We start from the raw sequence: 72089 nt of genomic DNA, 5'->3' as shown, positions 1-72089 counted from the left end.
ACACCACATATGTGAGATTTGAGGTTATAGCACCTTCTGTTGGCTTGCAGTGACTAAATCTAACAGTTGTTGCTTAAAAACGTGTTTCAGACCGAATAGAGTGCATTTATGAACATAGGCCAATACTGCCCAACAATGAACCACATATGCACCAAACCACCTAAAAAGTGCTTGAAAGACCTGCTGAGGCCAAATGAATTACTTTTTTCATTTTGCCTGTAACTGCCCAACAATACATCTCAGCAGCACCAAACCACATTCTCCATGCAGGGGGTAAGAAACTACACCACATATGTGAGATTTGAGGTTATAGCACCTTCTGTTGGCTTGCAGTGACTAAATCTAACAGTTGTTGCTTAAAAACGCGTTTCAGACCGAATAGAGTGCATTTATGAACATAGGCCAATACTGCCCAACAATGAACCACATATGCACCAAACCACCTAAAAAGTGCTTGAAACACCTGCTGAGGCCAAATGAATTACTTTTTTCATTTTGCCTGTAACTGCCCAACAATACATCTTAGCAGCACCAAACCGCATTCCCCATGCAGGGGGTAAGAAACTACACCACATATGTGAGATTTGAGGTTATAGCACCTTCTGTTGGCTTGCAGTGACTAAATCTAACAGTTGTTGCTTAAAAACGCGTTTCAGACCGAATAGAGTGCATTTATGAACATAGGCCAATACTGCCCAACAATGAACCACATATGCACCAAACCACCTAAAAAGTGCTTGAAACACCTGCTGAGGCCAAATGAATTACTTTTTTCATTTTGCCTGTAACTGCCCAACAATACATCTCAGCAGCACCAAACCACATTCTCCATGCAGGGGGTAAGAAACTACACCACATATGTGAGATTTGAGGTTATAGCACCTTCTGTTGGCTTGCAGTGACTAAATCTAACAGTTGTTGCTTAAAAACGCGTTTCAGACCGAATAGAGTGTATTTATGAACATAGGCCAATACTGCCCAACAATGAACCACATATGCACCAAACCACCTAAAAAGTGCTTGAAAGACCTGCTGAGGCCAAATGAATTACTTTTTTCATTTTGCCTATAACTGCCCAACAATACATCTCAGCAGTACCAAACCACATTCCCCATGCAGGGGGTAAGAAACTACACCACATATGTGAGATTTGAGGTTATAGCACCTTCTGTTGGCTTGCAGTGACTAAATCTAACAGTTGTTGCTTAAAAACGCGTTTCAGACCGAATAGAGTGCATTTATGAACATAGGCCAATACTGCCCAACAATGAACCACATATGCACCAAACCACCTAAAAAGTGCTTGAAACACCTGCTGAGGCCAAATGAATTACTTTTTTCATTTTGCCTGTAACTGCCCAACAATACATCTTAGCAGCACCAAACCACATTCCCCATGCAGGGGGTAAGAAACTACACCACAAATGTGAGATTTGAGGTTATAGCACCTTCTGTTGGCTTGCAGTGACTAAATCTAACAGTTGTTGCTTAAAAACGCGTTTCAGACCGAATAGAGTGCATTTATGAACATAGGCCAATACTGCCCAACAATGAACCACATATGCACCAAACCACCTAAAAAGTGCTTGAAACACCTGCTGAGGCCAAATGAATTACTTTTTTCATTTTGCCTGTAACTGCCCAACAATACATCTCAGCAGTGCCAAACCACATTCCCCATGCAGGGGGTAAGAATCTACACCACATATGTGAGATTTGAGGTTATAGCACCTTCTGTTGGCTTGCAGTGACTAAATCTAACAGTTGTTGCTTAAAAACGTGTTTCAGACCGAATAGAGTGCATTTATGAACATAGGCCAATACTGCCCAACAATGAACCACATATGCACCAAACCACCTAAAAAGTGCTTGAAAGACCTGCTGAGGCCAAATGAATTACTTTTTTCATTTTGCCTGTAACTGCCCAACAATACATCTCAGCAGCACCAAACCACATTCCCCATGCAGGGGGTAAGAAACTACACCACATATGTGAGATTTGAGGTTATAGCACCTTCTGTTGGCTTGCAGTGACTAAATCTAACAGTTGTTGCTTAAAAACGTGTTTCAGACCGAATAGAGTGCATTTATGAACATAGGCCAATACTGCCCAACAATGAACCACATATGCACCAAACCACCTAAAAAGTGCTTGAAAGACCTGCTGATGCCAAATGAATTACTTTTTTCATTTTGCCTGTAACTGCCCAACAATACATCTCAGCAGCACCAAACCACATTCCCCATGCAGGGGGTAAGAAACTACACCACATATGTGAGATTTGAGGTTATAGCACCTTCTGTTGGCTTGCAGTGACTAAATCTAACAGTTGTTGCTTAAAAACGTGTTTCAGACCGAATAGAGTGCATTTATGAACATAGGCCAATACTGCCCAACAATGAACCACATATGCACCAAACCACCTAAAAAGTGCTTGAAAGACCTGCTGAGGCCAAATGAATTACTTTTTTCATTTTGCCTGTAACTGCCCAACAATACATCTCAGCAGCACCAAACCACATTCTCCATGCAGGGGGTAAGAAACTACACCACATATGTGAGATTTGAGGTTATAGCACCTTCTGTTGGCTTGCAGTGACTAAATCTAACAGTTGTTGCTTAAAAACGCGTTTCAGACCGAATAGAGTGTATTTATGAACATAGGCCAATACTGCCCAACAATGAACCACATATGCACCAAACCACCTAAAAAGTGCTTGAAAGACCTGCTGAGGCCAAATGAATTACTTTTTTCATTTTGACTATAACTGCCCAACAATACATCTCAGCAGTACCAAACCACATTCCCCATGCAGGGGGTAAGAAACTACACCACATATGTGAGATTTGAGGTTATAGCACCTTCTGTTGGCTTGCAGTGACTAAATCTAACAGTTGTTGCTTAAAAACGTGTTTCAGACCGAATAGAGTGCATTTATGAACATAGGCCAATACTGCCCAACAATGAACCACATATGCACCAAACCACCTAAAAAGTGCTTGAAAGACCTGCTGAGGCCAAATGAATTACTTTTTTCATTTTGCCTGTAACTGCCCAACAATACATCTCAGCAGCACCAAACCACATTCTCCATGCAGGGGGTAAGAAACTACACCACATATGTGAGATTTGAGGTTATAGCACCTTCTGTTGGCTTGCAGTGACTAAAGCTAACATTTGTTGCTTAAAAACGCGTTTCAGACCGAATAGAGTGCATTTATGAACATAGGCCAATACTGCCCAACAATGAACCACATATGCACCAAACCACCTAAAAAGTGCTTGAAACACCTGCTGAGGCCAAATGAATTACTTTTTTCATTTTGCCTGTAACTGCCCAACAATACATCTCAGCAGCACCAAACCACATTCCCCATGCAGGGGGTAAGAAACTACACCACATATGTGAGATTTGAGGTTATAGCACCTTCTGTTGGCTTGCAGTGACTAAATCTAACAGTTGTTGCTTAAAAACGCGTTTCAGACCGAATAGAGTGCATTTATGAACATAGGCCAATACTGCCCAACAATGAACCACATATGCACCAAACCACCTAAAAAGTGCTTGAAACACCTGCTGAGGCCAAATGAATTACTTTTTTCATTTTGCCTGTAACTGCCCAACAATAGATCTTAGCAGCACCAAACCGCATTCCCCATGCAGGGGGTAAGAAACTACACCACATATGTGAGATTTGAGGTTATAGCACCTTCTGTTGGCTTGCAGTGACTAAATCTAACAGTTGTTGCTTAAAAACGCGTTTCAGACCGAATAGAGTGCATTTATGAACATAGGCCAATACTGCCCAACAATGAACCACATATGCACCAAACCACCTAAAAAGTGCTTGAAACACCTGCTGAGGCCAAATGAATTACTTTTTTCATTTTGCCTGTAACTGCCCAACAATACATCTCAGCAGCACCAAACCACATTCTCCATGCAGGGGGTAAGAAACTACACCACATATGTGAGATTTGAGGTTATAGCACCTTCTGTTGGCTTGCAGTGACTAAATCTAACAGTTGTTGCTTAAAAACGCGTTTCAGACCGAATAGAGTGTATTTATGAACATAGGCCAATACTGCCCAACAATGAACCACATATGCACCAAACCACCTAAAAAGTGCTTGAAAGACCTGCTGAGGCCAAATGAATTACTTTTTTCATTTTGCCTGTAACTGCCCAACAATACATCTCAGCAGCACCAAACCACATTCTCCATGCAGGGGGTAAGAAACTACACCACATATGTGAGATTTGAGGTTATAGCACCTTCTGTTGGCTTGCAGTGACTAAAGCTAACAGTTGTTGCTTAAAAACGCGTTTCAGACCGAATAGAGTGCATTTATGAACATAGGCCAATACTGCCCAACAATGAACCACAAATGCACCAAACCACCTAAAAAGTGCTTGAAACACCTGCTGAGGCCAAATGAATTACTTTTTTCATTTTGCCTGTAACTGCCCAACAATACATCTTAGCAGCACCAAACCACATTCCCCATGCAGGGGGTAAGAAACTACACCACATATGTGAGATTTGAGGTTATAGCACCTTCTGTTGGCTTGCAGTGACTAAATCTAACAGTTGTTGCTTAAAAACGCGTTTCAGACCGAATAGAGTGCATTTATGAACATAGGCCAATACTGCCCAACAATGAACCACATATGCACCAAACCACCTAAAAAGTGCTTGAAAGACCTGCTGAGGCCAAATGAATTACTTTTTTCATTTTGCCTGTAACTGCCCAACAATACATCTCAGCAGCACCAAACCACATTCCCCATGCAGGGGGTAAGAAACTACACCACATATGTGAGATTTGAGGTTATAGCACCTTCTGTTGGCTTGCAGTGACTAAATCTAACAGTTGTTGCTTAAAAACGTGTTTCAGACCGAATAGAGTGCATTTATGAACATAGGCCAATACTGCCCAACAATGAACCACATATGCACCAAACCACCTAAAAAGTGCTTGAAAGACCTGCTGATGCCAAATGAATTACTTTTTTCATTTTGCCTGTAACTGCCCAACAATACATCTCAGCAGCACCAAACCACATTCCCCATGCAGGGGGTAAGAAACTACACCACATATGTGAGATTTGAGGTTATAGCACCTTCTGTTGGCTTGCAGTGACTAAATCTAACAGTTGTTGCTTAAAAACGTGTTTCAGACCGAATAGAGTGCATTTATGAACATAGGCCAATACTGCCCAACAATGAACCACATATGCACCAAACCACCTAAAAAGTGCTTGAAAGACCTGCTGAGGCCAAATGAATTACTTTTTTCATTTTGCCTGTAACTGCCCAAAAATACATCTCAGCAGCACCAAACCACATTCTCCATGCAGGGGGTAAGAAACTACACCACATATGTGAGATTTGAGGTTATAGCACCTTCTGTTGGCTTGCAGTGACTAAATCTAACAGTTGTTGCTTAAAAACGCGTTTCAGACCGAATAGAGTGTATTTATGAACATAGGCCAATACTGCCCAACAATGAACCACATATGCACCAAACCACCTAAAAAGTGCTTGAAAGACCTGCTGAGGCCAAATGAATTACTTTTTTCATTTTGACTATAACTGCCCAACAATACATCTCAGCAGTACCAAACCACATTCCCCATGCAGGGGGTAAGAAACTACACCACATATGTGAGATTTGAGGTTATAGCACCTTCTGTTGGCTTGCAGTGACTAAATCTAACAGTTGTTGCTTAAAAACGTGTTTCAGACCGAATAGAGTGCATTTATGAACATAGGCCAATACTGCCCAACAATGAACCACATATGCACCAAACCACCTAAAAAGTGCTTGAAAGACCTGCTGAGGCCAAATGAATTACTTTTTTCATTTTGCCTGTAACTGCCCAACAATACATCTCAGCAGCACCAAACCACATTCTCCATGCAGGGGGTAAGAAACTACACCACATATGTGAGATTTGAGGTTATAGCACCTTCTGTTGGCTTGCAGTGACTAAAGCTAACATTTGTTGCTTAAAAACGCGTTTCAGACCGAATAGAGTGCATTTATGAACATAGGCCAATACTGCCCAACAATGAACCACATATGCACCAAACCACCTAAAAAGTGCTTGAAACACCTGCTGAGGCCAAATGAATTACTTTTTTCATTTTGCCTGTAACTGCCCAACAATACATCTCAGCAGCACCAAACCACATTCCCCATGCAGGGGGTAAGAAACTACACCACATATGTGAGATTTGAGGTTATAGCACCTTCTGTTGGCTTGCAGTGACTAAATCTAACAGTTGTTGCTTAAAAACGCGTTTCAGACCGAATAGAGTGCATTTATGAACATAGGCCAATACTGCCCAACAATGAACCACATATGCACCAAACCACCTAAAAAGTGCTTGAAACACCTGCTGAGGCCAAATGAATTACTTTTTTCATTTTGCCTGTAACTGCCCAACAATAGATCTTAGCAGCACCAAACCGCATTCCCCATGCAGGGGGTAAGAAACTACACCACATATGTGAGATTTGAGGTTATAGCACCTTCTGTTGGCTTGCAGTGACTAAATCTAACAGTTGTTGCTTAAAAACGCGTTTCAGACCGAATAGAGTGCATTTATGAACATAGGCCAATACTGCCCAACAATGAACCACATATGCACCAAACCACCTAAAAAGTGCTTGAAACACCTGCTGAGGCCAAATGAATTACTTTTTTCATTTTGCCTGTAACTGCCCAACAATACATCTCAGCAGCACCAAACCACATTCTCCATGCAGGGGGTAAGAAACTACACCACATATGTGAGATTTGAGGTTATAGCACCTTCTGTTGGCTTGCAGTGACTAAATCTAACAGTTGTTGCTTAAAAACGCGTTTCAGACCGAATAGAGTGTATTTATGAACATAGGCCAATACTGCCCAACAATGAACCACATATGCACCAAACCACCTAAAAAGTGCTTGAAAGACCTGCTGAGGCCAAATGAATTACTTTTTTCATTTTGCCTGTAACTGCCCAACAATACATCTCAGCAGCACCAAACCACATTCTCCATGCAGGGGGTAAGAAACTACACCACATATGTGAGATTTGAGGTTATAGCACCTTCTGTTGGCTTGCAGTGACTAAAGCTAACAGTTGTTGCTTAAAAACACGTTTCAGACCGAATAGAGTGCATTTATGAACATAGGCCAATACTGCCCAACAATGAACCACAAATGCACCAAACCACCTAAAAAGTGCTTGAAACACCTGCTGAGGCCAAATGAATTACTTTTTTCATTTTGCCTGTAACTGCCCAACAATACATCTTAGCAGCACCAAACCACATTCCCCATGCAGGGGGTAAGAAACTACACCACATATGTGAGATTTGAGGTTATAGCACCTTCTGTTGGCTTGCAGTGACTAAATCTAACAGTTGTTGCTTAAAAACGCGTTTCAGACCGAATAGAGTGTATTTATGAACATAGGCCAATACTGCCCAACAATGAACCACATATGCACCAAACCACCTAAAAAGTGCTTGAAAGACCTGCTGAGGCCAAATGAATTACTTTTTTCATTTTGACTATAACTGCCCAACAATACATCTCAGCAGTACCAAACCACATTCCCCATGCAGGGGGTAAGAAACTACACCACATATGTGAGATTTGAGGTTATAGCACCTTCTGTTGGCTTGCAGTGACTAAATCTAACAGTTGTTGCTTAAAAACGTGTTTCAGACCGAATAGAGTGCATTTATGAACATAGGCCAATACTGCCCAACAATGAACCACATATGCACCAAACCACCTAAAAAGTGCTTGAAAGACCTGCTGAGGCCAAATGAATTACTTTTTTCATTTTGCCTGTAACTGCCCAACAATACATCTCAGCAGCACCAAACCACATTCTCCATGCAGGGGGTAAGAAACTACACCACATATGTGAGATTTGAGGTTATAGCACCTTCTGTTGGCTTGCAGTGACTAAAGCTAACATTTGTTGCTTAAAAACGCGTTTCAGACCGAATAGAGTGCATTTATGAACATAGGCCAATACTGCCCAACAATGAACCACATATGCACCAAACCACCTAAAAAGTGCTTGAAACACCTGCTGAGGCCAAATGAATTACTTTTTTCATTTTGCCTGTAACTGCCCAACAATACATCTCAGCAGCACCAAACCACATTCCCCATGCAGGGGGTAAGAAACTACACCACATATGTGAGATTTGAGGTTATAGCACCTTCTGTTGGCTTGCAGTGACTAAATCTAACAGTTGTTGCTTAAAAACGCGTTTCAGACCGAATAGAGTGCATTTATGAACATAGGCCAATACTGCCCAACAATGAACCACATATGCACCAAACCACCTAAAAAGTGCTTGAAACACCTGCTGAGGCCAAATGAATTACTTTTTTCATTTTGCCTGTAACTGCCCAACAATAGATCTTAGCAGCACCAAACCGCATTCCCCATGCAGGGGGTAAGAAACTACACCACATATGTGAGATTTGAGGTTATAGCACCTTCTGTTGGCTTGCAGTGACTAAATCTAACAGTTGTTGCTTAAAAACGCGTTTCAGACCGAATAGAGTGCATTTATGAACATAGGCCAATACTGCCCAACAATGAACCACATATGCACCAAACCACCTAAAAAGTGCTTGAAACACCTGCTGAGGCCAAATGAATTACTTTTTTCATTTTGCCTGTAACTGCCCAACAATACATCTCAGCAGCACCAAACCACATTCTCCATGCAGGGGGTAAGAAACTACACCACATATGTGAGATTTGAGGTTATAGCACCTTCTGTTGGCTTGCAGTGACTAAATCTAACAGTTGTTGCTTAAAAACGCGTTTCAGACCGAATAGAGTGTATTTATGAACATAGGCCAATACTGCCCAACAATGAACCACATATGCACCAAACCACCTAAAAAGTGCTTGAAAGACCTGCTGAGGCCAAATGAATTACTTTTTTCATTTTGCCTGTAACTGCCCAACAATACATCTCAGCAGCACCAAACCACATTCTCCATGCAGGGGGTAAGAAACTACACCACATATGTGAGATTTGAGGTTATAGCACCTTCTGTTGGCTTGCAGTGACTAAAGCTAACAGTTGTTGCTTAAAAACGCGTTTCAGACCGAATAGAGTGCATTTATGAACATAGGCCAATACTGCCCAACAATGAACCACAAATGCACCAAACCACCTAAAAAGTGCTTGAAACACCTGCTGAGGCCAAATGAATTACTTTTTTCATTTTGCCTGTAACTGCCCAACAATACATCTTAGCAGCACCAAACCACATTCCCCATGCAGGGGGTAAGAAACTACACCACATATGTGAGATTTGAGGTTATAGCACCTTCTGTTGGCTTGCAGTGACTAAATCTAACAGTTGTTGCTTAAAAACGCGTTTCAGACCGAATAGAGTGCATTTATGAACATAGGCCAATACTGCCCAACAATGAACCACATATGCACCAAACCACCTAAAAAGTGCTTGAAAGACCTGCTGAGGCCAAATGAATTACTTTTTTCATTTTGCCTGTAACTGCCCAACAATACATCTCAGCAGCACCAAACCACATTCCCCATGCAGGGGGTAAGAAACTACACCACATATGTGAGATTTGAGGTTATAGCACCTTCTGTTGGCTTGCAGTGACTAAATCTAACAGTTGTTGCTTAAAAACGTGTTTCAGACCGAATAGAGTGCATTTATGAACATAGGCCAATACTGCCCAACAATGAACCACATATGCACCAAACCACCTAAAAAGTGCTTGAAAGACCTGCTGATGCCAAATGAATTACTTTTTTCATTTTGCCTGTAACTGCCCAACAATACATCTCAGCAGCACCAAACCACATTCCCCATGCAGGGGGTAAGAAACTACACCACATATGTGAGATTTGAGGTTATAGCACCTTCTGTTGGCTTGCAGTGACTAAATCTAACAGTTGTTGCTTAAAAACGTGTTTCAGACCGAATAGAGTGCATTTATGAACATAGGCCAATACTGCCCAACAATGAACCACATATGCACCAAACCACCTAAAAAGTGCTTGAAAGACCTGCTGAGGCCAAATGAATTACTTTTTTCATTTTGCCTGTAACTGCCCAAAAATACATCTCAGCAGCACCAAACCACATTCTCCATGCAGGGGGTAAGAAACTACACCACATATGTGAGATTTGAGGTTATAGCACCTTCTGTTGGCTTGCAGTGACTAAATCTAACAGTTGTTGCTTAAAAACGCGTTTCAGACCGAATAGAGTGTATTTATGAACATAGGCCAATACTGCCCAACAATGAACCACATATGCACCAAACCACCTAAAAAGTGCTTGAAAGACCTGCTGAGGCCAAATGAATTACTTTTTTCATTTTGACTATAACTGCCCAACAATACATCTCAGCAGTACCAAACCACATTCCCCATGCAGGGGGTAAGAAACTACACCACATATGTGAGATTTGAGGTTATAGCACCTTCTGTTGGCTTGCAGTGACTAAATCTAACAGTTGTTGCTTAAAAACGTGTTTCAGACCGAATAGAGTGCATTTATGAACATAGGCCAATACTGCCCAACAATGAACCACATATGCACCAAACCACCTAAAAAGTGCTTGAAAGACCTGCTGAGGCCAAATGAATTACTTTTTTCATTTTGCCTGTAACTGCCCAACAATACATCTCAGCAGCACCAAACCACATTCTCCATGCAGGGGGTAAGAAACTACACCACATATGTGAGATTTGAGGTTATAGCACCTTCTGTTGGCTTGCAGTGACTAAAGCTAACATTTGTTGCTTAAAAACGCGTTTCAGACCGAATAGAGTGCATTTATGAACATAGGCCAATACTGCCCAACAATGAACCACATATGCACCAAACCACCTAAAAAGTGCTTGAAACACCTGCTGAGGCCAAATGAATTACTTTTTTCATTTTGCCTGTAACTGCCCAACAATACATCTCAGCAGCACCAAACCACATTCCCCATGCAGGGGGTAAGAAACTACACCACATATGTGAGATTTGAGGTTATAGCACCTTCTGTTGGCTTGCAGTGACTAAATCTAACAGTTGTTGCTTAAAAACGCGTTTCAGACCGAATAGAGTGCATTTATGAACATAGGCCAATACTGCCCAACAATGAACCACATATGCACCAAACCACCTAAAAAGTGCTTGAAACACCTGCTGAGGCCAAATGAATTACTTTTTTCATTTTGCCTGTAACTGCCCAACAATAGATCTTAGCAGCACCAAACCGCATTCCCCATGCAGGGGGTAAGAAACTACACCACATATGTGAGATTTGAGGTTATAGCACCTTCTGTTGGCTTGCAGTGACTAAATCTAACAGTTGTTGCTTAAAAACGCGTTTCAGACCGAATAGAGTGCATTTATGAACATAGGCCAATACTGCCCAACAATGAACCACATATGCACCAAACCACCTAAAAAGTGCTTGAAACACCTGCTGAGGCCAAATGAATTACTTTTTTCATTTTGCCTGTAACTGCCCAACAATACATCTCAGCAGCACCAAACCACATTCTCCATGCAGGGGGTAAGAAACTACACCACATATGTGAGATTTGAGGTTATAGCACCTTCTGTTGGCTTGCAGTGACTAAATCTAACAGTTGTTGCTTAAAAACGCGTTTCAGACCGAATAGAGTGTATTTATGAACATAGGCCAATACTGCCCAACAATGAACCACATATGCACCAAACCACCTAAAAAGTGCTTGAAAGACCTGCTGAGGCCAAATGAATTACTTTTTTCATTTTGCCTGTAACTGCCCAACAATACATCTCAGCAGCACCAAACCACATTCTCCATGCAGGGGGTAAGAAACTACACCACATATGTGAGATTTGAGGTTATAGCACCTTCTGTTGGCTTGCAGTGACTAAAGCTAACAGTTGTTGCTTAAAAACACGTTTCAGACCGAATAGAGTGCATTTATGAACATAGGCCAATACTGCCCAACAATGAACCACAAATGCACCAAACCACCTAAAAAGTGCTTGAAACACCTGCTGAGGCCAAATGAATTACTTTTTTCATTTTGCCTGTAACTGCCCAACAATACATCTTAGCAGCACCAAACCACATTCCCCATGCAGGGGGTAAGAAACTACACCACATATGTGAGATTTGAGGTTATAGCACCTTCTGTTGGCTTGCAGTGACTAAATCTAACAGTTGTTGCTTAAAAACGCGTTTCAGACCGAATAGAGTGCATTTATGAACATAGGCCAATACTGCCCAACAATGAACCACATATGCACCAAACCACCTAAAAAGTGCTTGAAACACCTGCTGAGGCCAAATGAATTACTTTTTTCATTTTGCCTGTAACTGCCCAACAATACATCTTAGCAGCACCAAACCACATTCCCCATGCAGGGGGTAAGAAACTACACCACATATGTGAGATTTGAGGTTATAGCACCTTCTGTTGGCTTGCAGTGACTAAAGCTAACAGTTGTTGCTTAAAAACGCGTTTCAGACCGAATAGAGTGCATTTATGAACATAGGCCAATACTGCCCAACAATGAACCACAAATGCACCAAACCACCTAAAAAGTGCTTGAAACACCTGCTGAGGCCAAATGAATTACTTTTTTCATTTTGCCTGTAACTGCCCAACAATACATCTTAGCAGCACCAAACCACATTCCCCATGCAGGGGGTAAGAAACTACACCACATATGTGAGATTTGAGGTTATAGCACCTTCTGTTGGCTTGCAGTGACTAAATCTAACAGTTGTTGCTTAAAAACGCGTTTCAGACCGAATAGAGTGCATTTATGAACATAGGCCAATACTGCCCAACAATGAACCACATATGCACCAAACCACCTAAAAAGTGCTTGAAACACCTGCTGAGGCCAAATGAATTACTTTTTTCATTTTGCCTGTAACTGCCCAACAATACATCTCAGCAGTACCAAACCACATTCCCCATGCAGGGGGTAAGAATCTACACCACATATGTGAGATTTGAGGTTATAGCACCTTCTGTTGGCTTGCAGTGACTAAATCTAACAGTTGTTGCTTAAAAACGTGTTTCAGACCGAATAGAGTGCATTTATGAACATAGGCCAATACTGCCCAACAATGAACCACATATGCACCAAACCACCTAAAAAGTGCTTGAAAGACCTGCTGAGGCCAAATGAATTACTTTTTTCATTTTGCCTGTAACTGCCTAACAATACATCTCAGCAGCACCAAACCACATTCCCCATGCAGGGGGTAAGAAACTACACCACATATGTGAGATTTGAGGTTATAGCACCTTCTGTTGGCTTGCAGTGACTAAATCTAACAGTTGTTGCTTAAAAACGTGTTTCAGACCGAATAGAGTGCATTTATGAACATAGGCCAATACTGCCCAACAATGAACCACATATGCACCAAACCACCTAAAAAGTGCTTGAAAGACCTGCTGAGGCCAAATGAATTACTTTTTTCATTTTGCCTGTAACTGCCCAACAATACATCTCAGCAGCACCAAACCACATTCTCCATGCAGGGGGTAAGAAACTACACCACATATGTGAGATTTGAGGTTATAGCACCTTCTGTTGGCTTGCAGTGACTAAAGCTAACAGTTGTTGCTTAAAAACGCGTTTCAGACCGAATAGAGTGCATTTATGAACATAGGCCAATACTGCCCAACAATGAACCACATATGCACCAAACCACCTAAAAAGTGCTTGAAACACCTGCTGAGGCCAAATGAATTACTTTTTTCATTTTGCCTGTAACTGCCCAACAATACATCTCAGCAGCACCAAACCACATTCCCCATGCAGGGGGTAAGAAACTACACCACATATGTGAGATTTGAGGTTATAGCACCTTCTGTTGGCTTGCAGTGACTAAATCTAACAGTTGTTGCTTAAAAACGCATTTCAGACCGAATAGAGTGCATTTATGAACATAGGCCAATACTGCCCAACAATGAACCACATATGCACCAAACCACCTAAAAAGTGCTTGAAACACCTGCTGAGGCCAAATGAATTACTTTTTTCATTTTGCCTGTAACTGCCCAACAATACATCTTAGCAGCACCAAACCGCATTCCCCATGCAGGGGGTAAGAAACTACACCACATATGTGAGATTTGAGGTTATAGCACCTTCTGTTGGCTTGCAGTGACTAAATCTAACAGTTGTTGCTTAAAAACGCGTTTCAGACCGAATAGAGTGCATTTATGAACATAGGCCAATACTGCCCAACAATGAACCACATATGCACCAAACCACCTAAAAAGTGCTTGAAACACCTGCTGAGGCCAAATGAATTACTTTTTTCATTTTGCCTGTAACTGCCCAACAATACATCTCAGCAGCACCAAACCACATTCTCCATGCAGGGGGTAAGAAACTACACCACATATGTGAGATTTGAGGTTATAGCACCTTCTGTTGGCTTGCAGTGACTAAATCTAACAGTTGTTGCTTAAAAACGCGTTTCAGACCGAATAGAGTGTATTTATGAACATAGGCCAATACTGCCCAACAATGAACCACATATGCACCAAACCACCTAAAAAGTGCTTGAAAGACCTGCTGAGGCCAAATGAATTACTTTTTTCATTTTGCCTATAACTGCCCAACAATACATCTCAGCAGTACCAAACCACATTCCCCATGCAGGGGGTAAGAAACTACACCACATATGTGAGATTTGAGGTTATAGCACCTTCTGTTGGCTTGCAGTGACTAAATCTAACAGTTGTTGCTTAAAAACGCGTTTCAGACCGAATAGAGTGCATTTATGAACATAGGCCAATACTGCCCAACAATGAACCACATATGCACCAAACCACCTAAAAAGTGCTTGAAACACCTGCTGAGGCCAAATGAATTACTTTTTTCATTTTGCCTGTAACTGCCCAACAATACATCTTAGCAGCACCAAACCACATTCCCCATGCAGGGGGTAAGAAACTACACCACAAATGTGAGATTTGAGGTTATAGCACCTTCTGTTGGCTTGCAGTGACTAAATCTAACAGTTGTTGCTTAAAAACGCGTTTCAGACCGAATAGAGTGCATTTATGAACATAGGCCAATACTGCCCAACAATGAACCACATATGCACCAAACCACCTAAAAAGTGCTTGAAACACCTGCTGAGGCCAAATGAATTACTTTTTTCATTTTGCCTGTAACTGCCCAACAATACATCTCAGCAGTGCCAAACCACATTCCCCATGCAGGGGGTAAGAATCTACACCACATATGTGAGATTTGAGGTTATAGCACCTTCTGTTGGCTTGCAGTGACTAAATCTAACAGTTGTTGCTTAAAAACGTGTTTCAGACCGAATAGAGTGCATTTATGAACATAGGCCAATACTGCCCAACAATGAACCACATATGCACCAAACCACCTAAAAAGTGCTTGAAAGACCTGCTGAGGCCAAATGAATTACTTTTTTCATTTTGCCTGTAACTGCCCAACAATACATCTCAGCAGCACCAAACCACATTCCCCATGCAGGGGGTAAGAAACTACACCACATATGTGAGATTTGAGGTTATAGCACCTTCTGTTGGCTTGCAGTGACTAAATCTAACAGTTGTTGCTTAAAAACGTGTTTCAGACCGAATAGAGTGCATTTATGAACATAGGCCAATACTGCCCAACAATGAACCACATATGCACCAAACCACCTAAAAAGTGCTTGAAAGACCTGCTGATGCCAAATGAATTACTTTTTTATTTTGCCTGTAACTGCCCAACAATACATCTCAGCAGCACCAAACCACATTCCCCATGCAGGGGGTAAGAAACTACACCACATATGTGAGATTTGAGGTTATAGCACCTTCTGTTGGCTTGCAGTGACTAAATCTAACAGTTGTTGCTTAAAAACGTGTTTCAGACCGAATAGAGTGCATTTATGAACATAGGCCAATACTGCCCAACAATGAACCACATATGCACCAAACCACCTAAAAAGTGCTTGAAAGACCTGCTGAGGCCAAATGAATTACTTTTTTCATTTTGCCTGTAACTGCCCAACAATACATCTCAGCAGCACCAAACCACATTCTCCATGCAGGGGGTAAGAAACTACACCACATATGTGAGATTTGAGGTTATAGCACCTTCTGTTGGCTTGCAGTGACTAAATCTAACAGTTGTTGCTTAAAAACGCGTTTCAGACCGAATAGAGTGTATTTATGAACATAGGCCAATACTGCCCAACAATGAACCACATATGCACCAAACCACCTAAAAAGTGCTTGAAAGACCTGCTGAGGCCAAATGAATTACTTTTTTCATTTTGACTATAACTGCCCAACAATACATCTCAGCAGTACCAAACCACATTCCCCATGCAGGGGGTAAGAAACTACACCACATATGTGAGATTTGAGGTTATAGCACCTTCTGTTGGCTTGCAGTGACTAAATCTAACAGTTGTTGCTTAAAAACGTGTTTCAGACCGAATAGAGTGCATTTATGAACATAGGCCAATACTGCCCAACAATGAACCACATATGCACCAAACCACCTAAAAAGTGCTTGAAAGACCTGCTGAGGCCAAATGAATTACTTTTTTCATTTTGCCTGTAACTGCCCAACAATACATCTCAGCAGCACCAAACCACATTCTCCATGCAGGGGGTAAGAAACTACACCACATATGTGAGATTTGAGGTTATAGCACCTTCTGTTGGCTTGCAGTGACTAAAGCTAACATTTGTTGCTTAAAAACGCGTTTCAGACCGAATAGAGTGCATTTATGAACATAGGCCAATACTGCCCAACAATGAACCACATATGCACCAAACCACCTAAAAAGTGCTTGAAACACCTGCTGAGGCCAAATGAATTACTTTTTTCATTTTGCCTGTAACTGCCCAACAATACATCTCAGCAGCACCAAACCACATTCCCCATGCAGGGGGTAAGAAACTACACCACATATGTGAGATTTGAGGTTATAGCACCTTCTGTTGGCTTGCAGTGACTAAATCTAACAGTTGTTGCTTAAAAACGCGTTTCAGACCGAATAGAGTGCATTTATGAACATAGGCCAATACTGCCCAACAATGAACCACATATGCACCAAACCACCTAAAAAGTGCTTGAAACACCTGCTGAGGCCAAATGAATTACTTTTTTCATTTTGCCTGTAACTGCCCAACAATAGATCTTAGCAGCACCAAACCGCATTCCCCATGCAGGGGGTAAGAAACTACACCACATATGTGAGATTTGAGGTTATAGCACCTTCTGTTGGCTTGCAGTGACTAAATCTAACAGTTGTTGCTTAAAAACGCGTTTCAGACCGAATAGAGTGCATTTATGAACATAGGCCAATACTGCCCAACAATGAACCACATATGCACCAAACCACCTAAAAAGTGCTTGAAACACCTGCTGAGGCCAAATGAATTACTTTTTTCATTTTGCCTGTAACTGCCCAACAATACATCTCAGCAGCACCAAACCACATTCTCCATGCAGGGGGTAAGAAACTACACCACATATGTGAGATTTGAGGTTATAGCACCTTCTGTTGGCTTGCAGTGACTAAATCTAACAGTTGTTGCTTAAAAACGCGTTTCAGACCGAATAGAGTGTATTTATGAACATAGGCCAATACTGCCCAACAATGAACCACATATGCACCAAACCACCTAAAAAGTGCTTGAAAGACCTGCTGAGGCCAAATGAATTACTTTTTTCATTTTGCCTGTAACTGCCCAACAATACATCTCAGCAGCACCAAACCACATTCTCCATGCAGGGGGTAAGAAACTACACCACATATGTGAGATTTGAGGTTATAGCACCTTCTGTTGGCTTGCAGTGACTAAAGCTAACAGTTGTTGCTTAAAAACGCGTTTCAGACCGAATAGAGTGCATTTATGAACATAGGCCAATACTGCCCAACAATGAACCACAAATGCACCAAACCACCTAAAAAGTGCTTGAAACACCTGCTGAGGCCAAATGAATTACTTTTTTCATTTTGCCTGTAACTGCCCAACAATACATCTTAGCAGCACCAAACCACATTCCCCATGCAGGGGGTAAGAAACTACACCACATATGTGAGATTTGAGGTTATAGCACCTTCTGTTGGCTTGCAGTGACTAAATCTAACAGTTGTTGCTTAAAAACGCGTTTCAGACCGAATAGAGTGCATTTATGAACATAGGCCAATACTGCCCAACAATGAACCACATATGCACCAAACCACCTAAAAAGTGCTTGAAACACCTGCTGAGGCCAAATGAATTACTTTTTTCATTTTGCCTGTAACTGCCCAACAATACATCTTAGCAGCACCAAACCACATTCCCCATGCAGGGGGTAAGAAACTACACCACATATGTGAGATTTGAGGTTATAGCACCTTCTGTTGGCTTGCAGTGACTAAAGCTAACAGTTGTTGCTTAAAAACGCGTTTCAGACCGAATAGAGTGCATTTATGAACATAGGCCAATACTGCCCAACAATGAACCACAAATGCACCAAACCACCTAAAAAGTGCTTGAAACACCTGCTGAGGCCAAATGAATTACTTTTTTCATTTTGCCTGTAACTGCCCAACAATACATCTTAGCAGCACCAAACCACATTCCCCATGCAGGGGGTAAGAAACTACACCACATATGTGAGATTTGAGGTTATAGCACCTTCTGTTGGCTTGCAGTGACTAAATCTAACAGTTGTTGCTTAAAAACGCGTTTCAGACCGAATAGAGTGCATTTATGAACATAGGCCAATACTGCCCAACAATGAACCACATATGCACCAAACCACCTAAAAAGTGCTTGAAACACCTGCTGAGGCCAAATGAATTACTTTTTTCATTTTGCCTGTAACTGCCCAACAATACATCTCAGCAGTACCAAACCACATTCCCCATGCAGGGGGTAAGAATCTACACCACATATGTGAGATTTGAGGTTATAGCACCTTCTGTTGGCTTGCAGTGACTAAATCTAACAGTTGTTGCTTAAAAACGTGTTTCAGACCGAATAGAGTGCATTTATGAACATAGGCCAATACTGCCCAACAATGAACCACATATGCACCAAACCACCTAAAAAGTGCTTGAAAGACCTGCTGAGGCCAAATGAATTACTTTTTTCATTTTGCCTGTAACTGCCTAACAATACATCTCAGCAGCACCAAACCACATTCCCCATGCAGGGGGTAAGAAACTACACCACATATGTGAGATTTGAGGTTATAGCACCTTCTGTTGGCTTGCAGTGACTAAATCTAACAGTTGTTGCTTAAAAACGTGTTTCAGACCGAATAGAGTGCATTTATGAACATAGGCCAATACTGCCCAACAATGAACCACATATGCACCAAACCACCTAAAAAGTGCTTGAAAGACCTGCTGAGGCCAAATGAATTACTTTTTTCATTTTGCCTGTAACTGCCCAACAATACATCTCAGCAGCACCAAACCACATTCTCCATGCAGGGGGTAAGAAACTACACCACATATGTGAGATTTGAGGTTATAGCACCTTCTGTTGGCTTGCAGTGACTAAAGCTAACAGTTGTTGCTTAAAAACGCGTTTCAGACCGAATAGAGTGCATTTATGAACATAGGCCAATACTGCCCAACAATGAACCACATATGCACCAAACCACCTAAAAAGTGCTTGAAACACCTGCTGAGGCCAAATGAATTACTTTTTTCATTTTGCCTGTAACTGCCCAACAATACATCTCAGCAGCACCAAACCACATTCCCCATGCAGGGGGTAAGAAACTACACCACATATGTGAGATTTGAGGTTATAGCACCTTCTGTTGGCTTGCAGTGACTAAATCTAACAGTTGTTGCTTAAAAACGCGTTTCAGACCGAATAGAGTGCATTTATGAACATAGGCCAATACTGCCCAACAATGAACCACATATGCACCAAACCACCTAAAAAGTGCTTGAAACACCTGCTGAGGCCAAATGAATTACTTTTTTCATTTTGCCTGTAACTGCCCAACAATACATCTTAGCAGCACCAAACCGCATTCCCCATGCAGGGGGTAAGAAACTACACCACATATGTGAGATTTGAGGTTATAGCACCTTCTGTTGGCTTGCAGTGACTAAATCTAACAGTTGTTGCTTAAAAACGCGTTTCAGACCGAATAGAGTGCATTTATGAACATAGGCCAATACTGCCCAACAATGAACCACATATGCACCAAACCACCTAAAAAGTGCTTGAAACACCTGCTGAGGCCAAATGAATTACTTTTTTCATTTTGCCTGTAACTGCCCAACAATACATCTCAGCAGTACCAAACCACATTCCCCATGCAGGGGGTAAGAATCTACACCACATATGTGAGATTTGAGGTTATAGCACCTTCTGTTGGCTTGCAGTGACTAAATCTAACAGTTGTTGCTTAAAAACGTGTTTCAGACCGAATAGAGTGCATTTATGAACATAGGCCAATACTGCCCAACAATGAACCACATATGCACCAAACCACCTAAAAAGTGCTTGAAAGACCTGCTGAGGCCAAATGAATTACTTTTTTCATTTTGCCTGTAACTGCCTAACAATACATCTCAGCAGCACCAAACCACATTCCCCATGCAGGGGGTAAGAAACTACACCACATATGTGAGATTTGAGGTTATAGCACCTTCTGTTGGCTTGCAGTGACTAAATCTAACAGTTGTTGCTTAAAAACGTGTTTCAGACCGAATAGAGTGCATTTATGAACATAGGCCAATACTGCCCAACAATGAACCACATATGCACCAAACCACCTAAAAAGTGCTTGAAACACCTGCTGAGGCCAAATGAATTACTTTTTTCATTTTGCCTGTAACTGCCCAACAATAGATCTTAGCAGCACCAAACCACATTCCCCATGCAGGGGGTAAGAAACTACACCACATATGTGAGATTTGAGGTTATAGCACCTTCTGTTGGCTTGCAGTGACTAAATCTAACAGTTGTTGCTTAAAAACGCGTTTCAGACCGAATAGAGTGCATTTATGAACATAGGCCAATACTGCCCAACAATGAACCACATATGCACCAAACCACCTAAAAAGTGCTTGAAACACCTGCTGAGGCCAAATGAATTACTTTTTTCATTTTGCCTGTAACTGCCCAACAATACATCTCAGCAGCACCAAACCACATTCTCCATGCAGGGGGTAAGAAACTACACCACATATGTGAGATTTGAGGTTATAGCACCTTCTGTTGGCTTGCAGTGACTAAATCTAACAGTTGTTGCTTAAAAACGCGTTTCAGACCGAATAGAGTGTATTTATGAACATAGGCCAATACTGCCCAACAATGAACCACATATGCACCAAACCACCTAAAAAGTGCTTGAAAGACCTGCTGAGGCCAAATGAATTACTTTTTTCATTTTGCCTGTAACTGCCCAACAATACATCTCAGCAGCACCAAACCACATTCTCCATGCAGGGGGTAAGAAACTACATATGTGAGATTTGAGGTTATAGCACCTTCTGTTGGCTTGCAGTGACTAAAGCTAACAGTTGTTGCTTAAAAACGCGTTTCAGACCGAATAGAGTGCATTTATGAACATAGGCCAATACTGCCCAACAATGAACCACAAATGCACCAAACCACCTAAAAAGTGCTTGAAACACCTGCTGAGGCCAAATGAATTACTTTTTTCATTTTGCCTGTAACTGCCCAACAATACATCTTAGCAGCACCAAACCACATTCCCCATGCAGGGGGTAAGAAACTACACCACATATGTGAGATTTGAGGTTATAGCACCTTCTGTTGGCTTGCAGTGACTAAATCTAACAGTTGTTGCTTAAAAACGCGTTTCAGACCGAATAGAGTGCATTTATGAACATAGGCCAATACTGCCCAACAATGAACCACATATGCACCAAACCACCTAAAAAGTGCTTGAAACACCTGCTGAGGCCAAATGAATTACTTTTTTCATTTTGCCTGTAACTGCCCAACAATACATCTTAGCAGCACCAAACCACATTCCCCATGCAGGGGGTAAGAAACTACACCACATATGTGAGATTTGAGGTTATAGCACCTTCTGTTGGCTTGCAGTGACTAAAGCTAACAGTTGTTGCTTAAAAACGCGTTTCAGACCGAATAGAGTGCATTTATGAACATAGGCCAATACTGCCCAACAATGAACCACAAATGCACCAAACCACCTAAAAAGTGCTTGAAACACCTGCTGAGGCCAAATGAATTACTTTTTTCATTTTGCCTGTAACTGCCCAACAATACATCTTAGCAGCACCAAACCACATTCCCCATGCAGGGGGTAAGAAACTACACCACATATGTGAGATTTGAGGTTATAGCACCTTCTGTTGGCTTGCAGTGACTAAATCTAACAGTTGTTGCTTAAAAACGCGTTTCAGACCGAATAGAGTGCATTTATGAACATAGGCCAATACTGCCCAACAATGAACCACATATGCACCAAACCACCTAAAAAGTGCTTGAAACACCTGCTGAGGCCAAATGAATTACTTTTTTCATTTTGCCTGTAACTGCCCAACAATACATCTCAGCAGTACCAAACCACATTCCCCATGCAGGGGGTAAGAATCTACACCACATATGTGAGATTTGAGGTTATAGCACCTTCTGTTGGCTTGCAGTGACTAAATCTAACAGTTGTTGCTTAAAAACGTGTTTCAGACCGAATAGAGTGCATTTATGAACATAGGCCAATACTGCCCAACAATGAACCACATATGCACCAAACCACCTAAAAAGTGCTTGAAAGACCTGCTGAGGCCAAATGAATTACTTTTTTCATTTTGCCTGTAACTGCCTAACAATACATCTCAGCAGCACCAAACCACATTCCCCATGCAGGGGGTAAGAAACTACACCACATATGTGAGATTTGAGGTTATAGCACCTTCTGTTGGCTTGCAGTGACTAAATCTAACAGTTGTTGCTTAAAAACGTGTTTCAGACCGAATAGAGTGCATTTATGAACATAGGCCAATACTGCCCAACAATGAACCACATATGCACCAAACCACCTAAAAAGTGCTTGAAAGACCTGCTGAGGCCAAATGAATTACTTTTTTCATTTTGCCTGTAACTGCCCAACAATACATCTCAGCAGCACCAAACCACATTCTCCATGCAGGGGGTAAGAAACTACACCACATATGTGAGATTTGAGGTTATAGCACCTTCTGTTGGCTTGCAGTGACTAAAGCTAACAGTTGTTGCTTAAAAACGCGTTTCAGACCGAATAGAGTGCATTTATGAACATAGGCCAATACTGCCCAACAATGAACCACATATGCACCAAACCACCTAAAAAGTGCTTGAAACACCTGCTGAGGCCAAATGAATTACTTTTTTCATTTTGCCTGTAACTGCCCAACAATACATCTCAGCAGCACCAAACCACATTCCCCATGCAGGGGGTAAGAAACTACACCACATATGTGAGATTTGAGGTTATAGCACCTTCTGTTGGCTTGCAGTGACTAAATCTAACAGTTGTTGCTTAAAAACGCGTTTCAGACCGAATAGAGTGCATTTATGAACATAGGCCAATACTGCCCAACAATGAACCACATATGCACCAAACCACCTAAAAAGTGCTTGAAACACCTGCTGAGGCCAAATGAATTACTTTTTTCATTTTGCCTGTAACTGCCCAACAATACATCTTAGCAGCACCAAACCGCATTCCCCATGCAGGGGGTAAGAAACTACACCACATATGTGAGATTTGAGGTTATAGCACCTTCTGTTGGCTTGCAGTGACTAAATCTAACAGTTGTTGCTTAAAAACGCGTTTCAGACCGAATAGAGTGCATTTATGAACATAGGCCAATACTGCCCAACAATGAACCACATATGCACCAAACCACCTAAAAAGTGCTTGAAACACCTGCTGAGGCCAAATGAATTACTTTTTTCATTTTGCCTGTAACTGCCCAACAATACATCTCAGCAGCACCAAACCACATTCTCCATGCAGGGGGTAAGAAACTACACCACATATGTGAGATTTGAGGTTATAGCACCTTCTGTTGGCTTGCAGTGACTAAATCTAACAGTTGTTGCTTAAAAACGCGTTTCAGACCGAATAGAGTGTATTTATGAACATAGGCCAATACTGCCCAACAATGAACCACATATGCACCAAACCACCTAAAAAGTGCTTGAAAGACCTGCTGAGGCCAAATGAATTACTTTTTTCATTTTGCCTATAACTGCCCAACAATACATCTCAGCAGTACCAAACCACATTCCCCATGCAGGGGGTAAGAAACTACACCACATATGTGAGATTTGAGGTTATAGCACCTTCTGTTGGCTTGCAGTGACTAAATCTAACAGTTGTTGCTTAAAAACGCGTTTCAGACCGAATAGAGTGCATTTATGAACATAGGCCAATACTGCCCAACAATGAACCACATATGCACCAAACCACCTAAAAAGTGCTTGAAACACCTGCTGAGGCCAAATGAATTACTTTTTTCATTTTGCCTGTAACTGCCCAACAATACATCTTAGCAGCACCAAACCACATTCCCCATGCAGGGGGTAAGAAACTACACCACAAATGTGAGATTTGAGGTTATAGCACCTTCTGTTGGCTTGCAGTGACTAAATCTAACAGTTGTTGCTTAAAAACGCGTTTCAGACCGAATAGAGTGCATTTATGAACATAGGCCAATACTGCCCAACAATGAACCACATATGCACCAAACCACCTAAAAAGTGCTTGAAACACCTGCTGAGGCCAAATGAATTACTTTTTTCATTTTGCCTGTAACTGCCCAACAATACATCTCAGCAGTGCCAAACCACATTCCCCATGCAGGGGGTAAGAATCTACACCACATATGTGAGATTTGAGGTTATAGCACCTTCTGTTGGCTTGCAGTGACTAAATCTAACAGTTGTTGCTTAAAAACGTGTTTCAGACCGAATAGAGTGCATTTATGAACATAGGCCAATACTGCCCAACAATGAACCACATATGCACCAAACCACCTAAAAAGTGCTTGAAAGACCTGCTGAGGCCAAATGAATTACTTTTTTCATTTTGCCTGTAACTGCCCAACAATACATCTCAGCAGCACCAAACCACATTCCCCATGCAGGGGGTAAGAAACTACACCACATATGTGAGATTTGAGGTTATAGCACCTTCTGTTGGCTTGCAGTGACTAAATCTAACAGTTGTTGCTTAAAAACGTGTTTCAGACCGAATAGAGTGCATTTATGAACATAGGCCAATACTGCCCAACAATGAACCACATATGCACCAAACCACCTAAAAAGTGCTTGAAAGACCTGCTGATGCCAAATGAATTACTTTTTTCATTTTGCCTCTAACTGCCCAACAATACATCTCAGCAGCACCAAACCACATTCCCCATGCAGGGGGTAAGAAACTACACCACATATGTGAGATTTGAGGTTATAGCACCTTCTGTTGGCTTGCAGTGACTAAATCTAACAGTTGTTGCTTAAAAACGTGTTTCAGACCGAATAGAGTGCATTTATGAACATAGGCCAATACTGCCCAACAATGAACCACATATGCACCAAACCACCTAAAAAGTGCTTGAAAGACCTGCTGAGGCCAAATGAATTACTTTTTTCATTTTGCCTGTAACTGCCCAACAATACATCTCAGCAGCACCAAACCACATTCTCCATGCAGGGGGTAAGAAACTACACCACATATGTGAGATTTGAGGTTATAGCACCTTCTGTTGGCTTGCAGTGACTAAATCTAACAGTTGTTGCTTAAAAACGCGTTTCAGACCGAATAGAGTGTATTTATGAACATAGGCCAATACTGCCCAACAATGAACCACATATGCACCAAACCACCTAAAAAGTGCTTGAAAGACCTGCTGAGGCCAAATGAATTACTTTTTTCATTTTGACTATAACTGCCCAACAATACATCTCAGCAGTACCAAACCACATTCCCCATGCAGGGGGTAAGAAACTACACCACATATGTGAGATTTGAGGTTATAGCACCTTCTGTTGGCTTGCAGTGACTAAATCTAACAGTTGTTGCTTAAAAACGTGTTTCAGACCGAATAGAGTGCATTTATGAACATAGGCCAATACTGCCCAACAATGAACCACATATGCACCAAACCACCTAAAAAGTGCTTGAAAGACCTGCTGAGGCCAAATGAATTACTTTTTTCATTTTGCCTGTAACTGCCCAACAATACATCTCAGCAGCACCAAACCACATTCTCCATGCAGGGGGTAAGAAACTACACCACATATGTGAGATTTGAGGTTATAGCACCTTCTGTTGGCTTGCAGTGACTAAAGCTAACATTTGTTGCTTAAAAACGCGTTTCAGACCGAATAGAGTGCATTTATGAACATAGGCCAATACTGCCCAACAATGAACCACATATGCACCAAACCACCTAAAAAGTGCTTGAAACACCTGCTGAGGCCAAATGAATTACTTTTTTCATTTTGCCTGTAACTGCCCAACAATACATCTCAGCAGCACCAAACCACATTCCCCATGCAGGGGGTAAGAAACTACACCACATATGTGAGATTTGAGGTTATAGCACCTTCTGTTGGCTTGCAGTGACTAAATCTAACAGTTGTTGCTTAAAAACGCGTTTCAGACCGAATAGAGTGCATTTATGAACATAGGCCAATACTGCCCAACAATGAACCACATATGCACCAAACCACCTAAAAAGTGCTTGAAACACCTGCTGAGGCCAAATGAATTACTTTTTTCATTTTGCCTGTAACTGCCCAACAATAGATCTTAGCAGCACCAAACCGCATTCCCCATGCAGGGGGTAAGAAACTACACCACATATGTGAGATTTGAGGTTATAGCACCTTCTGTTGGCTTGCAGTGACTAAATCTAACAGTTGTTGCTTAAAAACGCGTTTCAGACCGAATAGAGTGCATTTATGAACATAGGCCAATACTGCCCAACAATGAACCACATATGCACCAAACCACCTAAAAAGTGCTTGAAACACCTGCTGAGGCCAAATGAATTACTTTTTTCATTTTGCCTGTAACTGCCCAACAATACATCTCAGCAGCACCAAACCACATTCTCCATGCAGGGGGTAAGAAACTACACCACATATGTGAGATTTGAGGTTATAGCACCTTCTGTTGGCTTGCAGTGACTAAATCTAACAGTTGTTGCTTAAAAACGCGTTTCAGACCGAATAGAGTGTATTTATGAACATAGGCCAATACTGCCCAACAATGAACCACATATGCACCAAACCACCTAAAAAGTGCTTGAAAGACCTGCTGAGGCCAAATGAATTACTTTTTTCATTTTGCCTGTAACTGCCCAACAATACATCTCAGCAGCACCAAACCACATTCTCCATGCAGGGGGTAAGAAACTACACCACATATGTGAGATTTGAGGTTATAGCACCTTCTGTTGGCTTGCAGTGACTAAAGCTAACAGTTGTTGCTTAAAAACGCGTTTCAGACCGAATAGAGTGCATTTATGAACATAGGCCAATACTGCCCAACAATGAACCACAAATGCACCAAACCACCTAAAAAGTGCTTGAAACACCTGCTGAGGCCAAATGAATTACTTTTTTCATTTTGCCTGTAACTGCCCAACAATACATCTTAGCAGCACCAAACCACATTCCCCATGCAGGGGGTAAGAAACTACACCACATATGTGAGATTTGAGGTTATAGCACCTTCTGTTGGCTTGCAGTGACTAAATCTAACAGTTGTTGCTTAAAAACGCGTTTCAGACCGAATAGAGTGCATTTATGAACATAGGCCAATACTGCCCAACAATGAACCACATATGCACCAAACCACCTAAAAAGTGCTTGAAACACCTGCTGAGGCCAAATGAATTACTTTTTTCATTTTGCCTGTAACTGCCCAACAATACATCTTAGCAGCACCAAACCACATTCCCCATGCAGGGGGTAAGAAACTACACCACATATGTGAGATTTGAGGTTATAGCACCTTCTGTTGGCTTGCAGTGACTAAAGCTAACAGTTGTTGCTTAAAAACGCGTTTCAGACCGAATAGAGTGCATTTATGAACATAGGCCAATACTGCCCAACAATGAACCACAAATGCACCAAACCACCTAAAAAGTGCTTGAAACACCTGCTGAGGCCAAATGAATTACTTTTTTCATTTTGCCTGTAACTGCCCAACAATACATCTTAGCAGCACCAAACCACATTCCCCATGCAGGGGGTAAGAAACTACACCACATATGTGAGATTTGAGGTTATAGCACCTTCTGTTGGCTTGCAGTGACTAAATCTAACAGTTGTTGCTTAAAAACGCGTTTCAGACCGAATAGAGTGCATTTATGAACATAGGCCAATACTGCCCAACAATGAACCACATATGCACCAAACCACCTAAAAAGTGCTTGAAACACCTGCTGAGGCCAAATGAATTACTTTTTTCATTTTGCCTGTAACTGCCCAACAATACATCTCAGCAGTACCAAACCACATTCCCCATGCAGGGGGTAAGAATCTACACCACATATGTGAGATTTGAGGTTATAGCACCTTCTGTTGGCTTGCAGTGACTAAATCTAACAGTTGTTGCTTAAAAACGTGTTTCAGACCGAATAGAGTGCATTTATGAACATAGGCCAATACTGCCCAACAATGAACCACATATGCACCAAACCACCTAAAAAGTGCTTGAAAGACCTGCTGAGGCCAAATGAATTACTTTTTTCATTTTGCCTGTAACTGCCTAACAATACATCTCAGCAGCACCAAACCACATTCCCCATGCAGGGGGTAAGAAACTACACCACATATGTGAGATTTGAGGTTATAGCACCTTCTGTTGGCTTGCAGTGACTAAATCTAACAGTTGTTGCTTAAAAACGTGTTTCAGACCGAATAGAGTGCATTTATGAACATAGGCCAATACTGCCCAACAATGAACCACATATGCACCAAACCACCTAAAAAGTGCTTGAAAGACCTGCTGAGGCCAAATGAATTACTTTTTTCATTTTGCCTGTAACTGCCCAACAATACATCTCAGCAGCACCAAACCACATTCTCCATGCAGGGGGTAAGAAACTACACCACATATGTGAGATTTGAGGTTATAGCACCTTCTGTTGGCTTGCAGTGACTAAAGCTAACAGTTGTTGCTTAAAAACGCGTTTCAGACCGAATAGAGTGCATTTATGAACATAGGCCAATACTGCCCAACAATGAACCACATATGCACCAAACCACCTAAAAAGTGCTTGAAACACCTGCTGAGGCCAAATGAATTACTTTTTTCATTTTGCCTGTAACTGCCCAACAATACATCTCAGCAGCACCAAACCACATTCCCCATGCAGGGGGTAAGAAACTACACCACATATGTGAGATTTGAGGTTATAGCACCTTCTGTTGGCTTGCAGTGACTAAATCTAACAGTTGTTGCTTAAAAACGCGTTTCAGACCGAATAGAGTGCATTTATGAACATAGGCCAATACTGCCCAACAATGAACCACATATGCACCAAACCACCTAAAAAGTGCTTGAAACACCTGCTGAGGCCAAATGAATTACTTTTTTCATTTTGCCTGTAACTGCCCAACAATACATCTTAGCAGCACCAAACCGCATTCCCCATGCAGGGGGTAAGAAACTACACCACATATGTGAGATTTGAGGTTATAGCACCTTCTGTTGGCTTGCAGTGACTAAATCTAACAGTTGTTGCTTAAAAACGCGTTTCAGACCGAATAGAGTGCATTTATGAACATAGGCCAATACTGCCCAACAATGAACCACATATGCACCAAACCACCTAAAAAGTGCTTGAAACACCTGCTGAGGCCAAATGAATTACTTTTTTCATTTTGCCTGTAACTGCCCAACAATACATCTCAGCAGCACCAAACCACATTCTCCATGCAGGGGGTAAGAAACTACACCACATATGTGAGATTTGAGGTTATAGCACCTTCTGTTGGCTTGCAGTGACTAAATCTAACAGTTGTTGCTTAAAAACGCGTTTCAGACCGAATAGAGTGCATTTATGAACATAGGCCAATACTGCCCAACAATGAACCACATATGCACCAAACCACCTAAAAAGTGCTTGAAACACCTGCTGAGGCCAAATGAATTACTTTTTTCATTTTGCCTGTAACTGCCCAACAATACATCTCAGCAGTACCAAACCACATTCCCCATGCAGGGGGTAAGAATCTACACCACATATGTGAGATTTGAGGTTATAGCACCTTCTGTTGGCTTGCAGTGACTAAATCTAACAGTTGTTGCTTAAAAACGTGTTTCAGACCGAATAGAGTGCATTTATGAACATAGGCCAATACTGCCCAACAATGAACCACATATGCACCAAACCACCTAAAAAGTGCTTGAAAGACCTGCTGAGGCCAAATGAATTACTTTTTTCATTTTGCCTGTAACTGCCTAACAATACATCTCAGCAGCACCAAACCACATTCCCCATGCAGGGGGTAAGAAACTACACCACATATGTGAGATTTGAGGTTATAGCACCTTCTGTTGGCTTGCAGTGACTAAATCTAACAGTTGTTGCTTAAAAACGTGTTTCAGACCGAATAGAGTGCATTTATGAACATAGGCCAATACTGCCCAACAATGAACCACATATGCACCAAACCACCTAAAAAGTGCTTGAAAGACCTGCTGATGCCAAATGAATTACTTTTTTCATTTTGCCTGTAACTGCCCAACAATACATCTCAGCAGCACCAAACCACATTCCCCATGCAGGGGGTAAGAAACTACACCACATATGTGAGATTTGAGGTTATAGCACCTTCTGTTGGCTTGCAGTGACTAAATCTAACAGTTGTTGCTTAAAAACGTGTTTCAGACCGAATAGAGTGCATTTATGAACATAGGCCAATACTGCCCAACAATGAACCACATATGCACCAAACCACCTAAAAAGTGCTTGAAAGACCTGCTGAGGCCAAATGAATTACTTTTTTCATTTTGCCTGTAACTGCCCAACAATACATCTCAGCAGCACCAAACCACATTCTCCATGCAGGGGGTAAGAAACTACACCACATATGTGAGATTTGAGGTTATAGCACCTTCTGTTGGCTTGCAGTGACTAAATCTAACAGTTGTTGCTTAAAAACGCGTTTCAGACCGAATAGAGTGTATTTATGAACATAGGCCAATACTGCCCAACAATGAACCACATATGCACCAAACCACCTAAAAAGTGCTTGAAAGACCTGCTGAGGCCAAATGAATTACTTTTTTCATTTTGCCTATAACTGCCCAACAATACATCTCAGCAGTACCAAACCACATTCCCCATGCAGGGGGTAAGAAACTACACCACATATGTGAGATTTGAGGTTATAGCACCTTCTGTTGGCTTGCAGTGACTAAATCTAACAGTTGTTGCTTAAAAACGTGTTTCAGACCGAATAGAGTGCATTTATGAACATAGGCCAATACTGCCCAACAATGAACCACATATGCACCAAACCACCTAAAAAGTGCTTGAAAGACCTGCTGAGGCCAAATGAATTACTTTTTTCATTTTGCCTGTAACTGCCCAACAATACATCTCAGCAGCACCAAACCACATTCTCCATGCAGGGGGTAAGAAACTACACCACATATGTGAGATTTGAGGTTATAGCACCTTCTGTTGGCTTGCAGTGACTAAAGCTAACAGTTGTTGCTTAAAAACGCGTTTCAGACCGAATAGAGTGCATTTATGAACATAGGCCAATACTGCCCAACAATGAACCACATATGCACCAAACCACCTAAAAAGTGCTTGAAACACCTGCTGAGGCCAAATGAATTACTTTTTTCATTTTGCCTGTAACTGCCCAACAATACATCTCAGCAGCACCAAACCACATTCCCCATGCAGGGGGTAAGAAACTACACCACATATGTGAGATTTGAGGTTATAGCACCTTCTGTTGGCTTGCAGTGACTAAATCTAACAGTTGTTGCTTAAAAACGCGTTTCAGACCGAATAGAGTGCATTTATGAACATAGGCCAATACTGCCCAACAATGAACCACATATGCACCAAACCACCTAAAAAGTGCTTGAAACACCTGCTGAGGCCAAATGAATTACTTTTTTCATTTTGCCTGTAACTGCCCAACAATACATCTTAGCAGCACCAAACCGCATTCCCCATGCAGGGGGTAAGAAACTACACCACATATGTGAGATTTGAGGTTATAGCACCTTCTGTTGGCTTGCAGTGACTAAATCTAACAGTTGTTGCTTAAAAACGCGTTTCAGACCGAATAGAGTGCATTTATGAACATAGGCCAATACTGCCCAACAATGAACCACATATGCACCAAACCACCTAAAAAGTGCTTGAAACACCTGCTGAGGCCAAATGAATTACTTTTTTCATTTTGCCTGTAACTGCCCAACAATACATCTCAGCAGCACCAAACCACATTCTCCATGCAGGGGGTAAGAAACTACACCACATATGTGAGATTTGAGGTTATAGCACCTTCTGTTGGCTTGCAGTGACTAAATCTAACAGTTGTTGCTTAAAAACGCGTTTCAGACCGAATAGAGTGTATTTATGAACATAGGCCAATACTGCCCAACAATGAACCACATATGCACCAAACCACCTAAAAAGTGCTTGAAAGACCTGCTGAGGCCAAATGAATTACTTTTTTCATTTTGCCTATAACTGCCCAACAATACATCTCAGCAGTACCAAACCACATTCCCCATGCAGGGGGTAAGAAACTACACCACATATGTGAGATTTGAGGTTATAGCACCTTCTGTTGGCTTGCAGTGACTAAATCTAACAGTTGTTGCTTAAAAACGTGTTTCAGACCGAATAGAGTGCATTTATGAACATAGGCCAATACTGCCCAACAATGAACCACATATGCACCAAACCACCTAAAAAGTGCTTGAAAGACCTGCTGAGGCCAAATGAATTACTTTTTTCATTTTGCCTGTAACTGCCCAACAATACATCTCAGCAGCACCAAACCACATTCTCCATGCAGGGGGTAAGAAACTACACCACATATGTGAGATTTGAGGTTATAGCACCTTCTGTTGGCTTGCAGTGACTAAAGCTAACAGTTGTTGCTTAAAAACGCGTTTCAGACCGAATAGAGTGCATTTATGAACATAGGCCAATACTGCCCAACAATGAACCACAAATGCACCAAACCACCTAAAAAGTGCTTGAAACACCTGCTGAGGCCAAATGAATTACTTTTTTCATTTTGCCTGTAACTGCCCAACAATACATCTTAGCAGCACCAAACCACATTCCCCATGCAGGGGGTAAGAAACTACACCACATATGTGAGATTTGAGGTTATAGCACCTTCTGTTGGCTTGCAGTGACTAAATCTAACAGTTGTTGCTTAAAAACGCGTTTCAGACCGAATAGAGTGCATTTATGAACATAGGCCAATACTGCCCAACAATGAACCACATATGCACCAAACCACCTAAAAAGTGCTTGAAAGACCTGCTGAGGCCAAATGAATTACTTTTTTCATTTTGCCTGTAACTGCCCAACAATACATCTCAGCAGCACCAAACCACATTCCCCATGCAGGGGGTAAGAAACTACACCACATATGTGAGATTTGAGGTTATAGCACCTTCTGTTGGCTTGCAGTGACTAAATCTAACAGTTGTTGCTTAAAAACGTGTTTCAGACCGAATAGAGTGCATTTATGAACATAGGCCAATACTGCCCAACAATGAACCACATATGCACCAAACCACCTAAAAAGTGCTTGAAAGACCTGCTGATGCCAAATGAATTACTTTTTTCATTTTGCCTGTAACTGCCCAACAATACATCTCAGCAGCACCAAACCACATTCCCCATGCAGGGGGTAAGAAACTACACCACATATGTGAGATTTGAGGTTATAGCACCTTCTGTTGGCTTGCAGTGACTAAATCTAACAGTTGTTGCTTAAAAACGTGTTTCAGACCGAATAGAGTGCATTTATGAACATAGGCCAATACTGCCCAACAATGAACCACATATGCACCAAACCACCTAAAAAGTGCTTGAAAGACCTGCTGAGGCCAAATGAATTACTTTTTTCATTTTGCCTGTAACTGCCCAACAATACATCTCAGCAGCACCAAACCACATTCTCCATGCAGGGGGTAAGAAACTACACCACATATGTGAGATTTGAGGTTATAGCACCTTCTGTTGGCTTGCAGTGACTAAATCTAACAGTTGTTGCTTAAAAACGCGTTTCAGACCGAATAGAGTGTATTTATGAACATAGGCCAATACTGCCCAACAATGAACCACATATGCACCAAACCACCTAAAAAGTGCTTGAAAGACCTGCTGAGGCCAAATGAATTACTTTTTTCATTTTGACTATAACTGCCCAACAATACATCTCAGCAGTACCAAACCACATTCCCCATGCAGGGGGTAAGAAACTACACCACATATGTGAGATTTGAGGTTATAGCACCTTCTGTTGGCTTGCAGTGACTAAATCTAACAGTTGTTGCTTAAAAACGTGTTTCAGACCGAATAGAGTGCATTTATGAACATAGGCCAATACTGCCCAACAATGAACCACATATGCACCAAACCACCTAAAAAGTGCTTGAAAGACCTGCTGAGGCCAAATGAATTACTTTTTTCATTTTGCCTGTAACTGCCCAACAATACATCTCAGCAGCACCAAACCACATTCTCCATGCAGGGGGTAAGAAACTACACCACATATGTGAGATTTGAGGTTATAGCACCTTCTGTTGGCTTGCAGTGACTAAAGCTAACAGTTGTTGCTTAAAAACGCGTTTCAGACCGAATAGAGTGCATTTATGAACATAGGCCAATACTGCCCAACAATGAACCACATATGCACCAAACCACCTAAAAAGTGCTTGAAACACCTGCTGAGGCCAAATGAATTACTTTTTTCATTTTGCCTGTAACTGCCCAACAATACATCTCAGCAGCACCAAACCACATTCCCCATGCAGGGGGTAAGAAACTACACCACATATGTGAGATTTGAGGTTATAGCACCTTCTGTTGGCTTGCAGTGACTAAATCTAACAGTTGTTGCTTAAAAACGCGTTTCAGACCGAATAGAGTGCATTTATGAACATAGGCCAATACTGCCCAACAATGAACCACATATGCACCAAACCACCTAAAAAGTGCTTGAAACACCTGCTGAGGCCAAATGAATTACTTTTTTCATTTTGCCTGTAACTGCCCAACAATAGATCTTAGCAGCACCAAACCGCATTCCCCATGCAGGGGGTAAGAAACTACACCACATATGTGAGATTTGAGGTTATAGCACCTTCTGTTGGCTTGCAGTGACTAAATCTAACAGTTGTTGCTTAAAAACGCGTTTCAGACCGAATAGAGTGCATTTATGAACATAGGCCAATACTGCCCAACAATGAACCACATATGCACCAAACCACCTAAAAAGTGCTTGAAACACCTGCTGAGGCCAAATGAATTACTTTTTTCATTTTGCCTGTAACTGCCCAACAATACATCTCAGCAGCACCAAACCACATTCTCCATGCAGGGGGTAAGAAACTACACCACATATGTGAGATTTGAGGTTATAGCACCTTCTGTTGGCTTGCAGTGACTAAATCTAACAGTTGTTGCTTAAAAACGCGTTTCAGACCGAATAGAGTGTATTTATGAACATAGGCCAATACTGCCCAACAATGAACCACATATGCACCAAACCACCTAAAAAGTGCTTGAAAGACCTGCTGAGGCCAAATGAATTACTTTTTTCATTTTGCCTGTAACTGCCCAACAATACATCTCAGCAGCACCAAACCACATTCTCCATGCAGGGGGTAAGAAACTACACCACATATGTGAGATTTGAGGTTATAGCACCTTCTGTTGGCTTGCAGTGACTAAAGCTAACAGTTGTTGCTTAAAAACGCGTTTCAGACCGAATAGAGTGCATTTATGAACATAGGCCAATACTGCCCAACAATGAACCACAAATGCACCAAACCACCTAAAAAGTGCTTGAAACACCTGCTGAGGCCAAATGAATTACTTTTTTCATTTTGCCTGTAACTGCCCAACAATACATCTTAGCAGCACCAAACCACATTCCCCATGCAGGGGGTAAGAAACTACACCACATATGTGAGATTTGAGGTTATAGCACCTTCTGTTGGCTTGCAGTGACTAAATCTAACAGTTGTTGCTTAAAAACGCGTTTCAGACCGAATAGAGTGCATTTATGAACATAGGCCAATACTGCCCAACAATGAACCACATATGCACCAAACCACCTAAAAAGTGCTTGAAACACCTGCTGAGGCCAAATGAATTACTTTTTTCATTTTGCCTGTAACTGCCCAACAATACATCTTAGCAGCACCAAACCACATTCCCCATGCAGGGGGTAAGAAACTACACCACATATGTGAGATTTGAGGTTATAGCACCTTCTGTTGGCTTGCAGTGACTAAAGCTAACAGTTGTTGCTTAAAAACGCGTTTCAGACCGAATAGAGTGCATTTATGAACATAGGCCAATACTGCCCAACAATGAACCACAAATGCACCAAACCACCTAAAAAGTGCTTGAAACACCTGCTGAGGCCAAATGAATTACTTTTTTCATTTTGCCTGTAACTGCCCAACAATACATCTTAGCAGCACCAAACCACATTCCCCATGCAGGGGGTAAGAAACTACACCACATATGTGAGATTTGAGGTTATAGCACCTTCTGTTGGCTTGCAGTGACTAAATCTAACAGTTGTTGCTTAAAAACGCGTTTCAGACCGAATAGAGTGCATTTATGAACATAGGCCAATACTGCCCAACAATGAACCACATATGCACCAAACCACCTAAAAAGTGCTTGAAACACCTGCTGAGGCCAAATGAATTACTTTTTTCATTTTGCCTGTAACTGCCCAACAATACATCTCAGCAGTACCAAACCACATTCCCCATGCAGGGGGTAAGAATCTACACCACATATGTGAGATTTGAGGTTATAGCACCTTCTGTTGGCTTGCAGTGACTAAATCTAACAGTTGTTGCTTAAAAACGTGTTTCAGACCGAATAGAGTGCATTTATGAACATAGGCCAATACTGCCCAACAATGAACCACATATGCACCAAACCACCTAAAAAGTGCTTGAAAGACCTGCTGAGGCCAAATGAATTACTTTTTTCATTTTGCCTGTAACTGCCTAACAATACATCTCAGCAGCACCAAACCACATTCCCCATGCAGGGGGTAAGAAACTACACCACATATGTGAGATTTGAGGTTATAGCACCTTCTGTTGGCTTGCAGTGACTAAATCTAACAGTTGTTGCTTAAAAACGTGTTTCAGACCGAATAGAGTGCATTTATGAACATAGGCCAATACTGCCCAACAATGAACCACATATGCACCAAACCACCTAAAAAGTGCTTGAAAGACCTGCTGATGCCAAATGAATTACTTTTTTCATTTTGCCTGTAACTGCCCAACAATACATCTCAGCAGCACCAAACCACATTCCCCATGCAGGGGGTAAGAAACTACACCACATATGTGAGATTTGAGGTTATAGCACCTTCTGTTGGCTTGCAGTGACTAAATCTAACAGTTGTTGCTTAAAAACGTGTTTCAGACCGAATAGAGTGCATTTATGAACATAGGCCAATACTGCCCAACAATGAACCACATATGCACCAAACCACCTAAAAAGTGCTTGAAAGACCTGCTGAGGCCAAATGAATTACTTTTTTCATTTTGCCTGTAACTGCCCAACAATACATCTCAGCAGCACCAAACCACATTCCCCATGCAGGGGGTAAGAAACTACACCACATATGTGAGATTTGAGGTTATAGCACCTTCTGTTGGCTTGCAGTGACTAAATCTAACAGTTGTTGCTTAAAAACGTGTTTCAGACCGAATAGAGTGCATTTATGAACATAGGCCAATACTGCCCAACAATGAACCACATATGCACCAAACCACCTAAAAAGTGCTTGAAAGACCTGCTGATGCCAAATGAATTACTTTTTTCATTTTGCCTGTAACTGCCCAACAATACATCTCAGCAGCACCAAACCACATTCCCCATGCAGGGGGTAAGAAACTACACCACATATGTGAGATTTGAGGTTATAGCACCTTCTGTTGGCTTGCAGTGACTAAATCTAACAGTTGTTGCTTAAAAACGTGTTTCAGACCGAATAGAGTGCATTTATGAACATAGGCCAATACTGCCCAACAATGAACCACATATGCACCAAACCACCTAAAAAGTGCTTGAAAGACCTGCTGAGGCCAAATGAATTACTTTTTTCATTTTGCCTGTAACTGCCCAACAATACATCTCAGCAGCACCAAACCACATTCTCCATGCAGGGGGTAAGAAACTACACCACATATGTGAGATTTGAGGTTATAGCACCTTCTGTTGGCTTGCAGTGACTAAATCTAACAGTTGTTGCTTAAAAACGCGTTTCAGACCGAATAGAGTGTATTTATGAACATAGGCCAATACTGCCCAACAATGAACCACATATGCACCAAACCACCTAAAAAGTGCTTGAAAGACCTGCTGAGGCCAAATGAATTACTTTTTTCATTTTGACTATAACTGCCCAACAATACATCTCAGCAGTACCAAACCACATTCCCCATGCAGGGGGTAAGAAACTACACCACATATGTGAGATTTGAGGTTATAGCACCTTCTGTTGGCTTGCAGTGACTAAATCTAACAGTTGTTGCTTAAAAACGTGTTTCAGACCGAATAGAGTGCATTTATGAACATAGGCCAATACTGCCCAACAATGAACCACATATGCACCAAACCACCTAAAAAGTGCTTGAAAGACCTGCTGAGGCCAAATGAATTACTTTTTTCATTTTGCCTGTAACTGCCCAACAATACATCTCAGCAGCACCAAACCACATTCTCCATGCAGGGGGTAAGAAACTACACCACATATGTGAGATTTGAGGTTATAGCACCTTCTGTTGGCTTGCAGTGACTAAAGCTAACATTTGTTGCTTAAAAACGCGTTTCAGACCGAATAGAGTGCATTTATGAACATAGGCCAATACTGCCCAACAATGAACCACATATGCACCAAACCACCTAAAAAGTGCTTGAAACACCTGCTGAGGCCAAATGAATTACTTTTTTCATTTTGCCTGTAACTGCCCAACAATACATCTCAGCAGCACCAAACCACATTCCCCATGCAGGGGGTAAGAAACTACACCACATATGTGAGATTTGAGGTTATAGCACCTTCTGTTGGCTTGCAGTGACTAAATCTAACAGTTGTTGCTTAAAAACGCGTTTCAGACCGAATAGAGTGCATTTATGAACATAGGCCAATACTGCCCAACAATGAACCACATATGCACCAAACCACCTAAAAAGTGCTTGAAACACCTGCTGAGGCCAAATGAATTACTTTTTTCATTTTGCCTGTAACTGCCCAACAATAGATCTTAGCAGCACCAAACCGCATTCCCCATGCAGGGGGTAAGAAACTACACCACATATGTGAGATTTGAGGTTATAGCACCTTCTGTTGGCTTGCAGTGACTAAATCTAACAGTTGTTGCTTAAAAACGCGTTTCAGACCGAATAGAGTGCATTTATGAACATAGGCCAATACTGCCCAACAATGAACCACATATGCACCAAACCACCTAAAAAGTGCTTGAAACACCTGCTGAGGCCAAATGAATTACTTTTTTCATTTTGCCTGTAACTGCCCAACAATACATCTCAGCAGCACCAAACCACATTCTCCATGCAGGGGGTAAGAAACTACACCACATATGTGAGATTTGAGGTTATAGCACCTTCTGTTGGCTTGCAGTGACTAAATCTAACAGTTGTTGCTTAAAAACGCGTTTCAGACCGAATAGAGTGTATTTATGAACATAGGCCAATACTGCCCAACAATGAACCACATATGCACCAAACCACCTAAAAAGTGCTTGAAAGACCTGCTGAGGCCAAATGAATTACTTTTTTCATTTTGCCTGTAACTGCCCAACAATACATCTCAGCAGCACCAAACCACATTCTCCATGCAGGGGGTAAGAAACTACACCACATATGTGAGATTTGAGGTTATAGCACCTTCTGTTGGCTTGCAGTGACTAAAGCTAACAGTTGTTGCTTAAAAACGCGTTTCAGACCGAATAGAGTGCATTTATGAACATAGGCCAATACTGCCCAACAATGAACCACAAATGCACCAAACCACCTAAAAAGTGCTTGAAACACCTGCTGAGGCCAAATGAATTACTTTTTTCATTTTGCCTGTAACTGCCCAACAATACATCTTAGCAGCACCAAACCACATTCCCCATGCAGGGGGTAAGAAACTACACCACATATGTGAGATTTGAGGTTATAGCACCTTCTGTTGGCTTGCAGTGACTAAATCTAACAGTTGTTGCTTAAAAACGCGTTTCAGACCGAATAGAGTGCATTTATGAACATAGGCCAATACTGCCCAACAATGAACCACATATGCACCAAACCACCTAAAAAGTGCTTGAAACACCTGCTGAGGCCAAATGAATTACTTTTTTCATTTTGCCTGTAACTGCCCAACAATACATCTTAGCAGCACCAAACCACATTCCCCATGCAGGGGGTAAGAAACTACACCACATATGTGAGATTTGAGGTTATAGCACCTTCTGTTGGCTTGCAGTGACTAAAGCTAACAGTTGTTGCTTAAAAACGCGTTTCAGACCGAATAGAGTGCATTTATGAACATAGGCCAATACTGCCCAACAATGAACCACAAATGCACCAAACCACCTAAAAAGTGCTTGAAACACCTGCTGAGGCCAAATGAATTACTTTTTTCATTTTGCCTGTAACTGCCCAACAATACATCTTAGCAGCACCAAACCACATTCCCCATGCAGGGGGTAAGAAACTACACCACATATGTGAGATTTGAGGTTATAGCACCTTCTGTTGGCTTGCAGTGACTAAATCTAACAGTTGTTGCTTAAAAACGCGTTTCAGACCGAATAGAGTGCATTTATGAACATAGGCCAATACTGCCCAACAATGAACCACATATGCACCAAACCACCTAAAAAGTGCTTGAAAGACCTGCTGAGGCCAAATGAATTACTTTTTTCATTTTGCCTGTAACTGCCTAACAATACATCTCAGCAGCACCAAACCACATTCCCCATGCAGGGGGTAAGAAACTACACCACATATGTGAGATTTGAGGTTATAGCACCTTCTGTTGGCTTGCAGTGACTAAATCTAACAGTTGTTGCTTAAAAACGTGTTTCAGACCGAATAGAGTGCATTTATGAACATAGGCCAATACTGCCCAACAATGAACCACATATGCACCAAACCACCTAAAAAGTGCTTGAAAGACCTGCTGAGGCCAAATGAATTACTTTTTTCATTTTGCCTGTAACTGCCCAACAATACATCTCAGCAGCACCAAACCACATTCTCCATGCAGGGGGTAAGAAACTACACCACATATGTGAGATTTGAGGTTATAGCACCTTCTGTTGGCTTGCAGTGACTAAAGCTAACAGTTGTTGCTTAAAAACGCGTTTCAGACCGAATAGAGTGCATTTATGAACATAGGCCAATACTGCCCAACAATGAACCACATATGCACCAAACCACCTAAAAAGTGCTTGAAACACCTGCTGAGGCCAAATGAATTACTTTTTTCATTTTGCCTGTAACTGCCCAACAATACATCTCAGCAGCACCAAACCACATTCCCCATGCAGGGGGTAAGAAACTACACCACATATGTGAGATTTGAGGTTATAGCACCTTCTGTTGGCTTGCAGTGACTAAATCTAACAGTTGTTGCTTAAAAACGTGTTTCAGACCGAATAGAGTGCATTTATGAACATAGGCCAATACTGCCCAACAATGAACCACATATGCACCAAACCACCTAAAAAGTGCTTGAAACACCTGCTGAGGCCAAATGAATTACTTTTTTCATTTTGCCTGTAACTGCCCAACAATACATCTTAGCAGCACCAAACCGCATTCCCCATGCAGGGGGTAAGAAACTACACCACATATGTGAGATTTGAGGTTATAGCACCTTCTGTTGGCTTGCAGTGACTAAATCTAACAGTTGTTGCTTAAAAACGCGTTTCAGACCGAATAGAGTGCATTTATGAACATAGGCCAATACTGCCCAACAATGAACCACATATGCACCAAACCACCTAAAAAGTGCTTGAAACACCTGCTGAGGCCAAATGAATTACTTTTTTCATTTTGCCTGTAACTGCCCAACAATACATCTCAGCAGCACCAAACCACATTCTCCATGCAGGGGGTAAGAAACTACACCACATATGTGAGATTTGAGGTTATAGCACCTTCTGTTGGCTTGCAGTGACTAAATCTAACAGTTGTTGCTTAAAAACGCGTTTCAGACCGAATAGAGTGTATTTATGAACATAGGCCAATACTGCCCAACAATGAACCACATATGCACCAAACCACCTAAAAAGTGCTTGAAAGACCTGCTGAGGCCAAATGAATTACTTTTTTCATTTTGCCTATAACTGCCCAACAATACATCTCAGCAGTACCAAACCACATTCCCCATGCAGGGGGTAAGAAACTACACCACATATGTGAGATTTGAGGTTATAGCACCTTCTGTTGGCTTGCAGTGACTAAATCTAACAGTTGTTGCTTAAAAACGTGTTTCAGACCGAATAGAGTGCATTTATGAACATAGGCCAATACTGCCCAACAATGAACCACAAATGCACCAAACCACCTAAAAAGTGCTTGAAACACCTGCTGAGGCCAAATGAATTACTTTTTTCATTTTGCCTGTAACTGCCCAACAATACATCTTAGCAGCACCAAACCACATTCCCCATGCAGGGGGTAAGAAACTACACCACATATGTGAGATTTGAGGTTATAGCACCTTCTGTTGGCTTGCAGTGACTAAATCTAACAGTTGTTGCTTAAAAACGCGTTTCAGACCGAATAGAGTGCATTTATGAACATAGGCCAATACTGCCCAACAATGAACCACATATGCACCAAACCACCTAAAAAGTGCTTGAAACACCTGCTGAGGCCAAATGAATTACTTTTTTCATTTTGCCTGTAACTGCCCAACAATACATCTCAGCAGTACCAAACCACATTCCCCATGCAGGGGGTAAGAATCTACACCACATATGTGAGATTTGAGGTTATAGCACCTTCTGTTGGCTTGCAGTGACTAAATCTAACAGTTGTTGCTTAAAAACGTGTTTCAGACCGAATAGAGTGCATTTATGAACATAGGCCAATACTGCCCAACAATGAACCACATATGCACCAAACCACCTAAAAAGTGCTTGAAAGACCTGCTGAGGCCAAATGAATTACTTTTTTCATTTTGCCTGTAACTGCCTAACAATACATCTCAGCAGCACCAAACCACATTCCCCATGCAGGGGGTAAGAAACTACACCACATATGTGAGATTTGAGGTTATAGCACCTTCTGTTGGCTTGCAGTGACTAAATCTAACAGTTGTTGCTTAAAAACGTGTTTCAGACCGAATAGAGTGCATTTATGAACATAGGCCAATACTGCCCAACAATGAACCACATATGCACCAAACCACCTAAAAAGTGCTTGAAAGACCTGCTGATGCCAAATGAATTACTTTTTTCATTTTGCCTGTAACTGCCCAACAATACATCTCAGCAGCACCAAACCACATTCCCCATGCAGGGGGTAAGAAACTACACCACATATGTGAGATTTGAGGTTATAGCACCTTCTGTTGGCTTGCAGTGACTAAATCTAACAGTTGTTGCTTAAAAACGTGTTTCAGACCGAATAGAGTGCATTTATGAACATAGGCCAATACTGCCCAACAATGAACCACATATGCACCAAACCACCTAAAAAGTGCTTGAAAGACCTGCTGAGGCCAAATGAATTACTTTTTTCATTTTGCCTGTAACTGCCCAACAATACATCTCAGCAGCACCAAACCACATTCTCCATGCAGGGGGTAAGAAACTACACCACATATGTGAGATTTGAGGTTATAGCACCTTCTGTTGGCTTGCAGTGACTAAATCTAACAGTTGTTGCTTAAAAACGCGTTTCAGACCGAATAGAGTGTATTTATGAACATAGGCCAATACTGCCCAACAATGAACCACATATGCACCAAACCACCTAAAAAGTGCTTGAAAGACCTGCTGAGGCCAAATGAATTACTTTTTTCATTTTGACTATAACTGCCCAACAATACATCTCAGCAGTACCAAACCACATTCCCCATGCAGGGGGTAAGAAACTACACCACATATGTGAGATTTGAGGTTATAGCACCTTCTGTTGGCTTGCAGTGACTAAATCTAACAGTTGTTGCTTAAAAACGTGTTTCAGACCGAATAGAGTGCATTTATGAACATAGGCCAATACTGCCCAACAATGAACCACATATGCACCAAACCACCTAAAAAGTGCTTGAAAGACCTGCTGAGGCCAAATGAATTACTTTTTTCATTTTGCCTGTAACTGCCCAACAATACATCTCAGCAGCACCAAACCACATTCTCCATGCAGGGGGTAAGAAACTACACCACATATGTGAGATTTGAGGTTATAGCACCTTCTGTTGGCTTGCAGTGACTAAAGCTAACATTTGTTGCTTAAAAACGCGTTTCAGACCGAATAGAGTGCATTTATGAACATAGGCCAATACTGCCCAACAATGAACCACATATGCACCAAACCACCTAAAAAGTGCTTGAAACACCTGCTGAGGCCAAATGAATTACTTTTTTCATTTTGCCTGTAACTGCCCAACAATACATCTCAGCAGCACCAAACCACATTCCCCATGCAGGGGGTAAGAAACTACACCACATATGTGAGATTTGAGGTTATAGCACCTTCTGTTGGCTTGCAGTGACTAAATCTAACAGTTGTTGCTTAAAAACGCGTTTCAGACCGAATAGAGTGCATTTATGAACATAGGCCAATACTGCCCAACAATGAACCACATATGCACCAAACCACCTAAAAAGTGCTTGAAACACCTGCTGAGGCCAAATGAATTACTTTTTTCATTTTGCCTGTAACTGCCCAACAATAGATCTTAGCAGCACCAAACCGCATTCCCCATGCAGGGGGTAAGAAACTACACCACATATGTGAGATTTGAGGTTATAGCACCTTCTGTTGGCTTGCAGTGACTAAATCTAACAGTTGTTGCTTAAAAACGCGTTTCAGACCGAATAGAGTGCATTTATGAACATAGGCCAATACTGCCCAACAATGAACCACATATGCACCAAACCACCTAAAAAGTGCTTGAAACACCTGCTGAGGCCAAATGAATTACTTTTTTCATTTTGCCTGTAACTGCCCAACAATACATCTCAGCAGCACCAAACCACATTCTCCATGCAGGGGGTAAGAAACTACACCACATATGTGAGATTTGAGGTTATAGCACCTTCTGTTGGCTTGCAGTGACTAAAGCTAACAGTTGTTGCTTAAAAACGCGTTTCAGACCGAATAGAGTGCATTTATGAACATAGGCCAATACTGCCCAACAATGAACCACAAATGCACCAAACCACCTAAAAAGTGCTTGAAACACCTGCTGAGGCCAAATGAATTACTTTTTTCATTTTGCCTGTAACTGCCCAACAATACATCTTAGCAGCACCAAACCACATTCCCCATGCAGGGGGTAAGAAACTACACCACATATGTGAGATTTGAGGTTATAGCACCTTCTGTTGGCTTGCAGTGACTAAATCTAACAGTTGTTGCTTAAAAACGCGTTTCAGACCGAATAGAGTGCATTTATGAACATAGGCCAATACTGCCCAACAATGAACCACATATGCACCAAACCACCTAAAAAGTGCTTGAAACACCTGCTGAGGCCAAATGAATTACTTTTTTCATTTTGCCTGTAACTGCCCAACAATACATCTTAGCAGCACCAAACCACATTCCCCATGCAGGGGGTAAGAAACTACACCACATATGTGAGATTTGAGGTTATAGCACCTTCTGTTGGCTTGCAGTGACTAAAGCTAACAGTTGTTGCTTAAAAACGCGTTTCAGACCGAATAGAGTGCATTTATGAACATAGGCCAATACTGCCCAACAATGAACCACAAATGCACCAAACCACCTAAAAAGTGCTTGAAACACCTGCTGAGGCCAAATGAATTACTTTTTTCATTTTGCCTGTAACTGCCCAACAATACATCTTAGCAGCACCAAACCACATTCCCCATGCAGGGGGTAAGAAACTACACCACATATGTGAGATTTGAGGTTATAGCACCTTCTGTTGGCTTGCAGTGACTAAATCTAACAGTTGTTGCTTAAAAACGCGTTTCAGACCGAATAGAGTGCATTTATGAACATAGGCCAATACTGCCCAACAATGAACCACATATGCACCAAACCACCTAAAAAGTGCTTGAAACACCTGCTGAGGCCAAATGAATTACTTTTTTCATTTTGCCTGTAACTGCCCAACAATACATCTCAGCAGTACCAAACCACATTCCCCATGCAGGGGGTAAGAATCTACACCACATATGTGAGATTTGAGGTTATAGCACCATCTGTTGGCTTGCAGTGACTAAATCTAACAGTTGTTGCTTAAAAACGTGTTTCAGACCGAATAGAGTGCATTTATGAACATAGGCCAATACTGCCCAACAATGAACCACATATGCACCAAACCACCTAAAAAGTGCTTGAAAGACCTGCTGAGGCCAAATGAATTACTTTTTTCATTTTGCCTGTAACTGCCTAACAATACATCTCAGCAGCACCAAACCACATTCCCCATGCAGGGGGTAAGAAACTACACCACATATGTGAGATTTGAGGTTATAGCACCTTCTGTTGGCTTGCAGTGACTAAATCTAACAGTTGTTGCTTAAAAACGTGTTTCAGACCGAATAGAGTGCATTTATGAACATAGGCCAATACTGCCCAACAATGAACCACATATGCACCAAACCACCTAAAAAGTGCTTGAAAGACCTGCTGAGGCCAAATGAATTACTTTTTTCATTTTGCCTGTAACTGCCCAACAATACATCTCAGCAGCACCAAACCACATTCTCCATGCAGGGGGTAAGAAACTACACCACATATGTGAGATTTGAGGTTATAGCACCTTCTGTTGGCTTGCAGTGACTAAAGCTAACAGTTGTTGCTTAAAAACGCGTTTCAGACCGAATAGAGTGCATTTATGAACATAGGCCAATACTGCCCAACAATGAACCACATATGCACCAAACCACCTAAAAAGTGCTTGAAACACCTGCTGAGGCCAAATGAATTACTTTTTTCATTTTGCCTGTAACTGCCCAACAATACATCTCAGCAGCACCAAACCACATTCCCCATGCAGGGGGTAAGAAACTACACCACATATGTGAGATTTGAGGTTATAGCACCTTCTGTTGGCTTGCAGTGACTAAATCTAACAGTTGTTGCTTAAAAACGCGTTTCAGACCGAATAGAGTGCATTTATGAACATAGGCCAATACTGCCCAACAATGAACCACATATGCACCAAACCACCTAAAAAGTGCTTGAAACACCTGCTGAGGCCAAATGAATTACTTTTTTCATTTTGCCTGTAACTGCCCAACAATACATCTTAGCAGCACCAAACCGCATTCCCCATGCAGGGGGTAAGAAACTACACCACATATGTGAGATTTGAGGTTATAGCACCTTCTGTTGGCTTGCAGTGACTAAATCTAACAGTTGTTGCTTAAAAACGCGTTTCAGACCGAATAGAGTGCATTTATGAACATAGGCCAATACTGCCCAACAATGAACCACATATGCACCAAACCACCTAAAAAGTGCTTGAAACACCTGCTGAGGCCAAATGAATTACTTTTTTCATTTTGCCTGTAACTGCCCAACAATACATCTCAGCAGCACCAAACCACATTCTCCATGCAGGGGGTAAGAAACTACACCACATATGTGAGATTTGAGGTTATAGCACCTTCTGTTGGCTTGCAGTGACTAAATCTAACAGTTGTTGCTTAAAAACGCGTTTCAGACCGAATAGAGTGTATTTATGAACATAGGCCAATACTGCCCAACAATGAACCACATATGCACCAAACCACCTAAAAAGTGCTTGAAAGACCTGCTGAGGCCAAATGAATTACTTTTTTCATTTTGCCTATAACTGCCCAACAATACATCTCAGCAGTACCAAACCACATTCCCCATGCAGGGGGTAAGAAACTACACCACATATGTGAGATTTGAGGTTATAGCACCTTCTGTTGGCTTGCAGTGACTAAATCTAACAGTTGTTGCTTAAAAACGTGTTTCAGACCGAATAGAGTGCATTTATGAACATAGGCCAATACTGCCCAACAATGAACCACATATGCACCAAACCACCTAAAAAGTGCTTGAAAGACCTGCTGAGGCCAAATGAATTACTTTTTTCATTTTGCCTGTAACTGCCCAACAATACATCTCAGCAGCACCAAACCACATTCTCCATGCAGGGGGTAAGAAACTACACCACATATGTGAGATTTGAGGTTATAGCACCTTCTGTTGGCTTGCAGTGACTAAAGCTAACAGTTGTTGCTTAAAAACGCGTTTCAGACCGAATAGAGTGCATTTATGAACATAGGCCAATACTGCCCAACAATGAACCACAAATGCACCAAACCACCTAAAAAGTGCTTGAAACACCTGCTGAGGCCAAATGAATTACTTTTTTCATTTTGCCTGTAACTGCCCAACAATACATCTTAGCAGCACCAAACCACATTCCCCATGCAGGGGGTAAGAAACTACACCACATATGTGAGATTTGAGGTTATAGCACCTTCTGTTGGCTTGCAGTGACTAAATCTAACAGTTGTTGCTTAAAAACGCGTTTCAGACCGAATAGAGTGCATTTATGAACATAGGCCAATACTGCCCAACAATGAACCACATATGCACCAAACCACCTAAAAAGTGCTTGAAACACCTGCTGAGGCCAAATGAATTACTTTTTTCATTTTGCCTGTAACTGCCCAACAATACATCTTAGCAGCACCAAACCACATTCTCCATGCAGGGGGTAAGAAACTACACCACATATGTGAGATTTGAGGTTATAGCACCTTCTGTTGGCTTGCAGTGACTAAATCTAACAGTTGTTGCTTAAAAACGCGTTTCAGACCGAATAGAGTGCATTTATGAACATAGGCCAATACTGCCCAACAATGAACCACATATGCACCAAACCACCTAAAAAGTGCTTGAAACACCTGCTGAGGCCAAATGAATTACTTTTTTCATTTTGCCTGTAACTGCCCAACAATACATCTTAGCAGCACCAAACCACATTCCCCATGCAGGGGGTAAGAAACTACACCACATATGTGAGATTTGAGGTTATAGCACCTTCTGTTGGCTTGCAGTGACTAAATCTAACAGTTGTTGCTTAAAAACGCGTTTCAGACCGAATAGAGTGCATTTATGAACATAGGCCAATACTGCCCAACAATGAACCACATATGCACCAAACCACCTAAAAAGTGCTTGAAACACCTGCTGAGGCCAAATGAATTACTTTTTTCATTTTGCCTGTAACTGCCCAACAATACATCTCAGCAGTACCAAACCACATTCCCCATGCAGGGGGTAAGAATCTACACCACATATGTGAGATTTGAGGTTATAGCACCTTCTGTTGGCTTGCAGTGACTAAATCTAACAGTTGTTGCTTAAAAAAGTGTTTCAGACCGAATAGAGTGCATTTATGAACATAGGCCAATACTGCCCAACAATGAACCACATATGCACCAAACCACCTAAAAAGTGCTTGAAAGACCTGCTGAGGCCAAATGAATTACTTTTTTCATTTTGCCTGTAACTGCCCAACAATACATCTCAGCAGCACCAAACCACATTCCCCATGCAGGGGGTAAGAAACTACACCACATATGTGAGATTTGAGGTTATAGCACCTTCTGTTGGCTTGCAGTGACTAAATCTAACAGTTGTTGCTTAAAAACGTGTTTCAGACCGAATAGAGTGCATTTATGAACATAGGCCAATACTGCCCAACAATGAACCACATATGCACCAAACCACCTAAAAAGTGCTTGAAAGACCTGCTGATGCCAAATGAATTACTTTTTTTCATTTTGCCTGTAACTGCCCAACAATACATCTCAGCAGCACCAAACCACATTCCCCATGCAGGGGGTAAGAAACTACACCACATATGTGAGATTTGAGGTTATAGCACCTTCTGTTGGCTTGCAGTGACTAAATCTAACAGTTGTTGCTTAAAAACGTGTTTCAGACCGAATAGAGTGCATTTATGAACATAGGCCAATACTGCCCAACAATGAACCACATATGCACCAAACCACCTAAAAAGTGCTTGAAAGACCTGCTGAGGCCAAATGAATTACTTTTTTCATTTTGCCTGTAACTGCCCAACAATACATCTCAGCAGCACCAAACCACATTCTCCATGCAGGGGGTAAGAAACTACACCACATATGTGAGATTTGAGGTTATAGCACCTTCTGTTGGCTTGCAGTGACTAAATCTAACAGTTGTTGCTTAAAAACGCGTTTCAGACCGAATAGAGTGTATTTATGAACATAGGCCAATACTGCCCAACAATGAACCACATATGCACCAAACCACCTAAAAAGTGCTTGAAAGACCTGCTGAGGCCAAATGAATTACTTTTTTCATTTTGCCTATAACTGCCCAACAATACATCTCAGCAGTACCAAACCGCATTCCCCATGCAGGGGGTAAGAAACTACACCACATATGTGAGATTTGAGGTTATAGCACCTTCTGTTGGCTTGCAGTGACTAAATCTAACAGTTGTTGCTTAAAAACGTGTTTCAGACCGAATAGAGTGCATTTATGAACATAGGCCAATACTGCCCAACAATGAACCACATATGCACCAAACCACCTAAAAAGTGCTTGAAAGACCTGCTGAGGCCAAATGAATTACTTTTTTCATTTTGCCTGTAACTGCCCAACAATACATCTCAGCAGCACCAAACCACATTCTCCATGCAGGGGGTAAGAAACTACACCACATATGTGAGATTTGAGGTTATAGCACCTTCTGTTGGCTTGCAGTGACTAAAGCTAACAGTTGTTGCTTAAAAACGCGTTTCAGACCGAATAGAGTGCATTTATGAACATAGGCCAATACTGCCCAACAATGAACCACATATGCACCAAACCACCTAAAAAGTGCTTGAAACACCTGCTGAGGCCAAATGAATTACTTTTTTCATTTTGCCTGTAACTGCCCAACAATACATCTCAGCAGCACCAAACCACATTCCCCATGCAGGGGGTAAGAAACTACACCACATATGTGAGATTTGAGGTTATAGCACCTTCTGTTGGCTTGCAGTGACTAAATCTAACAGTTGTTGCTTAAAAACGCGTTTCAGACCGAATAGAGTGCATTTATGAACATAGGCCAATACTGCCCAACAATGAACCACATATGCACCAAACCACCTAAAAAGTGCTTGAAACACCTGCTGAGGCCAAATGAATTACTTTTTTCATTTTGCCTGTAACTGCCCAACAATAGATCTTAGCAGCACCAAACCGCATTCCCCATGCAGGGGGTAAGAAACTACACCACATATGTGAGATTTGAGGTTATAGCACCTTCTGTTGGCTTGCAGTGACTAAATCTAACAGTTGTTGCTTAAAAACGCGTTTCAGACCGAATAGAGTGCATTTATGAACATAGGCCAATACTGCCCAACAATGAACCACATATGCACCAAACCACCTAAAAAGTGCTTGAAACACCTGCTGAGGCCAAATGAATTACTTTTTTCATTTTGCCTGTAACTGCCCAACAATACATCTCAGCAGCACCAAACCACATTCTCCATGCAGGGGGTAAGAAACTACACCACATATGTGAGATTTGAGGTTATAGCACCTTCTGTTGGCTTGCAGTGACTAAATCTAACAGTTGTTGCTTAAAAACGCGTTTCAGACCGAATAGAGTGTATTTATGAACATAGGTCAATACTGCCCAACAATGAACCACATATGCACCAAACCACCTAAAAAGTGCTTGAAAGACCTGCTGAGGCCAAATGAATTACTTTTTTCATTTTGCCTGTAACTGCCCAACAATACATCTCAGCAGCACCAAACCACATTCTCCATGCAGGGGGTAAGAAACTACACCACATATGTGAGATTTGAGGTTATAGCACCTTCTGTTGGCTTGCAGTGACTAAAGCTAACAGTTGTTGCTTAAAAACGCGTTTCAGACCGAATAGAGTGCATTTATGAACATAGGCCAATACTGCCCAACAATGAACCACAAATGCACCAAACCACCTAAAAAGTGCTTGAAACACCTGCTGAGGCCAAATGAATTACTTTTTTCATTTTGCCTGTAACTGCCCAACAATACATCTTAGCAGCACCAAACCACATTCCCCATGCAGGGGGTAAGAAACTACACCACATATGTGAGATTTGAGGTTATAGCACCTTCTGTTGGCTTGCAGTGACTAAATCTAACAGTTGTTGCTTAAAAACGCGTTTCAGACCGAATAGAGTGCATTTATGAACATAGGCCAATACTGCCCAACAATGAACCACATATGCACCAAACCACCTAAAAAGTGCTTGAAACACCTGCTGAGGCCAAATGAATTACTTTTTTCATTTTGCCTGTAACTGCCCAACAATACATCTTAGCAGCACCAAACCACATTCCCCATGCAGGGGGTAAGAAACTACACCACATATGTGAGATTTGAGGTTATAGCACCTTCTGTTGGCTTGCAGTGACTAAAGCTAACAGTTGTTGCTTAAAAACGCGTTTCAGACCGAATAGAGTGCATTTATGAACATAGGCCAATACTGCCCAACAATGAACCACAAATGCACCAAACCACCTAAAAAGTGCTTGAAACACCTGCTGAGGCCAAATGAATTACTTTTTTCATTTTGCCTGTAACTGCCCAACAATACATCTTAGCAGCACCAAACCACATTCCCCATGCAGGGGGTAAGAAACTACACCACATATGTGAGATTTGAGGTTATAGCACCTTCTGTTGGCTTGCAGTGACTAAATCTAACAGTTGTTGCTTAAAAACGCGTTTCAGACCGAATAGAGTGCATTTATGAACATAGGCCAATACTGCCCAACAATGAACCACATATGCACCAAACCACCTAAAAAGTGCTTGAAACACCTGCTGAGGCCAAATGAATTACTTTTTTCATTTTGCCTGTAACTGCCCAACAATACATCTCAGCAGTACCAAACCACATTCCCCATGCAGGGGGTAAGAATCTACACCACATATGTGAGATTTGAGGTTATAGCACCTTCTGTTGGCTTGCAGTGACTAAATCTAACAGTTGTTGCTTAAAAACGTGTTTCAGACCGAATAGAGTGCATTTATGAACATAGGCCAATACTGCCCAACAATGAACCACATATGCACCAAACCACCTAAAAAGTGCTTGAAAGACCTGCTGAGGCCAAATGAATTACTTTTTTCATTTTGCCTGTAACTGCCTAACAATACATCTCAGCAGCACCAAACCACATTCCCCATGCAGGGGGTAAGAAACTACACCACATATGTGAGATTTGAGGTTATAGCACCTTCTGTTGGCTTGCAGTGACTAAATCTAACAGTTGTTGCTTAAAAACGTGTTTCAGACCGAATAGAGTGCATTTATGAACATAGGCCAATACTGCCCAACAATGAACCACATATGCACCAAACCACCTAAAAAGTGCTTGAAAGACCTGCTGATGCCAAATGAATTACTTTTTTCATTTTGCCTGTAACTGCCCAACAATACATCTCAGCAGCACCAAACCACATTCCCCATGCAGGGGGTAAGAAACTACACCACATATGTGAGATTTGAGGTTATAGCACCTTCTGTTGGCTTGCAGTGACTAAATCTAACAGTTGTTGCTTAAAAACGTGTTTCAGACCGAATAGAGTGCATTTATGAACATAGGCCAATACTGCCCAACAATGAACCACATATGCACCAAACCACCTAAAAAGTGCTTGAAAGACCTGCTGAGGCCAAATGAATTACTTTTTTCATTTTGCCTGTAACTGCCCAACAATACATCTCAGCAGCACCAAACCACATTCTCCATGCAGGGGGTAAGAAACTACACCACATATGTGAGATTTGAGGTTATAGCACCTTCTGTTGGCTTGCAGTGACTAAATCTAACAGTTGTTGCTTAAAAACGCGTTTCAGACCGAATAGAGTGTATTTATGAACATAGGCCAATACTGCCCAACAATGAACCACATATGCACCAAACCACCTAAAAAGTGCTTGAAAGACCTGCTGAGGCCAAATGAATTACTTTTTTCATTTTGCCTATAACTGCCCAACAATACATCTCAGCAGTACCAAACCACATTCCCCATGCAGGGGGTAAGAAACTACACCACATATGTGAGATTTGAGGTTATAGCACCTTCTGTTGGCTTGCAGTGACTAAATCTAACAGTTGTTGCTTAAAAACGTGTTTCAGACCGAATAGAGTGCATTTATGAACATAGGCCAATACTGCCCAACAATGAACCACATATGCACCAAACCACCTAAAAAGTGCTTGAAAGACCTGCTGAGGCCAAATGAATTACTTTTTTCATTTTGCCTGTAACTGCCCAACAATACATCTCAGCAGCACCAAACCACATTCTCCATGCAGGGGGTAAGAAACTACACCACATATGTGAGATTTGAGGTTATAGCACCTTCTGTTGGCTTGCAGTGACTAAAGCTAACAGTTGTTGCTTAAAAACGCGTTTCAGACCGAATAGAGTGCATTTATGAACATAGGCCAATACTGCCCAACAATGAACCACATATGCACCAAACCACCTAAAAAGTGCTTGAAACACCTGCTGAGGCCAAATGAATTACTTTTTTCATTTTGCCTGTAACTGCCCAACAATACATCTCAGCAGCACCAAACCACATTCCCCATGCAGGGGGTAAGAAACTACACCACATATGTGAGATTTGAGGTTATAGCACCTTCTGTTGGCTTGCAGTGACTAAATCTAACAGTTGTTGCTTAAAAACGCGTTTCAGACCGAATAGAGTGCATTTATGAACATAGGCCAATACTGCCCAACAATGAACCACATATGCACCAAACCACCTAAAAAGTGCTTGAAACACCTGCTGAGGCCAAATGAATTACTTTTTTCATTTTGCCTGTAACTGCCCAACAATACATCTTAGCAGCACCAAACCGCATTCCCCATGCAGGGGGTAAGAAACTACACCACATATGTGAGATTTGAGGTTATAGCACCTTCTGTTGGCTTGCAGTGACTAAATCTAACAGTTGTTGCTTAAAAACGCGTTTCAGACCGAATAGAGTGCATTTATGAACATAGGCCAATACTGCCCAACAATGAACCACATATGCACCAAACCACCTAAAAAGTGCTTGAAACACCTGCTGAGGCCAAATGAATTACTTTTTTCATTTTGCCTGTAACTGCCCAACAATACATCTCAGCAGCACCAAACCACATTCTCCATGCAGGGGGTAAGAAACTACACCACATATGTGAGATTTGAGGTTATAGCACCTTCTGTTGGCTTGCAGTGACTAAATCTAACAGTTGTTGCTTAAAAACGCGTTTCAGACCGAATAGAGTGTATTTATGAACATAGGCCAATACTGCCCAACAATGAACCACATATGCACCAAACCACCTAAAAAGTGCTTGAAAGACCTGCTGAGGCCAAATGAATTACTTTTTTCATTTTGCCTATAACTGCCCAACAATACATCTCAGCAGTACCAAACCACATTCCCCATGCAGGGGGTAAGAAACTACACCACATATGTGAGATTTGAGGTTATAGCACCTTCTGTTGGCTTGCAGTGACTAAATCTAACAGTTGTTGCTTAAAAACGTGTTTCAGACCGAATAGAGTGCATTTATGAACATAGGCCAATACTGCCCAACAATGAACCACATATGCACCAAACCACCTAAAAAGTGCTTGAAAGACCTGCTGAGGCCAAATGAATTACTTTTTTCATTTTGCCTGTAACTGCCCAACAATACATCTCAGCAGCACCAAACCACATTCTCCATGCAGGGGGTAAGAAACTACACCACATATGTGAGATTTGAGGTTATAGCACCTTCTGTTGGCTTGCAGTGACTAAAGCTAACAGTTGTTGCTTAAAAACGCGTTTCAGACCGAATAGAGTGCATTTATGAACATAGGCCAATACTGCCCAACAATGAACCACAAATGCACCAAACCACCTAAAAAGTGCTTGAAACACCTGCTGAGGCCAAATGAATTACTTTTTTCATTTTGCCTGTAACTGCCCAACAATACATCTTAGCAGCACCAAACAACATTCCCCATGCAGGGGGTAAGAAACTACACCACATATGTGAGATTTGAGGTTATAGCACCTTCTGTTGGCTTGCAGTGACTAAATCTAACAGTTGTTGCTTAAAAACGCGTTTCAGACCGAATAGAGTGCATTTATGAACATAGGCCAATACTGCCCAACAATGAACCACATATGCACCAAACCACCTAAAAAGTGCTTGAAACACCTGCTGAGGCCAAATGAATTACTTTTTTCATTTTGCCTGTAACTGCCCAACAATACATCTTAGCAGCACCAAACCACATTCTCCATGCAGGGGGTAAGAAACTACACCACATATGTGAGATTTGAGGTTATAGCACCTTCTGTTGGCTTGCAGTGACTAAATCTAACAGTTGTTGCTTAAAAACGCGTTTCAGACCGAATAGAGTGCATTTATGAACATAGGCCAATACTGCCCAACAATGAACCACATATGCACCAAACCACCTAAAAAGTGCTTGAAACACCTGCTGAGGCCAAATGAATTACTTTTTTCATTTTGCCTGTAACTGCCCAACAATACATCTCAGCAGCACCAAACCACATTCCCCATGCAGGGGGTAAGAAACTACACCACATATGTGAGATTTGAGGTTATAGCACCTTCTGTTGGCTTGCAGTGACTAAATCTAACAGTTGTTGCTTAAAAACGTGTTTCAGACCGAATAGAGTGCATTTATGAACATAGGCCAATACTGCCCAACAATGAACCACATATGCACCAAACCACCTAAAAAGTGCTTGAAAGACCTGCTGAGGCCAAATGAATTACTTTTTTCATTTTGCCTGTAACTGCCCAACAATACATCTCAGCAGCACCAAACCACATTCTCCATGCAGGGGGTAAGAAACTACACCACATATGTGAGATTTGAGGTTATAGCACCTTCTGTTGGCTTGCAGTGACTAAATCTAACAGTTGTTGCTTAAAAACGCGTTTCAGACCGAATAGAGTGTATTTATGAACATAGGCCAATACTGCCCAACAATGAACCACATATGCACCAAACCACCTAAAAAGTGCTTGAAAGACCTGCTGAGGCCAAATGAATTACTTTTTTCATTTTGCCTATAACTGCCCAACAATACATCTCAGCAGTACCAAACCGCATTCCCCATGCAGGGGGTAAGAAACTACACCACATATGTGAGATTTGAGGTTATAGCACCTTCTGTTGGCTTGCAGTGACTAAATCTAACAGTTGTTGCTTAAAAACGTGTTTCAGACCGAATAGAGTGCATTTATGAACATAGGCCAATACTGCCCAACAATGAACCACATATGCACCAAACCACCTAAAAAGTGCTTGAAAGACCTGCTGAGGCCAAATGAATTACTTTTTTCATTTTGCCTGTAACTGCCCAACAATACATCTCAGCAGCACCAAACCACATTCTCCATGCAGGGGGTAAGAAACTACACCACATATGTGAGATTTGAGGTTATAGCACCTTCTGTTGGCTTGCAGTGACTAAAGCTAACAGTTGTTGCTTAAAAACGCGTTTCAGACCGAATAGAGTGCATTTATGAACATAGGCCAATACTGCCCAACAATGAACCACATATGCACCAAACCACCTAAAAAGTGCTTGAAACACCTGCTGAGGCCAAATGAATTACTTTTTTCATTTTGCCTGTAACTGCCCAACAATACATCTCAGCAGCACCAAACCACATTCCCCATGCAGGGGGTAAGAAACTACACCACATATGTGAGATTTGAGGTTATAGCACCTTCTGTTGGCTTGCAGTGACTAAATCTAACAGTTGTTGCTTAAAAACGCGTTTCAGACCGAATAGAGTGCATTTATGAACATAGGCCAATACTGCCCAACAATGAACCACATATGCACCAAACCACCTAAAAAGTGCTTGAAACACCTGCTGAGGCCAAATGAATTACTTTTTTCATTTTGCCTGTAACTGCCCAACAATACATCTTAGCAGCACCAAACCGCATTCCCCATGCAGGGGGTAAGAAACTACACCACATATGTGAGATTTGAGGTTATAGCACCTTCTGTTGGCTTGCAGTGACTAAATCTAACAGTTGTTGCTTAAAAACGCGTTTCAGACCGAATAGAGTGCATTTATGAACATAGGCCAATACTGCCCAACAATGAACCACATATGCACCAAACCACCTAAAAAGTGCTTGAAACACCTGCTGAGGCCAAATGAATTACTTTTTTCATTTTGCCTGTAACTGCCCAACAATACATCTCAGCAGCACCAAACCACATTCTCCATGCAGGGGGTAAGAAACTACACCACATATGTGAGATTTGAGGTTATAGCACCTTCTGTTGGCTTGCAGTGACTAAATCTAACAGTTGTTGCTTAAAAACGCGTTTCAGACCGAATAGAGTGTATTTATGAACATAGGCCAATACTGCCCAACAATGAACCACATATGCACCAAACCACCTAAAAAGTGCTTGAAAGACCTGCTGAGGCCAAATGAATTACTTTTTTCATTTTGCCTATAACTGCCCAACAATACATCTCAGCAGTACCAAACCACATTCCCCATGCAGGGGGTAAGAAACTACACCACATATGTGAGATTTGAGGTTATAGCACCTTCTGTTGGCTTGCAGTGACTAAATCTAACAGTTGTTGCTTAAAAACGTGTTTCAGACCGAATAGAGTGCATTTATGAACATAGGCCAATACTGCCCAACAATGAACCACATATGCACCAAACCACCTAAAAAGTGCTTGAAAGACCTGCTGAGGCCAAATGAATTACTTTTTTCATTTTGCCTGTAACTGCCCAACAATACATCTCAGCAGCACCAAACCACATTCTCCATGCAGGGGGTAAGAAACTACACCACATATGTGAGATTTGAGGTTATAGCACCTTCTGTTGGCTTGCAGTGACTAAAGCTAACAGTTGTTGCTTAAAAACGCGTTTCAGACCGAATAGAGTGCATTTATGAACATAGGCCAATACTGCCCAACAATGAACCACAAATGCACCAAACCACCTAAAAAGTGCTTGAAACACCTGCTGAGGCCAAATGAATTACTTTTTTCATTTTGCCTGTAACTGCCCAACAATACATCTTAGCAGCACCAAACCACATTCCCCATGCAGGGGGTAAGAAACTACACCACATATGTGAGATTTGAGGTTATAGCACCTTCTGTTGGCTTGCAGTGACTAAATCTAACAGTTGTTGCTTAAAAACGCGTTTCAGACCGAATAGAGTGCATTTATGAACATAGGCCAATACTGCCCAACAATGAACCACATATGCACCAAACCACCTAAAAAGTGCTTGAAACACCTGCTGAGGCCAAATGAATTACTTTTTTCATTTTGCCTGTAACTGCCCAACAATACATCTTAGCAGCACCAAACCACATTCTCCATGCAGGGGGTAAGAAACTACACCACATATGTGAGATTTGAGGTTATAGCACCTTCTGTTGGCTTGCAGTGACTAAATCTAACAGTTGTTGCTTAAAAACGCGTTTCAGACCGAATAGAGTGCATTTATGAACATAGGCCAATACTGCCCAACAATGAACCACATATGCACCAAACCACCTAAAAAGTGCTTGAAACACCTGCTGAGGCCAAATGAATTACTTTTTTCATTTTGCCTGTAACTGCCCAACAATACATCTTAGCAGCACCAAACCACATTCCCCATGCAGGGGGTAAGAAACTACACCACATATGTGAGATTTGAGGTTATAGCACCTTCTGTTGGCTTGCAGTGACTAAATCTAACAGTTGTTGCTTAAAAACGCGTTTCAGACCGAATAGAGTGCATTTATGAACATAGGCCAATACTGCCCAACAATGAACCACATATGCACCAAACCACCTAAAAAGTGCTTGAAACACCTGCTGAGGCCAAATGAATTACTTTTTTCATTTTGCCTGTAACTGCCCAACAATACATCTCAGCAGCACCAAACCACATTCCCCATGCAGGGGGTAAGAATCTACACCACATATGTGAGATTTGAGGTTATAGCACCTTCTGTTGGCTTGCAGTGACTAAATCTAACAGTTGTTGCTTAAAAACGTGTTTCAGACCGAATAGAGTGCATTTATGAACATAGGCCAATACTGCCCAACAATGAACCACATATGCACCAAACCACCTAAAAAGTGCTTGAAAGACCTGCTGAGGCCAAATGAATTACTTTTTTCATTTTGCCTGTAACTGCCCAACAATACATCTCAGCAGCACCAAACCACATTCCCCATGCAGGGGGTAAGAAACTACACCACATATGTGAGATTTGAGGTTATAGCACCTTCTGTTGGCTTGCAGTGACTAAATCTAACAGTTGTTGCTTAAAAACGTGTTTCAGACCGAATAGAGTGCATTTATGAACATAGGCCAATACTGCCCAACAATGAACCACATATGCACCAAACCACCTAAAAAGTGCTTGAAAGACCTGCTGATGCCAAATGAATTACTTTTTTCATTTTGCCTGTAACTGCCCAACAATACATCTCAGCAGCACCAAACCACATTCCCCATGCAGGGGGTAAGAAACTACACCACATATGTGAGATTTGAGGTTATAGCACCTTCTGTTGGCTTGCAGTGACTAAATCTAACAGTTGTTGCTTAAAAACGTGTTTCAGACCGAATAGAGTGCATTTATGAACATAGGCCAATACTGCCCAACAATGAACCACATATGCACCAAACCACCTAAAAAGTGCTTGAAAGACCTGCTGAGGCCAAATGAATTACTTTTTTCATTTTGCCTGTAACTGCCCAACAATACATCTCAGCAGCACCAAACCACATTCTCCATGCAGGGGGTAAGAAACTACACCACATATGTGAGATTTGAGGTTATAGCACCTTCTGTTGGCTTGCAGTGACTAAATCTAACAGTTGTTGCTTAAAAACGCGTTTCAGACCGAATAGAGTGTATTTATGAACATAGGCCAATACTGCCCAACAATGAACCACATATGCACCAAACCACCTAAAAAGTGCTTGAAAGACCTGCTGAGGCCAAATGAATTACTTTTTTCATTTTGCCTATAACTGCCCAACAATACATCTCAGCAGTACCAAACCGCATTCCCCATGCAGGGGGTAAGAAACTACACCACATATGTGAGATTTGAGGTTATAGCACCTTCTGTTGGCTTGCAGTGACTAAATCTAACAGTTGTTGCTTAAAAACGTGTTTCAGACCGAATAGAGTGCATTTATGAACATAGGCCAATACTGCCCAACAATGAACCACATATGCACCAAACCACCTAAAAAGTGCTTGAAAGACCTGCTGAGGCCAAATGAATTACTTTTTTCATTTTGCCTGTAACTGCCCAACAATACATCTCAGCAGCACCAAACCACATTCTCCATGCAGGGGTAAGAAACTACACCACATATGTGAGATTTGAGGTTATAGCACCTTCTGTTGGCTTGCAGTGACTAAAGCTAACAGTTGTTGCTTAAAAACGCGTTTCAGACCGAATAGAGTGCATTTATGAACATAGGCCAATACTGCCCAACAATGAACCACATATGCACCAAACCACCTAAAAAGTGCTTGAAACACCTGCTGAGGCCAAATGAATTACTTTTTTCATTTTGCCTGTAACTGCCCAACAATACATCTCAGCAGCACCAAACCACATTCCCCATGCAGGGGGTAAGAAACTACACCACATATGTGAGATTTGAGGTTATAGCACCTTCTGTTGGCTTGCAGTGACTAAATCTAACAGTTGTTGCTTAAAAACGCGTTTCAGACCGAATAGAGTGCATTTATGAACATAGGCCAATACTGCCCAACAATGAACCACATATGCACCAAACCACCTAAAAAGTGCTTGAAACACCTGCTGAGGCCAAATGAATTACTTTTTTCATTTTGCCTGTAACTGCCCAACAATACATCTTAGCAGCACCAAACCGCATTCCCCATGCAGGGGGTAAGAAACTACACCACATATGTGAGATTTGAGGTTATAGCACCTTCTGTTGGCTTGCAGTGACTAAATCTAACAGTTGTTGCTTAAAAACGCGTTTCAGACCGAATAGAGTGCATTTATGAACATAGGCCAATACTGCCCAACAATGAACCACATATGCACCAAACCACCTAAAAAGTGCTTGAAACACCTGCTGAGGCCAAATGAATTACTTTTTTCATTTTGCCTGTAACTGCCCAACAATACATCTCAGCAGCACCAAACCACATTCTCCATGCAGGGGGTAAGAAACTACACCACATATGTGAGATTTGAGGTTATAGCACCTTCTGTTGGCTTGCAGTGACTAAATCTAACAGTTGTTGCTTAAAAACGCGTTTCAGACCGAATAGAGTGTATTTATGAACATAGGCCAATACTGCCCAACAATGAACCACATATGCACCAAACCACCTAAAAAGTGCTTGAAAGACCTGCTGAGGCCAAATGAATTACTTTTTTCATTTTGCCTATAACTGCCCAACAATACATCTCAGCAGTACCAAACCACATTCCCCATGCAGGGGGTAAGAAACTACACCACATATGTGAGATTTGAGGTTATAGCACCTTCTGTTGGCTTGCAGTGACTAAATCTAACAGTTGTTGCTTAAAAACGTGTTTCAGACCGAATAGAGTGCATTTATGAACATAGGCCAATACTGCCCAACAATGAACCACATATGCACCAAACCACCTAAAAAGTGCTTGAAAGACCTGCTGAGGCCAAATGAATTACTTTTTTCATTTTGCCTGTAACTGCCCAACAATACATCTCAGCAGCACCAAACCACATTCTCCATGCAGGGGGTAAGAAACTACACCACATATGTGAGATTTGAGGTTATAGCACCTTCTGTTGGCTTGCAGTGACTAAAGCTAACAGTTGTTGCTTAAAAACGCGTTTCAGACCGAATAGAGTGCATTTATGAACATAGGCCAATACTGCCCAACAATGAACCACAAATGCACCAAACCACCTAAAAAGTGCTTGAAACACCTGCTGAGGCCAAATGAATTACTTTTTTCATTTTGCCTGTAACTGCCCAACAATACATCTTAGCAGCACCAAACCACATTCCCCATGCAGGGGGTAAGAAACTACACCACATATGTGAGATTTGAGGTTATAGCACCTTCTGTTGGCTTGCAGTGACTAAATCTAACAGTTGTTGCTTAAAAACGCGTTTCAGACCGAATAGAGTGCATTTATGAACATAGGCCAATACTGCCCAACAATGAACCACATATGCACCAAACCACCTAAAAAGTGCTTGAAACACCTGCTGAGGCCAAATGAATTACTTTTTTCATTTTGCCTGTAACTGCCCAACAATACAGCTTAGCAGCACCAAACCACATTCTCCATGCAGGGGGTAAGAAACTACACCACATATGTGAGATTTGAGGTTATAGCACCTTCTGTTGGCTTGCAGTGACTAAATCTAACAGTTGTTGCTTAAAAACGCGTTTCAGACCGAATAGAGTGCATTTATGAACATAGGCCAATACTGCCCAACAATGAACCACATATGCACCAAACCACCTAAAAAGTGCTTGAAACACCTGCTGAGGCCAAATGAATTACTTTTTTCATTTTGCCTGTAACTGCCCAACAATACATCTTAGCAGCACCAAACCACATTCCCCATGCAGGGGGTAAGAAACTACACCACATATGTGAGATTTGAGGTTATAGCACCTTCTGTTGGCTTGCAGTGACTAAATCTAACAGTTGTTGCTTAAAAACGCGTTTCAGACCGAATAGAGTGCATTTATGAACATAGGCCAATACTGCCCAACAATGAACCACATATGCACCAAACCACCTAAAAAGTGCTTGAAACACCTGCTGAGGCCAAATGAATTACTTTTTTCATTTTGCCTGTAACTGCCCAACAATACATCTCAGCAGCACCAAACCACATTCCCCATGCAGGGGGTAAGAATCTACACCACATATGTGAGATTTGAGGTTATAGCACCTTCTGTTGGCTTGCAGTGACTAAATCTAACAGTTGTTGCTTAAAAACGTGTTTCAGACCGAATAGAGTGCATTTATGAACATAGGCCAATACTGCCCAACAATGAACCACATATGCACCAAACCACCTAAAAAGTGCTTGAAAGACCTGCTGAGGCCAAATGAATTACTTTTTTCATTTTGCCTGTAACTGCCCAACAATACATCTCAGCAGCACCAAACCACATTCCCCATGCAGGGGGTAAGAAACTACACCACATATGTGAGATTTGAGGTTATAGCACCTTCTGTTGGCTTGCAGTGACTAAATCTAACAGTTGTTGCTTAAAAACGTGTTTCAGACCGAATAGAGTGCATTTATGAACATAGGCCAATACTGCCCAACAATGAACCACATATGCACCAAACCACCTAAAAAGTGCTTGAAAGACCTGCTGATGCCAAATGAATTACTTTTTTCATTTTGCCTGTAACTGCCCAACAATACATCTCAGCAGCACCAAACCACATTCCCCATGCAGGGGGTAAGAAACTACACCACATATGTGAGATTTGAGGTTATAGCACCTTCTGTTGGCTTGCAGTGACTAAATCTAACAGTTGTTGCTTAAAAACGTGTTTCAGACCGAATAGAGTGCATTTATGAACATAGGCCAATACTGCCCAACAATGAACCACATATGCACCAAACCACCTAAAAAGTGCTTGAAAGACCTGCTGAGGCCAAATGAATTACTTTTTTCATTTTGCCTGTAACTGCCCAACAATACATCTCAGCAGCACCAAACCACATTCTCCATGCAGGGGGTAAGAAACTACACCACATATGTGAGATTTGAGGTTATAGCACCTTCTGTTGGCTTGCAGTGACTAAATCTAACAGTTGTTGCTTAAAAACGCGTTTCAGACCGAATAGAGTGTATTTATGAACATAGGCCAATACTGCCCAACAATGAACCACATATGCACCAAACCACCTAAAAAGTGCTTGAAAGACCTGCTGAGGCCAAATGAATTACTTTTTTCATTTTGCCTATAACTGCCCAACAATACATCTCAGCAGTACCAAACCGCATTCCCCATGCAGGGGGTAAGAAACTACACCACATATGTGAGATTTGAGGTTATAGCACCTTCTGTTGGCTTGCAGTGACTAAATCTAACAGTTGTTGCTTAAAAACGTGTTTCAGACCGAATAGAGTGCATTTATGAACATAGGCCAATACTGCCCAACAATGAACCACATATGCACCAAACCACCTAAAAAGTGCTTGAAAGACCTGCTGAGGCCAAATGAATTACTTTTTTCATTTTGCCTGTAACTGCCCAACAATACATCTCAGCAGCACCAAACCACATTCTCCATGCAGGGGTAAGAAACTACACCACATATGTGAGATTTGAGGTTATAGCACCTTCTGTTGGCTTGCAGTGACTAAAGCTAACAGTTGTTGCTTAAAAACGCGTTTCAGACCGAATAGAGTGCATTTATGAACATAGGCCAATACTGCCCAACAATGAACCACATATGCACCAAACCACCTAAAAAGTGCTTGAAACACCTGCTGAGGCCAAATGAATTACTTTTTTCATTTTGCCTGTAACTGCCCAACAATACATCTCAGCAGCACCAAACCACATTCCCCATGCAGGGGGTAAGAAACTACACCACATATGTGAGATTTGAGGTTATAGCACCTTCTGTTGGCTTGCAGTGACTAAATCTAACAGTTGTTGCTTAAAAACGCGTTTCAGACCGAATAGAGTGCATTTATGAACATAGGCCAATACTGCCCAACAATGAACCACATATGCACCAAACCACCTAAAAAGTGCTTGAAACACCTGCTGAGGCCAAATGAATTACTTTTTTCATTTTGCCTGTAACTGCCCAACAATACATCTTAGCAGCACCAAACCGCATTCCCCATGCAGGGGGTAAGAAACTACACCACATATGTGAGATTTGAGGTTATAGCACCTTCTGTTGGCTTGCAGTGACTAAATCTAACAGTTGTTGCTTAAAAACGCGTTTCAGACCGAATAGAGTGCATTTATGAACATAGGCCAATACTGCCCAACAATGAACCACATATGCACCAAACCACCTAAAAAGTGCTTGAAACACCTGCTGAGGCCAAATGAATTACTTTTTTCATTTTGCCTGTAACTGCCCAACAATACATCTCAGCAGCACCAAACCACATTCTCCATGCAGGGGGTAAGAAACTACACCACATATGTGAGATTTGAGGTTATAGCACCTTCTGTTGGCTTGCAGTGACTAAATCTAACAGTTGTTGCTTAAAAACGCGTTTCAGACCGAATAGAGTGTATTTATGAACATAGGCCAATACTGCCCAACAATGAACCACATATGCACCAAACCACCTAAAAAGTGCTTGAAAGACCTGCTGAGGCCAAATGAATTACTTTTTTCATTTTGCCTATAACTGCCCAACAATACATCTCAGCAGTACCAAACCACATTCCCCATGCAGGGGGTAAGAAACTACACCACATATGTGAGATTTGAGGTTATAGCACCTTCTGTTGGCTTGCAGTGACTAAATCTAACAGTTGTTGCTTAAAAACGTGTTTCAGACCGAATAGAGTGCATTTATGAACATAGGCCAATACTGCCCAACAATGAACCACATATGCACCAAACCACCTAAAAAGTGCTTGAAAGACCTGCTGAGGCCAAATGAATTACTTTTTTCATTTTGCCTGTAACTGCCCAACAATACATCTCAGCAGCACCAAACCACATTCTCCATGCAGGGGGTAAGAAACTACACCACATATGTGAGATTTGAGGTTATAGCACCTTCTGTTGGCTTGCAGTGACTAAAGCTAACAGTTGTTGCTTAAAAACGCGTTTCAGACCGAATAGAGTGCATTTATGAACATAGGCCAATACTGCCCAACAATGAACCACAAATGCACCAAACCACCTAAAAAGTGCTTGAAACACCTGCTGAGGCCAAATGAATTACTTTTTTCATTTTGCCTGTAACTGCCCAACAATACATCTTAGCAGCACCAAACCACATTCCCCATGCAGGGGGTAAGAAACTACACCACATATGTGAGATTTGAGGTTATAGCACCTTCTGTTGGCTTGCAGTGACTAAATCTAACAGTTGTTGCTTAAAAACGCGTTTCAGACCGAATAGAGTGCATTTATGAACATAGGCCAATACTGCCCAACAATGAACCACATATGCACCAAACCACCTAAAAAGTGCTTGAAACACCTGCTGAGGCCAAATGAATTACTTTTTTCATTTTGCCTGTAACTGCCCAACAATACATCTTAGCAGCACCAAACCACATTCTCCATGCAGGGGGTAAGAAACTACACCACATATGTGAGATTTGAGGTTATAGCACCTTCTGTTGGCTTGCAGTGACTAAATCTAACAGTTGTTGCTTAAAAACGCGTTTCAGACCGAATAGAGTGCATTTATGAACATAGGCCAATACTGCCCAACAATGAACCACATATGCACCAAACCACCTAAAAAGTGCTTGAAACACCTGCTGAGGCCAAATGAATTACTTTTTTCATTTTGCCTGTAACTGCCCAACAATACATCTTAGCAGCACCAAACCACATTCCCCATGCAGGGGGTAAGAAACTACACCACATATGTGAGATTTGAGGTTATAGCACCTTCTGTTGGCTTGCAGTGACTAAATCTAACAGTTGTTGCTTAAAAACGCGTTTCAGACCGAATAGAGTGCATTTATGAACATAGGCCAATACTGCCCAACAATGAACCACATATGCACCAAACCACCTAAAAAGTGCTTGAAACACCTGCTGAGGCCAAATGAATTACTTTTTTCATTTTGCCTGTAACTGCCCAACAATACATCTCAGCAGTACCAAACCACATTCCCCATGCAGGGGGTAAGAATCTACACCACATATGTGAGATTTGAGGTTATAGCACCTTCTGTTGGCTTGCAGTGACTAAATCTAACAGTTGTTGCTTAAAAACGTGTTTCAGACCGAATAGAGTGCATTTATGAACATAGGCCAATACTGCCCAACAATGAACCACATATGCACCAAACCACCAAAAAAGTGCTTGAAAGACCTGCTGAGGCCAAATGAATTACTTTTTTCATTTTGCCTGTAACTGCCCAACAATACATCTCAGCAGCACCAAACCACATTCCCCATGCAGGGGGTAAGAAACTACACCACATATGTGAGATTTGAGGTTATAGCACCTTCTGTTGGCTTGCAGTGACTAAATCTAACAGTTGTTGCTTTTAAACGTGTTTCAGACCGAATAGAGTGCATTTATGAACATAGGCCAATACTGCCCAACAATGAACCACATATGCACCAAACCACCTAAAAAGTGCTTGAAAGACCTGCTGAGGCCAAATGAATTACTTTTTTCATTTTGCCTGTAACTGCCCAACAATACATCTCAGCAGCACCAAACCACATTCTCCATGCAGGGGGTAAGAAACTACACCACATATGTGAGATTTGAGGTTATAGCACCTTCTGTTGGCTTGCAGTGACTAAATCTAACAGTTGTTGCTTAAAAACGCGTTTCAGACCGAATAGAGTGTATTTATGAACATAGGCCAATACTGCCCAACAATGAACCACATATGCACCAAACCACCTAAAAAGTGCTTGAAAGACCTGCTGAGGCCAAATGAATTACTTTTTTCATTTTGCCTATAACTGCCCAACAATACATCTCAGCAGTACCAAACCGCATTCCCCATGCAGGGGGTAAGAAACTACACCACATATGTGAGATTTGAGGTTATAGCACCTTCTGTTGGCTTGCAGTGACTAAATCTAACAGTTGTTGCTTAAAAACGTGTTTCAGACCGAATAGAGTGCATTTATGAACATAGGCCAATACTGCCCAACAATGAACCACATATGCACCAAACCACCTAAAAAGTGCTTGAAAGACCTGCTGAGGCCAAATGAATTACTTTTTTCATTTTGCCTGTAACTGCCCAACAATACATCTCAGCAGCACCAAACCACATTCTCCATGCAGGGGGTAAGAAACTACACCACATATGTGAGATTTGAGGTTATAGCACCTTCTGTTGGCTTGCAGTGACTAAAGCTAACAGTTGTTGCTTAAAAACGCGTTTCAGACCGAATAGAGTGCATTTATGAACATAGGCCAATACTGCCCAACAATGAACCACATATGCACCAAACCACCTAAAAAGTGCTTGAAACACCTGCTGAGGCCAAATGAATTACTTTTTTCATTTTGCCTGTAACTGCCCAACAATACATCTCAGCAGCACCAAACCGCATTCCCCATGCAGGGGGTAAGAAACTACACCACATATGTGAGATTTGAGGTTATAGCACCTTCTGTTGGCTTGCAGTGACTAAATCTAACAGTTGTTGCTTAAAAACGCGTTTCAGACCGAATAGAGTGTATTTATGAACATAGGCCAATACTGCCCAACAATGAACCACATATGCACCAAACCACCTAAAAAGTGCTTGAAAGACCTGCTGAGGCCAAATGAATTACTTTTTTCATTTTGCCTATAACTGCCCAACAATACATCTCAGCAGTACCAAACCACATTCCCCATGCAGGGGGTAAGAAACTACACCACATATGTGAGATTTGAGGTTATAGCACCTTCTGTTGGCTTGCAGTGACTAAATCTAACAGTTGTTGCTTAAAAACGTGTTTCAGACCGAATAGAGTGCATTTATGAACATAGGCCAATACTGCCCAACAATGAACCACATATGCACCAAACCACCTAAAAAGTGCTTGAAAGACCTGCTGAGGCCAAATGAATTACTTTTTTCATTTTGCCTGTAACTGCCCAACAATACATCTCAGCAGCACCAAACCACATTCTCCATGCAAGGGGTAAGAAACTACACCACATATGTGAGATTTGAGGTTATAGCACCTTCTGTTGGCTTGCAGTGACTAAAGCTAACAGTTGTTGCTTAAAAACGCGTTTCAGACCGAATAGAGTGCATTTATGAACATAGGCCAATACTGCCCAACAATGAACCACAAATGCACCAAACCACCTAAAAAGTGCTTGAAACACCTGCTGAGGCCAAATGAATTACTTTTTTCATTTTGCCTGTAACTGCCCAACAATACATCTTAGCAGCACCAAACCACATTCCCCATGCAGGGGGTAAGAAACTACACCACATATGTGAGATTTGAGGTTATAGCACCTTCTGTTGGCTTGCAGTGACTAAATCTAACAGTTGTTGCTTAAAAACGCGTTTCAGACCGAATAGAGTGCATTTATGAACATAGGCCAATACTGCCCAACAATGAACCACATATGCACCAAACCACCTAAAAAGTGCTTGAAACACCTGCTGAGGCCAAATGAATTACTTTTTTCATTTTGCCTGTAACTGCCCAACAATACATCTTAGCAGCACCAAACCACATTCCCCATGCAGGGGGTAAGAAACTACACCACATATGTGAGATTTGAGGTTATAGCACCTTCTGTTGGCTTGCAGTGACTAAATCTAACAGTTGTTGCTTAAAAACGCGTTTCAGACCGAATAGAGTGTATTTATGAACATAGGCCAATACTGCCCAACAATGAACCACATATGCACCAAACCACCTAAAAAGTGCTTGAAAGACCTGCTGAGGCCAAATGAATTACTTTTTTCATTTTGCCTATAACTGCCCAACAATACATCTCAGCAGTACCAAACCACATTCCCCATGCAGGGGGTAAGAAACTACACCACATATGTGAGATTTGAGGTTATAGCACCTTCTGTTGGCTTGCAGTGACTAAATCTAACAGTTGTTGCTTAAAAACGTGTTTCAGACCGAATAGAGTGCATTTATGAACATAGGCCAATACTGCCCAACAATGAACCACATATGCACCAAACCACCTAAAAAGTGCTTGAAAGACCTGCTGAGGCCAAATGAATTACTTTTTTCATTTTGCCTGTAACTGCCCAACAATACATCTCAGCAGCACCAAACCACATTCTCCATGCAGGGGGTAAGAAACTACACCACATATGTGAGATTTGAGGTTATAGCACCTTCTGTTGGCTTGCAGTGACTAAAGCTAACAGTTGTTGCTTAAAAACGCGTTTCAGACCGAATAGAGTGCATTTATGAACATAGGCCAATACTGCCCAACAATGAACCACAAATGCACCAAACCACCTAAAAAGTGCTTGAAAGACCTGCTGAGGCCAAATGAATTACTTTTTTCATTTTGCCTGTAACTGCCCAACAATACATCTCAGCAGCACCAAACCACATTCTCCATGCAGGGGGTAAGAAACTACACCACATATGTGAGATTTGAGGTTATAGCACCTTCTGTTGGCTTGCAGTGACTAAATCTAACAGTTGTTGCTTAAAAACGCGTTTCAGACCGAATAGAGTGTATTTATGAACATAGGCCAATACTGCCCAACAATGAACTACATATGCACCAAACCACCTAAAAAGTGCTTGAAACACTTGCTGAGGCCAAATGAATTACTTTTTTCATTTT

The sequence above is a fragment of the Dunckerocampus dactyliophorus genome, chromosome 3, assembly GCF_027744805.1.
Source record: "Dunckerocampus dactyliophorus isolate RoL2022-P2 chromosome 3, RoL_Ddac_1.1, whole genome shotgun sequence".
NCBI lineage: Eukaryota > Metazoa > Chordata > Actinopteri > Syngnathiformes > Syngnathidae > Dunckerocampus > Dunckerocampus dactyliophorus.
Note: the sequence above shows the minus strand (reverse complement) of the source record.